This window comes from Monodon monoceros, unplaced genomic scaffold (genome assembly GCF_005190385.1).
Source record: "Monodon monoceros isolate NGI ecotype Baffin Bay Population unplaced genomic scaffold, NGI_Narwhal_1 Super_Scaffold_14, whole genome shotgun sequence".
Lineage (NCBI taxonomy): Eukaryota > Metazoa > Chordata > Mammalia > Artiodactyla > Monodontidae > Monodon > Monodon monoceros.
Genome location: NW_021703770.1, coordinates 70451799 through 70523887, shown reverse-complemented (window position 1 = coordinate 70523887; position 72089 = coordinate 70451799). Strand labels below are relative to the sequence as shown.

The 72089-nt window shown below is 39.9% G+C and overlaps 1 protein-coding gene across 2 annotated transcripts; it reads left to right on the top strand.

Annotated features, from left to right (window-relative positions):
• The first annotated feature begins 34680 nt into the window (after positions 1-34680).
• Positions 34681-63721, top strand: UBXN2B (UBX domain protein 2B). Of its 2 annotated transcripts, none has more exons than XM_029223138.1 (8): positions 34681-34786; positions 40325-40428; positions 45685-45823; positions 48909-48992; positions 50599-50708; positions 53828-53965; positions 59838-59999; positions 60968-63721. In XM_029223138.1, exons 1-8 carry the CDS (start codon positions 34697-34699, stop codon positions 61128-61130), a joined length of 990 nt encoding a protein of 329 aa, XP_029078971.1. In that variant the 5' UTR covers positions 34681-34696; the 3' UTR covers positions 61131-63721. The 2 variants fall into 2 exon arrangements, with proteins under 2 accessions (XP_029078971.1, XP_029078970.1); XM_029223137.1 differs by having other exon boundaries at positions 45673-45823.
• The last annotated feature ends 8368 nt before the right edge of the window (positions 63722-72089 follow it).

Sequence of the window (72089 nt, the reverse complement as noted above, 5' to 3'; positions counted from 1 at the left end):
TTATTGTGCTCTGTCCCACCAAACAAGCAAACAAGAAACAGATGCACTAAAAATGTTTACACTTTTGAGAGCTCCCAGGGCCACTGCAACAAGGAGGATGGTTTGCCTTGTCCTAAGTGGCCCCAGCTGCCCGCCGGGCTGCTGACATTTCTCATCCAGACCAGGCCATGCTGTTTCACACCTTCTCCCTTACTTCACAAGCAATTTTACCACAAAAGGCACATATCTTCTGACACAGCGTAAGGGATTTGCCACCCAGAGGCATTTTTCCTTACTTCTGTATTGCTGCCTATATTCCAAGGGATTGAGATTGTCTGTTTCTGTAGGGCTCTGTTATATACCTTCATGTCATTCACAAGTCCTGTGTACATACAGTATACTTAACAATTGTAGATATTTATTTCAAGTGTTGAATGCCTGCTATACCTCCCGATACATTAAGAACTATTGTATTATTTTTTTAAGATTTTTTTTGATGTGGACCATTTTTAAAGTCTTTATTGAATTTGTTACAATATTGCTTCTGTTTTATGTTTTGGTTTTTTGGCCGCAAGGCAGGTGGGATCTTAACTCCCCGACTAGGGATCGAACCCACACCCCCTGCATTGGAAGACGAAGTCTTAACCACTGGATTGCCAGGGAAATCCCTAGAACTATTGTATTATTTTTTTTAAATCAGATATCTATTATCAAAAAGTAATGACATTTTGTGCCTAACAGCCGCTAAACCATCCCAGTCAGCTGAATTATCATAGTCCTTCATTTTGAGCACACCTGATAAACATTTTAATGTTTCTGAACATTAGGAGTTAAGTCTTACAATTGATATTCATGTTTAATGTGATAATGTTCCTTTGACTCCAGAAAAGCTGCTGTTAAGAATGATGCATCTTTAACTGAATTTGTAGAGTTAAAAAAAAAAGAAAACTTTTTAGAGTTTTTCTAATAAAATTCGAAGAGGCTAAGAGGTGATACTGTCAGAAAAGAAGTAATATTACCGGTATTAATTTAGCCTTTAATCATCTCACACACACACACGTGCACACACACACACACTTATACCATTATCTCCTCAATCCAAAGGCAAGTATAACTTTGATATTTAACCTTCTATTCCATTTTTCCATTTCTGTATATATATATATATGAAATTTAAAATATCTGTTATTATATTGTTTTTTATAGAATGATATAATAATACTGCTGTGTAATTTGTCTGTATCACTCCACACTATGTTTTGAGAAGTATCCAGTATGTGTAGATACAGGTCTGTAGTCATATATGTAGAAAGAGTTCACTGCTTTTAACTTCAGTATGACCTTATCACAACTTATCAGAGTTTATATATTCATTCCCCTACTGATGGAGATTTACTCTGCTTTACATTTTTACTGCTACCAACCATCTTCCGTGAACATATTCGTGTCTCTTGAGCTCGTGTACCAAGTGTGCTGGACCCGCCTCCAATGACCATGAGAGCCATGGTGCACATCTTTCCTACTCTGCCTTCAGTGATGTAACGTCAGTAGCTTAAATATGAGCATTTACATTATGGGAAATGGCAAACCTACAAATCAAACTCACAACTCCCTCCCCAACCGGAAAGACAGTCTGCCAGCACAGCACTGGATGTATACTTCCTGAGGTGGAATTGCCAAATATTCTAGAGTGCTTGTTTCCGTTTCTTCTGGATGCAACCAAAGATTCTGTGCCACCATCTACTTCCACCAGACAGTATATGAAAGTATTGCTTCTAAAATATCTTTACCAAGGCTTGATATTGCCAGGTATGTTATTTGTGCCTACATGATAAATAAAAATTGGCCTCCCATTACGGACTTCATCTGCATGTTCCCACTAGCCAGTGAAGTTGAGTGTATTTTCATATACATAGTGAACATTTGAATTTCCTTGCCTTTTAATTGCTTTGCCCACTTATAAATTGGCCAGCCTTTTTCTTATTGACTTATAGGAGTTCTTTACATTAGTCTGGAAAATTAATGTTTGTCCGTTACACAATTTGCAAATATCTTTTGTCAATCTATTGCTTGTCTTTTAACCTTGCTTGTGGTGTGTGCCATGTACTAGCTATGTGACCTTGAGAAAGTTACATAACACTTATGTATCTTATATTTTTTATCTGTAAAACTTAAACTATAATTGGTTAAACCACCTTATTGGTTGAGTCGATACACGTACATCGGTCAGTACATAGCAATTATTATTATTATTGTTGTTCTTATTCTTGCTGTTATTATTACTATTATCATCATTATATTACTCTATGGAAGTTCTTGGTTTTCATACAGTTTTTTTTCCTTTACGGTTGTTTGTTGAAGAAATCTTTCCCAAATCCGAGAAGCGGGGAGATAGACTACTCTATTTTCTTCTTGTACTTTTAGAATTTTTTGTTTAGGTCACCTATACATTTGACTCTGCTTTTTTTCTTCCCTTTATTCTGAGCACCTAGCCAAAATTCCTGGAGCCAGTAGGTGCTCAACAAATGTTTACAGAAAGAAGACAAGGGGCGAGGGAGAGAGGAATTAGTATTCATTTTTATAAGTGATCCCGCTAAGAAACTCAAGGGGCAGAGAGATGAAGGAAGAGCTAGAGGGATAAATTACTATTAACTATACTTACAACCTATTAAAATGGAAATTCCTTATTGCCTTGTCATATTTATGTCAAATCTTACAGAAGCTTTAAAAATTGATAACTTCCGGGCTTCCCTGGTGGCGCAGTGGTTGAGAGTCCACCTGCCGATGCAGGGGACGTGGGTTCGTGCCCCGGTCCGGGAAGATCCCACATGCCGCGGAGCGGCTGGGCCCATGAGCCATGGCCGCTGAGCCTGCGTGTCCGGAGCCTGTGCTCCGCAACGGGAGAGGCCACAACAGTGAGAGGCCCGCGTATCGCAAAAAAAAAAAAAATTGATAACTTCCAAGACAAGCAAGGGCACTTGATATCCAGGCCTTGAGATGTTTTATCTTATACATAATAATGAGCACTGCCTTTATTCCAGTGCCAGATAATGTCTGTGTGATTCTTAGACCATAAACTGTCTCTCCCTGAATCATGTTTGTTTTCTACCTAATCCTGGGATTCATCGGAAATCCAACTCACATTTACAGTTGAAAAGCAGAATGGGAGAACATACTGGCCCTCCAGCCACTGCTATTTCATTCCCCAGAGGCCTGTCCGCTGAGATCTACGGTCCATGTGGAGGAGCACAGAAATAGTATACAAAACCCTCAAGCCTAGAAGTTCCATGCTACGTCGTGTCTGTAGACTGCAGAGTTAACACCAGTATCATCACTAGCAACTGGGGAGTCCACATTCTCAAAAGTTTGGCAACCAGAAAACTACACGATGGGCAATAGGAAAGATGGACTTCCAAATGTTTACCTGGAGCCCAAAATTTCAAGTTCATGCCAAGCTGGGATACGGAGTTCACAATCATTTGATTTTAACCTCTTGGTCCCTTCTATTTGCACAGTTGCTTTTATTCCATCATCAACCAAATAAGTTATTCAAATGTTAAATTTCTTGGGATTAGGGGTTTTATTCTTTTTCTAATAACATTTCCCCATTCCCATGAGTTAGGCAATGCACACTTCCAATGCCCAGCTTACCACGTTGCACTAAACTAAAATGATCTGACTTACAGGCAGCCCTTCAAATTACTAGTCTTTCTTACAAGCGGAATTTTTGTGATCGGACATTGTTGCGCCTAGAACACTTTTTTGGGGGGCACCAGTTTGGGTTTGCGTACCCCAGCTTCTTAACACACAGTTCAAGCCACCGTGCAGGACAGAATCTCTCTGAAAACATTTGCACTTTTGCAAGATTACTACCTTGATCAGTCAGCAGGCTGAGATGCAATTTCCGGAATATTGCTTTGAAGTGTGTAAGAATGGATGGAAATGAACAAAATAAAAGTAATGAAACTAAGGAAAAGATAATTGTGACAAGCGTGAAATTACTATCATGCTGAAATTAAAAGACAGAAAACCTAAATTGGACACTCATGTGTCTTAAACTGGCCATTTACGTATTCAGTTTTAAATAGAAAAATAAATGTAAATGTGTAGAAAATGTCAGAAATATATATAGGGAATTGTGTTCCCGATACACATAAAAGGTGCGACGTAATCATGGATTTGAAGCAAGTATTATATATACATCTGGAAGATAGCATTCTGACTGCATTTGTCCCCTGCTCCTTATGAGGGGAGGTCTGCTTCATGGATCTTTATACCCCAGAGCCAAGTACAGTGCTGTCTCCAATAGACACTCAAGAGACGTGTGTTGGACCAACTGACTCACTGTGTACGATGTACTTCTATTTAGTCCTAGGCCACTCTCATTATATAAAAACTCTAAGTCCTTCTTAGTGGTTAGAGTTTTCCTTTGTTTCTGTCCATCCCCAAGAACGCTTTCCCCCCCGCTAAACTCCATGGATGATCCCCACCAAGATAAGCCACTTGTACGGTCCAGACAGATGCTGATTCATAGGTAAGCGCCGACGTTCAGCCTTACACTATTCCCACTTCTAGCTCAACTGTTTCACCAACCAGCCATCTCAGTGACAAAATTAATGGATGCAATTTTTACATATGTACAAAGTGACTCCATTTCAATGAAGTCCAGTCCTTCTGCCTCTTTTGTGCAAGATTTTCACTGGTGCCAGTGAGAGCTTAGCAAGAGAAAGCCTGAAGGGGTTGATCCATTGTTGGAGGATGGAGAGGAAGGAGCATTTTATGAAAGTGGGATCATTATAATGCTTCCCATTTGGAACATTTTTAGTGCTCACATTTCAAGCTTAAACAGCCGACCCCCTGATTTGGCGATATCCCAGACCCGAGGCCCAATAAGGTCCTCGGTGCTTCCTGAGGCTTCTTAAGCAATGAGGCAGGCAGCGCCTTCTCTTTTCTGATCACCATCAAAAGAATAAATTATGAAACAATAGACAATCCTGCTTCATTTAAAACATATGAACCACTTCACAGTAGCATTGCCATTTTTTGGGTCAAATGGAACAGCTGTTTGAAGGCATAGCATTAGATCTTAAAACTTATCAATCTAACTTTTAATGATTTAACCTAATAAAATACACACTTCACACTAAGTGCAGGCTGTCGATCTCAACGGAGTTATAACGTCGCCTTACAAATATGGTCTTAGAAGAATCTATTTCTTTGTGGTATTGTGATAAGTTCTTTCAGATTGTCAGAAACCTTGCTAAATAAATATATTTTTTAAAGCAAACAGATCTTCATCTTTAAATAACAGTGGACAGAGACTCGCTGTAAACATAACCCTACTCTGAATGCTTCTGGGGCTGTATTCTCATCCTGTAAAGTTTTTCTCCATTGTGAAGTTACCTGTTCAATCATAACCTTGGTTTATCATCTTTACTGTGTATGTTTGCCGCTATCGCTGGGCTGAGCAATTTACGTCAGTCAGTGCAACAAAGGCCACATTTATCTTTTGTTCCTGAAGTTTCACTTATTCTGCAACGTCAAAAAACAAATGACAAATTTCGCTTTACCCTTGTTGTTAAGCTAGTGGTTAGCAATTTCCAACAACTTAAAAAGGGTGAAACCCATGGTTTCAAATTCAGATTAATAGATGGTTATTTAAGCCACAAAGGAAATAATGCCATCAGGATATTCTTGCAGTTAGGAGAGAGCCTGCTTCTAATCAGTAATCCTGCACACCTAAACATTTTCTGAGAAGTACATTTATAGATGTATTTTTGAACTTCCTGTGTGTCTTGCTAGGAGAAGAAAAACATCCCTAAAAGTACAATTCTGCAAAAAAGAAAAGGACAAGAGAGCTGGTGATACACATGGTGTACATGACCCTCCAAGACTCCCTTTTAGGTATAAGTTAGCAATATTGTGTCACACTTGATCTGGAAAAATTGGAAGTCACAAAATCTAATGTGTCAGCAAAGATACCTGACAAGAACACAAAAAAGATGTGTGCCTATTGGTAAAATTTTACACTAGGGGATTCGATGAACAAAAGTTACCAAGTTTCAATCAGTTAATATTTTTTGAGCACCTACTTTACATGAAAAATTGATCTAGATACCATAAGACATACAAGAGAAGGAATTTACTGAGACCCACCTTCAAGGAGCTTATCACTCAGTTGGGCCAAAAAGACCAACACATAGGAAGATGACAGCTCTAAGAGGCAGAATATAAATGACCAAGAAGTGGCAGAGGCAATAAATGCTGTGCATCAGAGGATCACTTTGGGCCACGGAGGTCAGTAAATATTCCAAGAGGAGGGAGTGACAAGTGACCCTGGGCCTTGTCAGTCAGAAGCTAATCCTTTGCATTCTAGTATGTACCCTTGGGTAAAGTCCTTGCTCATGAATATGATTTTGTTTTTAAATCAATTAACAGGCTACTCATTTCACATGTCTTCAATGTCTCCCTCTTCCTTTTGCAGGGGCCAAGTGAAAATCTCATTCAATAAATCACAGTATTGATACTTCTGAACAGATGTTGAAATAATAATCATAGTGCCTATTCTGAGTTAATCCAACAACAAATATAAGAAAAGCAACAAAGTTTGACTGTTTTAACAACCATGACTATTTTTTCAAAAAAATTAACCAACCAAGATTCCATTCAAATTTTTTCCTTCTGAGGTAAAGAGCAAAAGATCAGGAAATAAGTGAAGATACTCTCATTAGTAGAATACAGTTGTCACCACTCATCCGCGAGGGATACATTCCAAGACCCCCAGTGGATGCCTGAAACCACAGATAGTACCAAACTGTATATATACTATGTTTTTTCCTATACATACATAACTAAGATAAAGTTTAATTTATAATTAGGCACAGTAAGAAATTAATAATAGTAACTAATAATGAAATAGAACTATAACAATATACTATTAAAAAGTTATGTGAATGTGATCGCTCTCCCTCTGTCTCTCTCTTTCTCTCAAAAATCTCTTATCACACTAATTTAATGCTTTTTCCATCTTAACTAAGCACTTGTCCCACACTGTGGTCGTACCTTTTGCAGTTTGAGGCATAACAGCAAAACTAGCACAAATTTCTTTTTCCTTCTTCACAATTTCATGGATAGCAGATTCATTCTTATTATAGATCTTAACCACCTCAGCATACAATTTTTTTCCTTTTGTTATTAATTCAAGAGCTTTCACCTTTTCACTTAAAGGAAGCCCTTTACGGCTTCTCTTTGCCATATTTGAATGGCCAGCATCACTGCTCTTGCACTTTGGGGCCATTATTAAGTAAAATCAGGGTCACTTGAACACAAGCACTGAGATATCACGACTGCTGATCTGATAACCCAGACAGCCTCTAAGTGACTTGCGGGTGGGATACACCCGACAAAGGGATAACACACATCCCCAGCAGCACGAAATTTCATCTGGCTACTCAGAATGGCATGTAATTTCAAACTTATGAATTGTTTATATCTGGAGTTTCCCAGTTAATATTTTTGGATCACGGTTGATCATGTGCAACTAAAACTACAGAAAACAAAACTGCAGATAAGGGGGAACAACTGTAGTGCTTAAGATACACCTGAGCAGGACTTCCCTGGTGGCCCAGTGGTTAAGAATCCGCCTTCCAATGCAGGGGACTCTGGTTTGATCACTGATCGGGGAAGTAAGATCCCACATGCTGTGGAGCAACTAAGTCCGTGCGCCGCAACTACTGAACCCAAGCACTCTAGAGCCCTCGAGCCACAGCTAGAGAGAAGCCCACGCGCCGCAATGAAGAGCCCGTGCACCACAACGAAGGATCCCACATGCCACTATGAGGATCCCCCATGCTGCAACTAAGACCTGATGCAGCCAAATAAATAAATATTTTTTAAAAATATGACAACCAAGTGAACTGCCAGCTAAGGACACAAGCAGGTGATGGGGGGAGGGGAATGGGGTCATCTAACCACCAAATAATAGAGATACTAGGGGAAACAGAGTCAGCTGCACTAAAACCATACTCAAGGAAATGAAGTTCAACTGCGTAGAAAGAAAACCCCAGTATAGACATTATTAACAAACCATCAATTCCATGAGAATAGTGCAGGTTTTGAGAGAACAAATGACATGAACAATGAGCTAGACGTAATTCTAAAAACAAACAAATAAAGCAAGGCCAATGAGGGAAAAATCACTGGCAATGAAATGTCTGGAGTACTGGATGTCGGTACAAAGAAGGAATAAATTAGATCCAAACGTCACATCATACACCATAATACATTCTAAATGACTTAAAGTGTAAAACACACACTAAAACTATATATGTCAGAAAAAAATAGAAGGATGTGTAAAATGACACGGATAAATGTTTTAAAAAGAAAGCAACGAAATTCCCAAACTGACAACATAACTAATAAAAGTTTCACATTCCGAATATATACAGAACTGATACAAATAATGCCAGTGCTCACATTTCACTGGAGGCAGGAAAGAAATATAAATCAAAAAAATTTCAGTTACCACCACACGGCTGTGAGACCAACCATAATAAATACAAATAATAAGAGTCAATGTTAAAGACAAAAACTCTGCAGGAAAGGAAAGATATTCACAGTAAAACACTTGACTTAATGTCAAGCAATATTTACAAAGTCATGATAACACACAACGTCTACTGACACGAGCACGGGGGAACATGGGGGTGAGGGGTGTACAAAACTTAAGTCTGTGCAGTAGTTAATTTTTAAAATTACTTCTAAAGAAATAGCAATTTAAGCTTTTTTTTTTAAATAAAATGGACCTGATTACCCGAAGAAACAGACAAACAGTGTGGAAAGTCACAGCTCTGTTGGCCGAACTTCTGGAGTAGAAATAGGAGAACAGCAGACTGCTGTTTTCTATAAGCCTTCCTTTTTTTTTTTTTTTAATAAATGTATTCATTTATTTACTTATTTCTGGCTGCATTGGGTATTCGTTGCTGCACATGGGCTTTCTCTAGTTGCAGCAAGCGGGGGCTACTCTTCCTTGCGGTGCGCGGGCTTCTCATTGTGGTGGCTTCTCTTGTTGCAGAGCACGGGCTCTAGGCGTGCGGGCTTCAGAAGTTGTGGCTCGTGGGCTCAGTAGTTATGGCACATGGGCTTAGTTGCTCCGTGGCATGTGGGATCTTCCCAGACCAGGGCTCGAACCCATGTCCCCTGCATTGGCAGGCGGATTCTTAACCGCTGCACTACCAGGGAAGTCCCTCTATAAGCCTTCTAATACTACACTCCCTTTTGTTACAATGCTTGCTTTGAAAATCAAATCTTTTCTAGCACAATTAATTAGTTATTTAATTTGAGAACAATTTGAGTATAATGCAAATTTCCCATTTCCTTATGTGTGATTTTTGTCTGTAAGAAGCACTAGGAATACTGCACCCAGCTAAACTGGGTAGGAAAACATGAAACACATATACTCCCATCAATTATGTACCAGCTAATTCCATGTACCAGGTAAACAAGACGCACACATCCACATCCCTACTTATGTACACACATTACTCATGAAGATGAGTGGCAATAAATGCATCCAACTGTTTCTTCTTTGTCACACCAACATTGACAATTTTAGTGTTTTTTAAAGCTGTGCTTAATGTTTTAAAAATATTATTTCTAAATTATTCTGTCAAATTCATGCATATCATTCATGAAGTATTTGAGTGTCATGTCCCTAATCCCATTTTTGCCCTGTGGTGTTTATTTGTTGCTTTGTTTGCTTGTTTTTTAATTAATAGACTTTATTTTTTAGAGCAATTTTACGTGTACAGAAAAACTGAGCAAAAAGCACAGAGTCCCAAACACACAACTGCCCTATTATTAGCATCTAATATAAGTGTGGTATGCTTGTCACATTTGATGAGCCAGCATTGGTACATTAACTGAAGTCCATAGTTCACTCTTTGTGTTGCATATTCTATGGGTTTTGACAGATATATAATGACATGTATCCCCCATTACAGTGTCATACAGAATAGTTTCATTGCTCTAAAAATCCCCTGAGCTCCACCTATTCATTCCTGCCTCCCCCCGAGCCCCTAGCAACCACTAATCTCTTTACTGTCTCCAGAGTTTTGCCATTTACAGAATGCCATATAGTTGGATTCATACAGTGTGTAGCTTTTTCGGATTATACTTTCACTTAGCATTTAAGCTTCTGCCATGTATTTCTGTGACTTGATAGCTCATTTCATTTTACTGCTGACTGACACTCCATGGCATGAATGTACCACAGTTTGTTTACCCATTCACCTACTGAAGGACATTTTGGTGGCTTGCAAATTTGGGTAATCATGAATAAAGCTGCTATAAGTATTTGTGTGCAGGTTTTCTTTGTGGGTGGACATAAATTTTCAGTTCATTTGAGTGCAATTAAGTTTTCAACTCAAGGAGCACTATTGCTGTATCACATGGTAAGAGCACGTTTAATTTTGGAAGAAACGGCCAGACTGTCTTCCAAAGTGGCTATACCACTTTGCATTCCCCTCAGGAGTAAATGAGAGTTCTTGTTGCTCCACACCCTGGCCAGCATTGGGTGCTGTCAGTGTTTTGGATTTTAGGCATTCTCATTGGTATGTAGTAGTATCTTGTTGTTTTAATTCCAATTCCCTAATAACATACGATGTTGAGCATCTTTTCATATGCTTATTTGCCATCTGTATATCTTCTTTGGGGAGGTGTCTGTTCAGATCTTTTGCCCATCTTTAACTGGGTTGCTTCTTTTCTTATTGTTGAGTTTTAAGAATTCTTTGTATATTTTTGTGAAATCTGGCTTATCTTTTCATTCTCTCAACAGTGTCTTTCACAGAGCAGAAGTTTATAATTTTAATAAAGTCCAACTTACCGTTTTTTTCTTTAGTGGGTCATGTTTTTTATCACACAGTTTTGCACAACGCAGTGATTTTTAGGAATTCACAGAGTGCGTGACAGCCATTGACCACATTTATCCTTTTCAACCGTTCATTTATTTGACCACATAATTCATTTTAAATAAAGCCCCCAAAATAATTGGTACAGAGGTACTAAGAAACATAACTTATGGTGAAAAATTGGAAACTTAATGCCAAAGAGTCGAGATTTGATAAGTAAATACAAGAGAATATTACCACTATGAAATATGAATATGGTGTTAAAGACGGTTAGCATGTCAACATTCTTTACATACGAAAATAAGTTCATGGAAATGTTAAGCAAAAAAAGTAGCATGTAAAATATCAATCGTACATTAATTTAAACTAAGAAAAAATGTAATTTAACAAATAGAAATAGAAATCCAGTAACATGTATTAGTTAGAAAAAGTAGCACCTGTTGCCGTAAAACAAATCCCCGAATCTCATTTTGACTGTGAGATTTTTCATTCATGCAAAGTTGAATATAAATATTCCAGGGAAGCATCAGCTAAGGGACCAGCCTCCTTCCATGCGTGGTTCTACACATCCCCTAGGCCATGGAGCCCTTGGCCAATTCCTTCCTCTGCACTTGGCGGGGAGGCGGGGGAAAAGTGTGAGGGGCCACACAGGAGGTTTTGACCAGTTGGCTTGAAAGACTGAACAGACTCCCACCCACATGGCCACACCCACCTGAGGGCAGGCTGGGAGAAGTGGTCCAGCTGTGTGGCCAGGACACAGAGGAACGCTTTTGTGTCTGCACAGACCTCTCTGCACTTAACAAAATTAGACTATGGTTTTCTTAGGCTCCTTTCTCCTTTCAGTTTTGCTCAAATCTGTGATAATATGTAAGTATCCCTTATTATCTTTATCTATTTAGCTCCTGAGTCCAGATTATGAGAGTTCAGATACACTTACCCAAGTCTATTGGGTTCCGGTGTTCAGATAGGAAGGGTTTTGAGAGTTTGGATTTATTCATTCTGTAAGAAAAGAAAACTGAAATTTACAGTCTCTATCTCATCCCCTATCCTTCATTTCAGGTAATACCTCCTAAATCAACTCAGTATTGCCACCCTACTTTAAAATTTTACAGTAAGATTACACGTCTTGCTAAAAAAACAGTGTGTAACAATTCTTTCTGTGATTCCTAATTCTTAATCTAAATCTTTTTTTTTTAAAGATAAAGCAAAATTTCAAAGATTTTCTTCTAAGTAGCACACAATGATTCTAGGTCTTCTAACCTACATATTAAGGACCAGTGTTGGTTATTTATCAGTGGCATTCAGCAGTGTCAATTCTTGTATAAGTGTTTTGTATTAACATAGATATTTTTATATGATATAAGGATCTGTAAGCATGCCACATTTGGGGAATAAGACAGCTTTATCGTAATCATTTCTAAATCTTTTTTTATTTCCAAGATCACTTTTAACATTATTCTCCAGTTACTATTTAATTTTGACAAAAGTTTCGTAAAGTGTTTTAAAATTTTACAGAGCAAGTCTATTATTATGATCTTAAAAAATATATTTTATGTACTTGCTTGCTGATTTTTCCAAAAGATTTTCACTGTTAACTTATCAAGTTGTATAAAATGTTCCATACAGGCTCTTAACAAATATTTATGTTTAATCTATGTTTAACGTAGAATAGTATTTTCATGTTTACTATATTTAATCTCTGTAATTGTGTGTCTTCCTTTATTTTTCCCAATAAGGTTTTATTGTATTTCTTTAATATATATTTTATGTTAAAAGATAAATCACTATCCATTTATGCAAAGCTATTGTTGCTGTTATTACATAACATGTTGACATTTTATTTTCTGTCTAACTCTATGTCATTAATGTATGTATGAAATTGATTTTTTTTAATTATGCTAAAATCTTGCAACTCTGGTGAAATTTCAGTTTTTGGTTTGATGTCCTTGATTTTCTGTATAATTATACAATTAGTAAATGCTGACCTTCTAAAAAGATATCCAGAGACCTTATTTGAGGCTCTCCTTCAAATAACTTCTTATACAGTATTTTTACAGTTTCAGTAAAATAAACAAAGTTCAATCTATTTCCACTCTTAGTCTTCTAATTAAATGGATTAATTAAAACTGAAACTATTTATAAAGTTAACTGAATTAAAGAAACTATAACAGATTGGAAGTCATGTCTGAGGTAATTAGATTTGGAGTCCGATTTTATAGACATTAAAAGAACAAATTAACAGTAGATTGATACCCTAAGTAAGTATATTAAATGTAACATAATACATTTCATAAATGTACTCTTTGTATATAACACTAAAATTTTACTACAATGGCAAAGAATATTTCTAAAATGAATCCTAAAGGGAGAATTGCAGTTAGTTACTAGATCAGTAACTATTTTGAATGTTATAATATCACCACCTACTGGAGAAATAGGATAGGAAAACTTCTCATTTTGGAAATCCTCATCAATAGCAATATTTATTCAATTTAGACATTCCTAAATTCACATTTTTTTAGGTCTCAAGATCCTAACCTTATTCTTTACACACACGAGGAAATAGACACAGAAGGGCTAAATGGTTCAATGATTTGCCCCAATCACACTACTAATTATACAAAAGATGATGACATGAGACCAATTACATATATATAACTATTCTCCGGGTCTCCTAGCTCTCAGTCCCGTGATCTGAGTTCTATAACTTGCTCTTCCAGCATGACAGGCGCCACGTTCACTGTCAGTGTCCATCACAATAATGGCTAAAACACTCTTGAGGTGAAAGCAAAGTTGGTTTTCCTATCAAACGTATTTATCATAATTTCCTTTTTTTTTACTGACTCATGGAACAATTAAGAGCTAAGTCTCTCTGAAGTTCTTATGTTATCTCCTACAGGTGACAGTTGACTGAATTATTTAGTATGAGCAATCTCATTTCTCCCTTTTATTTTCTCACCTATAATTAAAGAAAGAAAGGAACCAGCACTTCCCATCTCTCAGATCAACAGTTTAAAAAGACTGTTGGAAACCGGGTGGGAAAACAGGCTCCCCCTTAAACTGTGAGAGTGTAAACTGGTGCCAAGGTTTGCTGGTAATTTCAAAGCTCACCCATCCCCCCTCGCGCGTGCCTTCACTTTCCGGGTCAGCTGCAGTCCAAAGGTACCAAATAAACTATCATCAGTTTTCAACTGAAAGCCGTTTTGATTAACATCTCACGCTGCTCCGTCTTATGCAGGAGCCCCAACAATCAACATCGTCTACACCTGACGTCCAACCACCAACAGCACCACAGCTCAATGATTCTCCTTCTGATGCAGTGGCGGAAGGCTGGTAGGAGCCCAATGCTACGTCACTGTGCCTACGGTCACTCACTTCACTTCATCTCGTCATGTCGGCATTTTATCGCCTCACATCATCACAAGAAGAAGGGTGAATACAGGACGATAAGGTATTTTGAGAGAGAAAGACCATATTCGCATAACTTGTATTACATACAGGGCATTGTTATAATTGTTCTATTTTATTAGTAGTTATAAAATAATTTTGTATTGTTATTGTTAATTCTTTACTCTGCCTAATTTATAAACTAAACTTTATCATCAATACGTATGTATAAGATAAAGCATAGTGTATACGGGGTTTGGTACTATCTGTGGTTTCAGACATCCTCTGAGGGTCCTGGAATGTATCCCCTGTGGGTAAGGGGGGACGATTGCACCCATCAAAAATTTAAATCACATAGCTTTTGATGCCATAATTCCACTCCTAGGGATTTATAATGATATTTCTACACAAATAATCACTGCAGCATTATTGGTGATAGCAAAAATGAAATAAATCTGGAAACAATCTAAATGTTATTAATAGGAGACTGACAAAGTTAATTATAGGGCATTGATACAGCTATAACATATGGAACATTGTGCAGCCATTTTTTAAAATAACATAGTTCTATGCATACTTATAAGAAAAGATAACTAGAGATTGGTTCAAGATGGAGGAGTAGAAGGACATGCTCTCACTCCCTCTTTCGAGAACACCAGAATCACAACTAACTGCTGAATGATCATCGACTGGAAGACACAGGAACTCAACAAAAAAGATACCCACATGCAAAGACAAAGGAGAAGCCGCAATGAGACGGTAGGAGGGGCACAATCACAATACAATCAAATACCATAACTGCTGGGTGGGTGACTCACAAACTGGAGAACATTTATACCACAGAAGTCCACCCACTGGAGTGCCGGTTCTGAGCCCCACATAAGGCTTCCGAACCTGGGGGTCGGCAACGGCAGGAGGAATTCCTAGATAATCAGACTTTGAAGGCTAGCGGGATTTGATTGCAGGACTTCGACAGGACTGGGGGAAACAGAGACTCCACTCTTGGAGGGCACACACAAAGTAGTGAAAGGAGCAGTGACCCCAAGGGAGACTGAACCAGACCTACCTGCTAGTGTTGGAGGGTCTCCTGCAAAGGCATGGGGTGGCTGTGCCTCACCATGAGGACAAGGACACTGGCAGCAGAAGTTCTGGGAAGTACTCCTTGGCGTGAGCCCTCCCACAGTCTGCCATTAGCCCCACCAAAGAGCCCGGGTAGGGTCCAATGTTGGGTCACCTCAGGCCAAACAACCAACAGGGAGGGAACCCAGCCCCACCCAACAGCGGACAAGCGGACTAAAGTTTTACTGAGCTCTGCCCACTAGAGCAACAGCCAGCTCTACCCACCACCAGTCCCTCCCATTAATCCTCTTAGATAGCCTCATCCACCAGAAGGCAGACAGCAGAAGCAAGAAGAACTACAATCCTGCAGCCTGTGGAACAAAAACCACATTCACAGAAAGATAGACAAGATGAAAAGGCAGAGGGCTATGCACCAGATGAAGGAACAAGATAAAATCCCAGAAAAACAACCAAATGAAGTGGAGATAGGCAACCTTCCAGAAAAAGAATTCAGAATAATGATAGTGAAGATGATCCAGGACCTCAGAAAAAGAATGGAGGCAAAGATCAAGAAGATGCAAGAAATGTTTAACAAAGACCTAGAAGAATTAAAGAACAAACAAACAGAGATGAACAATACAATAACTGAAATGAAAAATACACTAGAAAGAAACAATAGCAGAATAACTGAGGCAGAAGAATGGATAAGTGACCTGGAAGACAGAATGGTGGAATTCACTGCTGTGGAACAGAAAAAAGAAAAAAGAATGAAAAGAAATGAAGACAGCCTAAGAGACCTCTGGGACAACATTAAATGCAACAACATTTACATTATAGGGGTCCCAGAAGGAGAGGAGAGAGAGAAAGGACCCAAGAAAATATTTGAAGAGATTATAGTTGAAAACTTCCCTAACGTGGGAAAGGAAATAGCCACCCAAGTCCAGGAAGCGCAGAGAGTCCCATACAGGATAAACCCAAGGAGAAACACGCCGAGACACATAGCAATCAAACTGGCAAAAATAAAAGATAAAGAAAAATTATTGAAAGCAGCAAGGGAAAAAAGACAAATAACATACAAGGGAACTCCCATAAGGTTAACAGCTGATTTCTCAGCAGAAACTCTACAAGTCAGAAGGGAGCGGCATGATATACTTAAAGTGATGAAAGGGATGAACCTACAACCAAGATTACTCTACCCATCAAGGACCTCATTCAGATTCAATGGAGAAATCAAAAGCTTTACAGACAAACAAAAGCTAAGAGAATTCAGCACCACCAAACTAGCTCTACAACAAATGCTAAAGGAACTTCTCTAACTGGGAAACACAAGAGAAGAACAGGACCTACAAAAACAAACCCAAAACAATTACGAAAATGGTCATAGGAACATACATATCGATAATTACCTTAAATGTGAATGGATTAAATGCTCCAACCAAAAGACACAGGCTTGCTGAATGGATACAGAAACAAGACCCATGTATATGCTGTATACAAGAGACTCACTTCAGACCTAGGGACACAACCAGACTGAAAGTGAGGGGATGGAAAAAGATATTTCATGCAAATGGAAATCAAAAGAAAGCTGGAGTAGCAATACTCATATCAGATAAAATAGACTTTAAAATAAAGAATGTTAAAAGAGACAAGGAAGGACCCTACATAATGATCAAGGGATCAATCCAAGAAGAAGATATAACAATTATAAATATATACGCACCCAACATACGAGCACCTCAATACATAAGGCAACTGCTAACAGCTATAAAAGAGGAAATTGACAGTAACACAATAATAGTAGGGGGCTTTAACACCTCACTTACACCAATGGACAGATCATCCAAACAGAAAATTAATAAGGAAACACAAGCTTTAAATGACACAATAGACCAGATAGATTTAACTGATATTTATAGGACATTCTATCCAAAACCACAGATTACACTTTCTTCTCAAGTGTGCATGGAACATTCACCAGGATAGATCACATCTTGGGTCACAAATCAAGGCTTAGTAAATTTAAGAAAACTGAAATCATATCAAGCATCATTTCTGACCACACGCTATGAGATTAGAAATCAATTACAGGGAAAAAAATGTAAAAAGCACAAACACATGGAGGCTAAACAATACGTTACTAAATAACCAAGAGATCACTGAAGAAATCAAAGAGGAAATAAAAAATATCTAGAGACAAATGACAATGAAAGCACAACAATCCAAAACCTATGGGATGCAGCAAAAGCAGTTCTAAGAGGGAAGTTTATAGCTATACAAGCCTACCTCAAGAAACAAAAAAAACCTCAAATAAACAATCTAACGTTACACCTAAAGGAACTAGAGAAAGAAGAACAAACAAAACCCAAAGTTAGCAGAAGGAAAGAAATCATAAAGATCAGATCAGAAAAAAATGAAAAAGAAATGAAGGAAACTATAGCAAAGATCAATAAAACTAAAATCTGGTTCTTTGAGAAGATAAACAAAATTGATAAACCATTAGCCAGACTCATCAAGAAAAAAACAGAAGAGACTCAAATCAATAGAATTAGAAATGAAAAAGAAGTAACAACTGATGCTGCAGAAATACAAAAGATCATGAGAGATTACCACAAGCAACTATATGCCAATAAAATGGACAACCTGGAAGAAATGGACCAATTCTTAGAAAGGTATAACCTTCCAAGCCTGAACCAGGAAGAAATAGAAAATATGAACAGACCAATCACAAGTAATGAAATTGAAACTGTGATTAAAAATCTTCCAACAAACAAAAGTCCAGGACGAGATGGCCTCACAGGTGAATTCTATCAAACATTTAGAGAAGAGCTAATACCCATCCTTCTCAAACTCTTCCAAAAAACTGCAGAGGAAGGAAAACTCCCAAACTCATTCTATGAGGTCACCATCACCCTGATACCAAAACCAGCCAAAGATACTACAAAAAAAGAAAATTACAGACCAATATCACTGATGAATATAGATGCAAAAATCCTCAACAAAGTATTAGCAAACAGAATCCAGCAACACATTAAAAGGATCATACACCATGATCAAGTGGGATTTATCCCAGAGATGCAAGGATTCTTCAATATACACAAATCAATCAACGTGATACACCATATTAACAAATTGAAGAATAAAAACCATATGATCATCTCAATAGATGTAGAAAAAGCTTTTGACAAAATTCAACACGCATTTATGATAAAAACTCTCCAGGAAGTGGGCATAGAGGGAACTTACCTCAACATAATAAAGGCCATATACAACAAACCCACAGCAAACATCATTCTCAATGGTGAAAAACTGAAAGCATTTCCTCTAAGATCAGGAACAAGACAAGGATGTCCACTCTCACCACTATTATTCAACATAGTTTTGGAAGTCCTAGCCACGGCAATCAGAGAAGAAAAAGAAATAAAAGGAATACAAATTGGAAAAGAAGAAGTAAAACTGTCACTGTTTGCAGATGACATGATACTATACATAGAAAATCCTAAAGATGCCACCAGAAAACTACTAGAGCTAATCAATGAATTTGGTAAAGTAGCAGGATACAAAATTAATGGACAGAAATCTCTTGCATTCCTATACTAATGATGAAAAATCTGAAACAGAAATTAAGGAAACACTCCCATTTACCATTGCAACAAAAAGAATAAAATACCTAGGAATAAACCTACCTAGGGAGACAAAAGACCTGTATGCAGAAAACTATGACACTGATGAAAGAAATTAAAGATGATACCAACAGGTGGAGAGATATACCACGTTCTTGCATTGGAAGAATCAATATTGTGAAAATGACTATACTACCCAAAGCAATCTACAGATTCAATGCAGTCCCTATCAAATTACCAATGGCATTTTTTACATAACTAGAACAAAAAATCTTAAAATTTAAAAATCTTAAAAAAAACAAAAAAGACCCTGAATAGCCAAAGCATTTTTGAGGGAAAAAAATGGAGCTGGAGGAATCAGACTCCCTGACTTCATTCTATACTACAAAGCTACGGTCATCAAGACAATATGGTACTGGCACAAAAACAGAAATATAGATTAATGGAACAAGATAGAAAGCCCAGAGATAAACCCATGCACCTATGGTCAACTAATCTATGACAAAGGAGGCAAGGATATACAATGGAGAAAAGACAGTCTCTTCAATAAGTGGTGCTGGGAAAACTGGACAGCTACATTTAAAAGAATGAAATTAGAACACTCCCTAACACCATACACAAAAATAAACTCAAAATGGATTAGAGACCTAAATGTAAGACCGGGCACTATAAAACTCTTAGAGGAAAACATAGGAAGAACACTCTTTGACATAAATCACAGCAAGATATTTTTTGATCCACCTCCTAGAGTAATGGAAATAAAAACAAAAATAAACAAATGGGCCCTAATGAAATTTCAAAGCTTTTGCACAGCAAAGGAAACCATAAACAAGACGAAAGACAACCCTCAGAATGGGAGAAAAGATTTGCAAATGAAGCAATGGACAAAAGATTAATCTCCAAAATATATAAACAGCTCATGCAGCTCAATATTAAAAAAACAAATAACTCAATCCAAAAATGGGCAGAAGACCTAAATAGACATTTCTCCAAAGAAGACAGAGAGATGGCCAAGAAGCACATGAAAAGCTAGTCAACATCACTAATTATTAGAGAAATGCAAATCAAAACTACAGTGAGGTATCACCTCACACCAGTTAGAATGGGCATCATCAGGAAATCTACAAACAACAAATGCTGGAGAGGGTGTGGAGAAAAGGGAACCCTCTTGCACTGTTGGTGGGAATGTAAATTGATACAGCCAGTATGGAGAACAGTATGGAGGTTCCTTAAAAAACTAAACATAGAATTACCATATGATCCAGCAATCCCACTACTAGGCATATACCCAGAGAAAACCATAATTCAAAAAGAGACATGCACCCCAATGTTCACTGCAGCACTATTTACAATAGCCAGGACATGGAAGCAACCTAAATGCCCATCGACAGACGAATGGATAAAGAAGGTGTGGTACAGGGCTTCCCTGGTGGCGCAGTGGTTGAGAGTCCGCCTGCCGATGCAGGGGACACGGGTTCGTGCCCCGGTCCGGGAAGATCCCACATGCCGCGGAGCGGCTGGGCCCGTGAGCCGTGGCCGCTGAGCCTGCGCGTCTGGAGCCTGTGCTCCGCAGCGGGAGAGGCCACAACAGTGAGAGGCCCGTGTACCGCAAAAAAAAAAAAAAAAAAGAAGACGTGGTACATATATACAATGGAATATTACTCAGCCATAAAAAGGAACGCAGTTGGGTCACTTGTAGAGACGTGGATGCATCTAGAGACTGTCATACAGAGTGAAGTAAGTCAGAAAGAGAAAAACAAATACCGTATATAACACATGTATGTGGAACATAGAAAATGGTACAGATGAACCGGTTTGCAGGGCAGAAATTGAGACACAGATGTAGAGAACAAACGTATGGACACCAAGGGATGAAGTGGCGGGGGTGGTAGTGGGATAAATTGGGAGATTGGGATTGACATGTATACGCTGACATGTATAAAATGGATGACTAGTAAGAACCTGCTGTATAAAAATTAAATTTTAAAAAAAGATAACTAAATTTTCTGTTTAAAGAAAAAGGGCCAGTTTTTGCATTATATGTGTACTATCATTCCACTTGTGTAAACATGTAGGCTTTTATAAATGTTTACAATACAAAATATATTAACGTATGGTTTTACATAAATATAATTTTATAAATATATATGCTAAATGTATGTTATATATGTATACACATGAACAAATACATGCATTTGCTTATGCATAGAAAGTTCTCAAGCCGATGTGTTACATCTTTTTCAAGTTATGACTCACATAGCAAAAAAACTGTCCTATACGCAGAGACAAACTAGAGAGGATTTAGAAGCATCTATGTGGAAGTTGGTAAAAAAAAAAATCATGATGTCTTCTTTATAGTACAAAATTATTATAAAATCTATACAGTATTTGGAATGACATTAAATGCTAAATTTAAGCTTCCAAAAGTATTTTCAAATATTTAATGTACTTCTAAGTTTTTTCCTGCTAATACAATTTTTTAATACAGGACTTCATACTTGAAATGTCTATATGCAATCCCTGATCAAGACCTTTAAAAATGGTTGAAGCTAATTCTTGATGACCACCATTGATAAAAAACGTATTTGCACTAATATACAGAATTTTTATTGCTTTACAACTATGCACAAATTTTAACATAAATGAAAGTCTGTTTTCAATTTTAATGTCTTTTTCTTTTCTTTCATTGATAAGTGTAATGATAAAATTTCTTTGGTGACATGAATGGATTTCCAACTTAAACATTTCCATAACAAGTATTTCACAATCTAAATCATCTCAAATTTGCAATTGTTAGAGCAATCATCCTCAAAGTGGTTTGGATGCCTCTAAGAGGGCATGTCAGCCCCAGGTAGGCAGAATTATATATGTGGTTTACTGGGTTGAATAATGTTCCCCCAAAATTCATGTCTACCCTGAACCTCAGAATGTGACTTTATTTGGAATAAGGTCTTTGCAGATGTAATTAATGTGAGGTTCAAGATAAGATCATCCTGGATTAGGTGGTCCCACAATCCAGTAAGAGTATCCTTAGAAGAGACAGAAAAGGAGAGGACACAGGGACACAGAGAAGAAGGTGATGTGAGTACAAAGGGAGGGACTGGAGTGATGCATCTACAAGGCAAGGGACAGAGAGGACAGAGGGCCACTGCCGGAGGCTGGGAGAGAGGCGGGGAGTGGATTCTCTCTCAGGGCCGCCAGAAGGAACAACCCTGGGGACACCTTGATTTCTGGGCTCCAGAACCATGAGAATACATTTCTGTGATCGTAAGCCACTCAATTTGCAGTAATTCGTCATGGCAGCCCTGCAACACTGATGTACACGGGTGCCCCCCACTGGGATGCCCCCCACTGGGATGGGACGGCGCCTGGCCAGGCTGCTCCCCAGCTCTCTGTGCTCCGGGGAAGATGGGATGCTGAGAAAAGCAGCCTGGATGACTTAGAGCTGGACTCCGCCCCCCCAGGAGCTGGGGCTGTGGAGAAGAAAGCTCCCTTCCCTCAAGGTGAACCAAGTTTGCAGTTTCAAGATGGAAAGTCCATGGGACTCAGCACCGCCCAGGCCTTAGCCGATTGATCTACGCCCCCAGCAGCAGTTCAGAAAGTGCCCTGTCACAGCACTGTAAATCAGCTCTACTCCAATTTTTTAAATAAATAAATAAGAAAAAAAGGAAAAAAAAAGAAAGAAAGAAAACACCCTGCGAGTGAACCCTTGGAGGACCACCGAGGAAGACAAGGTCCTCCCTTCATACTCCTGTTACAGTGCAGTAAAACATCTTACACTCAGGAATGAAGAAAGCAATCAGACCTTTTCAGAGACACCAGCATCTTCAACAGAGAAAAGTGCGTGAATTTCAAGGAAATGTTAAACACACAGTGAATGTGAAGAAAGGATATATTTGAAAAATACCTTCAAGAGTATCAGTGCATGGCAATCTCAGTCACTTGAAACTGGTCAGACCGTGGGCTCCAAAATGACTTTGTGTGAGAATCTTCCCAAACAAGGAGTAATTAATGAAGAAGTAGAGCAGCTGGTACCTCAGGTGTTGCAGTCAGGTATTCTGAGGAAACAAGAGACTCAGCCTTACTCACTTGATAGACCCCTGTGGGTTAGATGATAAATTCTACATTATAACTGATAGGAAGATGAAGTTATAGGTGTTTAATTCATAATTGTTTCTCCAGAAGATCTTTGAGAATGACAGTTTAATTAAAAGATACTTACACATTTTAAAGGGAAGATATAAACCCGGGGCTTAGAGAAGGGTATCAATTTAGGGCACTCTGTAATATAAGTATAAACTAAGTTCTAAAATGAAATTTTGGTATCTGGGGTAAATTTGCCCTCTCCCCAAATTGACAGTTAAAGAAATGTGGGGGAAATTATGTGTTTAAAAAATAATTTGCACAATTCTGGAAGTCAGTTTTAATACACTGCTTTGTTCTTGTGGTAAAATGTTTTATGTTAAATGTTAAAAAATAGTCCAATCTGGTGAATGTCTAAACCTAAATTGGTCCACAAGTGTCTGCCTTGCTTCTAAGTTTACGACCCTTGTTTCCATTCCTTCACCGCGTTTTTCCATCTGGACGGTCTAGCAGGTAATTAAACTCCTCTGCCCAAAACTGTAGTAGTAGTAGTAGCAGTAATAATAATATACATGGAGACAAAATTGGGGCCACAGCATGAGCCAATAGCCTTCGCCTGCCCACGCGCCCCTGCTCTGCGTATCCTGCATCAGGCCCTTTGGAAACAACTGCTGCAAATTGCACATCAGCAATTCTCTCTCTTTCTTTTACTAAACTCAACTTTATATTCTACATAAAAAATAACCACAGTAATGTATTTAACCTTCTCTTAATGTATACCTTATGTAACACCTGTATCCCTGAGAATTCCACCTTCTTTTGTTCGACAAAGATTGAGAGGAAGCTGGAGCCGGAATCTCAAGTTACAGCTCAAGTCTGTGGGCTGGTGCGCCCTCTGATGGACATTATTCACATTACACGTGCTTTTTTGTTTTGGGGTGTTTTTTGTGCTGTTGTGTTTTTTTAAGGCAGGAGCACTTCATTTGCAGGCCAAGAAACATCTCGTAAAGCCAAGAACAATCAGGAAGTCAACTCAAATGATCCCTGAATGATCCAAAACACACGAATCTTATTTAGCTGTGTTCACCAGAGTTCTTGTCAGGGAACTTGTTTAACAGAGGTGGCTTGATAATAACTTGGAGTGGCAGATAAACTGCAAGGGACTGATCAGCAAGAATTGTTTTTTAAAATGTTTGTTCTGATTGATAAAGGATGGGGAGTTTGCATTTGGGAATTGGAGAGGGAGAAATTGCACCCTCACCCTGGGGACAGGGGAGCATGGTAGAACAGAGGCCACAGAAAATACATGCGAAATAAGGAGAGTTCGCTTTGCGAGATCTAAGATGCTGAGCCCCGACCCGGACCCTCCAAATCTTCAGCAAAGAAGATTGGTCGGCCTCTTGCAGAAAACAGTAAAGAAGCTGAATTCTATGTCCTGGGTGATTTGGGGGGCTGAGGGGGGCAGGAGGCTGAGACACAGACCCAGAGTCTGAAGGCACAGCTGAATGTAGAAACCCAGTGTTCCAGGAGAAGCACCGCGGTCCTTCACTGGAGGGCTGCGTAAATTCATAAAGCTCAAACATCTCTGAGTCAACACTACAGCAGTGGTTGAAAAGAGACAAAAGCAGAGCTATAGGTCAGTGTTTCCCAGCAAGGTAAGCACAGCAAGTAGTAACATGTGCGTAGCTGGCTGACAGAGGTGCAGGGCCTCTGGCCACCCCAGAGCTTGTGTTGTTTCCCAAGAGTTCAGAGGTGTCAGTATCTCAACACCTGTGTGGCCTCCCGAGGGCCCACGGAGGAGGTTCTGCTGTAGGTAGGCTGCATATGGGCTGACGCAGTGCCCAAGACTGGTCAACAGGAGTGACGACCACCCCTAGACAAGGAAGGCCAAGGTCTCAGGCCTGCACCTCGTCCCCCTGGATGTGTCGTCAGGTCATACTGGAATCTAGTCCTTTACTGAACGCTCCCTGGCTAGCCTCCGCAGAGCTGCTAAATTCTGTGCATTTACTCAACTGCTCTATTTTTAGGCACAGGTGAACAGCACTTCACTGCTGCAATTTTGGTGGCTGTTACTCTTTAGTTTTATCCTTGCTCTACCTGGTGATGTTTCCCTGTCTAAATACTTCACTAACAAACAAAGACAGTAACGTATCGCAGAGCTGAGAACCGGGAAGGAAGCGTGAAGGGGGAGATGCCTGTGAAGAGCAGAGCCCGTGCATGAGAGTGATGCTCTGTTCACATAATTCTGAAGCCACTATCTGAGAACAGGTCTAAGTCCTCTTACTGCGATGACAGCGGGAAGACCTCGGTGGCTTTAGACATAAAAAGAACAGCTTTCGGGGAATTGTGTAGTGATTGTCACACCACTGCATTTTCTTAGTTACACTTACTAGTCCACTGTACTGTATCTCTGTTACAATTTCAGAATGAGATGAAAGGGACTGTTTACTCCCAGGACCAGTGCTTTAGAACCAGTGCAGGAAAGCCTTGGGTGCTCCCCTGCTCTTAACTTGTGAATCACACTGAAATAGTCATTCGTGTGATCACAGCTCCAGCTCTCCTGCATCCCCCAAGTCCTGGACAGTCAGGCAGGGCCTCCGGATTCGCTCTGGCCAAGGACACATGAATGGGAGCATCACGTGCCAGGTCCAGTCAAAAGCTTTAAGGCCTGAGCATGATTTTCCAAATGTCCTTCCGCCTGTGTGACAGCAGAGACTGTCCCAGAGGGTGGAGGTGGCATCAGGCTGGGTCTCTGAGCAAAGCTATCATGAGACAGAGACCGTCCCCATTGACTCATTGTCACCCCGTGGTCTGCAAGCATCACTGAGACGTGTGGACACTTTGTCACCAGAGCAGTGCCTTTCCTGACCGATGCGTAACATATGGTAATTGTACATATAGAAGAACCCCCATATCGATGGGTATTTTATCTTACATACAGTCATAAGAACTTAGATTATCTAATACTCAAGATTATAGTAAAATAAAAGGTTGTTACTTCTATAGGTAGATCTAATATTTGTCTTTAAAAGGAACAGCTGGGGAAAAAAAAAAAGAAACAGCTGGTAGATAAAGAGAATACAGCTGACCGTTGAACAACACAGCTTGAACTGCCCAGGACTGAACTTGGACGTGCATTTTTTTCCGTAAATATGTACTACAGTACTACACAATCTACGGTTGGTGCTCAGATTCAGAACCACAGATACAGAGAGCTGACTGCAAACTTCTGGCAGGTTTTCGACTATGCGGAGGGTCGGCGCCCCTAGCCCCCACGTTGTTCAAGCATCAATTATACATATAAACATAAAAAGCAGAGGAGAAGCAATGATATGATCGGGAGTTATTATCAGCGGGCCACCAGCCCCATCTACCACAGTCGTCTCCAAGGTGATCAGTGATGTCATCACGCTGCTCCTGGACCATATGAACCCAAAATCTCCCATCAGCAAAACCCGTAGAGGTGACTTTACTTCTGTATTCTCTTAGGTCAACCACAAACATTTAGATTCCAGAACATATAAATGTCCAGTCATGCTTTTTGGAGATACTTTTTAGAAGATGCTCAACTTTGGGAACAGAAAAGAGACGCAAATCGAACGGCAGAAAAATAGAGGCCTTTACAATAAACCGAAGGAAACAGAACAGACATACACTTAGAGCTTCGATGTGCACCTTCCTGACATTCTTGAGGCGAGCGGAGGGTGAGGTTAAGTCAAGGAGGCTGGCAGCACCTGCTTTGCGTAAAGTCACTGTGGCGTTTAGAAAAACTCTTTTTATGTTTCTACAGAGCTGAAGGCTTCCTGAATACATTTAGTTGAAAAGATTGGATCCTGGGCTAAGAGTAAGTCCGGGAAGTGAATTCACAACTCTGTAGATGGTGAGAGATCCAGAGAGACAAGTCCGGAGGATCTCATGGTACCTGTCTACACAGGAAGGGAAACTGAGGCCCAGGACTGGGGAGACAGCTCTGTGATCTGTAATTTGAAAACTCCCATAAAGAAAAGTCTAACCCCAAATGCCTTAACTAATAAGTTCTACTCAGATTTAAAGAAGAAAAAACCACCAATGTAGGAGAAACTCCTCCATGGAATTAAAAAAAGTGGGAATACTTCTCCATACACTCAGTGAGGTCAGAATAAATTTGATCCTCAAACTTAACAAGGACATTACAAGAAAGAAAAATTATAGGCTAATATCATTCATGAACATAAATGCAAACTTCCCAACAATATTAGCAAACTGAGGTTCCATTTCCAGCAGTGACAGAATAGGTTGTATCAGACTGATCTCCTCCTAATAATAGTTAGAATTTCTGGACACAAGCATGACCAAACACAGGCAGATGTCACAGGCAGATGTCACAGGCCTTAAAAGAGGGGAAGCAGGCTGGGTTGATCTAAATTTACTGACTACTCATCTAACGGCTCCACTAACTGTGCTGCACACAGGAAATGGAGCTCAAGTAGAAAGGGACAGGTTCATCCGGCCAAGGATTCAGAGGTCAGAGTTCGGGGCTGGGAATTAAGAGGAGGAATCCTAGCAAAGCGGTAGCCAAAGGAAGGGGTCCCCAAATCTGTGCAAAACTCCTCTCAAATCCTTGACTGGCTTCTTAACTGTGCAGACCTAAGGCGAGAGTCCAAGAAACAGAGCAGAAAGAAGCAGGAGGTAGAGCCTAAATGACCTGGGCAGAGATTTCAGCATCTTTCTCTTCTTGAGAGAAAGCGTTTGGGGTTCAAGTCATGCCAATTGAGAGGGCACTGATAAATACTTTGGGTTTTCCATTGAGTACCAGAAGAGTCACCATACAATAAAGGGCCACATTTAAAACTAATGGCTATGTCTTAGGACTTGCTGCCTACAACAAAAAACAACACTTTTCAGAGAAAGATGAAAGAATTCAGAGCTCCTATAATGTATCCTTTACAATATTCAATATACAAATAAAAAATATTAGCTATGCAAAGAAGCAAGAAAATGTGACCCGCAATTTCTAAAAAGTTAAAAAGCAGTTATTATAAACAGGCCCTGCAATGACCAGATGTTAGAATCAGCAGTCAGGGATTCTTAAATAAGTAAAAGAAATATGCTAAAGAATCTATAGGAAAAGAGAGATCTGATGGGTGAAGAGGTGAGGAATTTCAGAGAGAAAGGGAAATTCTACAAGTAAACCGACGGAGAGTTCCAGTCCAAGACGGCAACATAGGAGGTTCCTGAATTCACCTCCTCCCACGGACACCTCAAATCTGCAGCTCCACACAGAACAATCCCCTCTGAAAGAAATGCAAAAACTAGCTGGACAACTCCTCCACATCAGGCAAATGAGAAAAAAATCCACATCAAAATGGGTAGGAAAGGTTGAAACTTTCATCAGAAACCCCACCTCCGGTGCAGTGACATACAGTCAGGAGGGAACTCACAACTCCCAGCTTCTCCCTGGGGAGCAAGGGGTTTCGACCCAACATCTAGTGCCCTAGCTTTTAAAACTTCCACCTAAGGGATGGGCCCCCGAAACACCTAGCTCTGAAAGCCAGCAGCGCTTATGGTACAAAGCTAAAGCAAAGAAAGAAAGAGTTGTTAATGGGCTTGTGAGGACACCTCAGGGCTGCCCCCCAGTGCTAAGTGCGGAAGCAGCAGACAGAAATGCCCACCTCCTCGTTTTTACCTAAAAGAGGTCTCTTTGCATTCCTTAAAATCTGCAGCCTGAGGGTCAGGCCCCTAATTTAGCACATGCCTAGGGGCCACCTGCTGCCCCCCATGGAGACTGGGGAGTCTGGTAGGGGCATCTCCAACTCCCTAGGTCTGCCTCCAAGTCACAGTTTCCTCCCTGGAAGGAGCCTGTACGCACATCTGACGCCTGGCTTTTGCAGATGCAACCCAGGAGATGCACCCCTTGATTGTCTGGCTCTGGGGGCCAGTGGGGCTTGCATTTGTAGGACCTATCAGACCGTAGCAAACAAAGAAACAGCTCCTAACTGGCTGTCACCCCAGGGCTCAGTGCAGAGGGAGCAGACAGAAATGCCCATCTCCCAGTCTTTTCCCGGAAAGAGGTCTACTTGCAGACTTTCAATTATAAGATAAGGTCTGAGGAGCTAATGTAAAATATGATGACTGTAGTTGACTGTGTTGCATAACTGAAATTTGAGACTTGAAGTTCTACTCTAAGAGAGTAGAAGTTAACTGTTCTCACCAGAATAAAAGGAAATATGTGAGGTGATGGGTATGTTAAGTAACCAGATGGGGGAATCCTTTCACAAGATTTACATGTATCAAATCATCACACTGTACACTTTAAATCTATTACAATTTTATTTCAATTAAAAGAAAAAGAATTTGTACCATGTCAGTGCAATGAGGGTGAAGAAGAGATATTTTGGAGAAGAAATCAAAAGATTTGGTAAACAATAAACTGTGAGGTTAAAGGAAAAAGAGGAATTAAAAATGACTCTGGGGACTTCCCTGGTGGCACAGCGGTTAAGAATCCACCTGCCAATGCAGGGGACACGGGTTCGAGCCCTGGTCCGGGAAGATCCCACAAGCCACGGAGCAACTAAGCCCGTGCGCCACAACTACTGAGCCTGCGCTCTAGAGCCCGTGAGTCACAACTACTGAGCCTGCGAGCCACAACTACTGAAGCCTGTACTTCTAGAGCCCGTGCTCCACAGCAAGAGAAGCCACCGCAATGAGAAGCCTACGCACCACAACGAAGAGTAGCCCCCGCTTGCTGCAACTAGAGAAAGCCCGCGCACAGCAACAAAGACCCAACGCAGCCAAAAATAAATAAATCAATAAATAAAAAATACTGATTTGTAGCTTATGGTAAATGGTAAGAAACTTTAGAATGAATAAGTTCCATGATTCTCGAACCCCCTCAATCACTCTGAGAATATAAAATAGGAAGAAATGGAGGGGAAGTGAGGTACTTGTGATCATTTCTTTGGAGAAGAATGGGAAGAGGTACTATTGCTTCCATCACAAGCTAAAAAGAGAGGTACTGTCTGTCATGAATGTCACCAATGTCGGTTGATACTTTCATTCAAGTTAAGATGTGAGTAAAACAACACAATATACATAGTAACTCAATGACATGACACGAGCAGCTACTTCCTTCCTGTATCAGTCAGTCATTTTCAAATACTGAAAGAATGCCCCCTTTTTTTCCCTTTTGCTATTCCCAGTATAGCAGCTACAGACACAGCACACTTTTAAGTCTTAACTGCCTTGTAAACATTTTCTCCACCACATTCTTAAATTCAGAGTAGACAATGAACAAAATAATAAATCAAGGTCTTAAGTGTGGCATTTGCCAATTTCTGAGTTGTGAATACTCCCACCATGGTGAATTCCAAGCTACCAACATGTTGTCACTGAAAGTGGAGTTGGGAAGAGGTGTACCATAGCGTGCCATTACATGGTATTTCCACCATGTAGATACAATAGCTGTATAGATAATAATAAAATATATTTAGAATAGGTAATAGATAATAAAATGTATGGCATAAATAATTATAAAATGTATTTAAATAATTTGGAATTGATTTTTAGTATTTATTACATTGGTTTTTAATATGATTTCATTGTAAGTTTATGTAACTTAATTTTTTCTTTTTTTTTTACTTTTTTATTGAAGTATAGTGGATTTACAATATTGTGTTAGTTTCAGGTGTACAGCAAAGTGATTCGGTCATACATATACATATGTATATAGCTATATCCTTTTTTTTTAAAATTCTTTTCCATTGTAGGTTATTACAAGATAGTGAATATAGTTCCCTATGCTATACAGTAAATTCCTGTTATCTATGTATATGGTGGTGTGTATCTGTTAATCCCATACTCCTAATTTATCCTTCCCCCCTTCCCCTCCATTTTTAATAATCGCTGTGTTTAACATCTACCTGTAAAATTCCTGAAAATTTAACCACAGGCTCTCCCGAGCCAGGATAAGCCACGTCCTGCACACCTCTGACTTTAAGTACATTGAAAACACAGCTTTACTGTCCTAGCTGTCATTCTCAAACTGCTAAAATGTGGATTTTCCTCTCTATGAAATTCATAGTAAACTTGGTACAGCAATCTCTTCTCTTAATCCAGTGGACACATTCCAGTCCTAATTTTTTTTTTTTTTTTTTTTTTGCCCATACGCGAGGCTTGTGGGGTCTTAGTTCCCCGGCCAGGGATTGAACCCAGGCCCACGGCAGTGAAAACGCTGAGTCCTAACCACTAGCCCACCAGGGAATCCTAATCTTGATTATCCATAGGAAACGACAGCATTGGTCTCCTGCTTGAAACCGCCAAGTCGCTGGTTTGTCCAGTCTCTTGCCTTCACCCTCCCTCTCTGACTACTCCCTAGGTCTAGTCTGAATGTTCTCCTTTCCCCACTGAGCCCTTCAGTGCTGGTTTTTCTAAGTATTCTCGGTGCTCACATCTTATCACATCTCACACTGCCCCAGGAAGCCTCATCTACCCTATCGCTCATGGGCAGTCATCACCAAACCTATATCTCCAAAGCAAGATTCTCTTACTTCCTAATATCTAGACCCACGTTTGCAATTGCTCTGTGATGTATTTTCCCTCTAGTGTCCCACATAAATTTTGAATTCAAAATGTCATAACACTCTCTTCCATTGTGATTTGATGACTATGTTTAGTGTTATGTTTGGAGTTCTTTCTCTTTGTGTGTGTGTGTGTTTATCTATTGCAGAGTGTTGGTTCCCATGAGGTTTATATACAGCAACCTATAAATATACAGGATTATTTTAAGTTGATGATCTCCTAAATGATCTCTTTTATTATATTTTGTATCTATACCATTTGATGGATGTTCACTAAACCTACTGGGGTAAACATTTCATGATGTATGTAAGTCAAATCATTATGCTGTACCCCTTAAACTTATATAGTGCTGTATGTCAGTTATAGCTCAATAAAACTGGAAGGAAATAAAGCAAAACGAAACCACAAAATGTCCACAACAAACTCGTTTCTGTCTTCTCAGGTCTGCTTCTCCCTTTCAACTGAATAATTTATAGGAGGCGCCATTTGCCAAATCACCTAACCAAAACCCTCAACGTCATCCTGTATTCCTCCTCCTTTCACATATTCCCCATGTAAGACTTCAGCACCAGTTGGCTCTGGTCCTAATATCTCTACCAATTACTGCTTCTCTCTTTACCCACTGTCACTGATAAAACTTTATTCCTGGGAATTCCCTGGCGGTCCACTGGTTAGGGCCTGGTGCTTTCACTGCCACGGGCCTAGGTTCAATCCCTGGCTGGGGAACTAAGATTCCGCAAGCTGCACAGCGAAGGCGGAAAAAAAAAAAAAAAAAAAAAAACCTTAATCCTAATCACCCCACATTGTTGTAATAACCTTCTAATTTTGTAACTCTGATTCATCTTACACACTGATGCCTCTGTTATCTTTCTAAATCACAAACCACTTAATGGCTCCCAATTGCCTTAGACCAGTGGTTCTCAACCTTGGCTGCACAACAGAATTACCTGGGGAGGTTTTTTTCAACTAATTTTATAAATGTGTGATTTACATATAATAAAGTACACCCATTTTAAGTATATAGCTCAATGTGTTTTTAACACATACATACACACACACACAAGTGTGTAATTATCACCATCAATAACAATATAAAACATTTTCATCACTTCAAAAAGTTCCCACATATCCTTTTTCAAATTCCCCAAGCTTATCCTTCCCCCAAAGAGTTGACCCTAAGCAACCCCTGTCAGGAAAGATAAGTTTTGCCTGCTCTAGAATCTCGTATAAATTGAATCGGACAATATTTACTCTTTGACATCCGGCTTCTTTTACCCAAGATAATGTCTTTGAGATTCAGCCATGGTATGTGAATCAGTAATTTCTTCCTTTTTACTGTTGAGTAGTATTCTGTGGTATGAATTTCTCGAAATGTTATCCATTCATTTGTTGATGGACATTTGGTTTGTTTCCAGTTTGGGGCTATTATGAATAAAGCTTCTATGAACATTTGGGTACAAATATTTTTGTAAACATATGTTTTCGTTCCTCTTGGGTCAGTATTTAGGAGTGTTATTGCTGGATCTTATAACTGAATATTTAACTTTAGAAGAAACTGTCTATTTTCCAAAGTAGCTGTACCATTCTCCATTCCCACCAGCATTGTAGGAGAGTTCCAGGCAGAAAGCCAGGACAAACATAGCTCATTTTGCTTGTTTCCCTTCTCTGGCATAGCACAGATCTGTACTGCCTGTACTTCAATGTCTGAAAATAATCGTTTCATATATTTTGTCTAGTTTTTTCATTGTTGGGAGTGGAAGGGCAAATCCAGTACCAGGTACACTGTCATAGCCAGAAGCAAAGTCCACTTGGGGAGCGGCTTATAAAAACATGATGCTTGAGTGCAACCCCATACTAATTAAATCTGAGTTCCTGCAGTGAAAGGATGGCAGGGGAGTTCTAACGTGCATCAGCCTTAAGAATCACTGGCCCGGAGCGTAATATTCAATCTCTTCACTAAGGCAAGACGGTTCAGCATCTGCCCTAAGCCCACATCTCCAGTCTAGATCCAAACCCACACTCTCCAACCCCCAACCATCTTTTGTCATTTCTCCTAAGGTTCTGCCATGCAGTACTTTATCAGGATAAACATGGCATTTCAAACCCATGCCTCTCCCGGTGGTCCCTTTTGGTCCAAAGTTTACCAGGGGTACTTATCCTTCAAGATTCGGCCAAATGCCTTTGGCTTTATGGGTTATAAAGAAAAGCCCGGGATTTCTAGGGCAGAACGTTGTACTCAAAAGAATATCTGGACAACCAACAAATGCGAGGCTTAGGATCTGGTACCGCCATTTACAACAGGGTGAGTTTAGTCGTTATTTGTCGTCTGCTCTCCTCAGGTATAACACGGTAATAACAATACTTACCTGGCAGAGGAACAGACGAGATTACACATACAATCGAACGCACCTAGCATGGTGCACATAGCAGGTGCCAACAGAATACTCCCCTTCACACCCCACATGCCACTCATAACGTTTCCTGCAAAGCTCTACTGCAAATGGCACTTTATTATCTGTTTATACCTCTCCCTCTCCCAATAGATTGTGAGTTTTATAATGACCAGGACTACTTTTTACCTTTGCATCCGGGGGTATAAAAGTGCTTGGGATAAGACAGGAGTTTGAATAAATCTCAGATGAATTTAGAAGTCTCTAGTTCTGATCGCAAAGAAAGTTTACAGGGTTCTTCCTCCTCAACGTCAATTCACGCTTTGGGGGCGACGTACCACCCAGTCCTTGGCAAGGAAATGAGAGAATGTGACCGAGACTGGAAAAGGACGGTGGCACTTTTCATCAGATGAAACATCCAGGGGACGTTTTCACTGTGGGGTTAAAAGAACACGAAAGTCCGTGCTGCCCTCCAGGCCAGCGCCCAGCAGCCTCCGGGTTTACGCAAAGGCTTCTTGGCGGGGAAATTCTGAGCCAACTTCCTTTACGGAAACAAGCGGGACCGCACAGGTGGGCGGGCGCCGGAAGAAGCGCGCACGGGCGCCGGGGGAGGCGGGGACGCGCAGGGACCGCCCCGCCCCGCGGTTGCCAGGCAACCGGCCCCGGAAGTCGCGGGAGACGCTTCGGCGGCGGCGGTGCCGGGAGCGAGTGAAAGATGGCGGAGGGCGGCGGCGCCGGCGGCGAGGAGGGCGAGGAGGGGCCGAGGGCGGTGGGGCCGCGGCCCCCGAGCGCGCGGGACTTGCAGGTGCGGCGAGCGGCGGGGCGGGGGCGCGGCGTCGGGGACGGCGCGGCCGGGGGCGTGTGGAACCGCCCTGGCCGCGGCCGAGCTTCCCCAGACCGGCTCGGGGACCGAACTGTGATTCCGGCGCCGCGGGTCCGCCCCAGGCGGCGCGCCGGGCAGCGGCGTCGGTGGAAACAAGTGTCCGATCCCGGCTGTCAGTGGTGCCCCTGTCTCGTTTTCCCCCTCCACCCCACTTGCAGTTTAAGAAGCAGCTGCTCATGTCGAATGGCGTTTGGGGGGTTAGGGGTCAGTTGAGTGCTTCACCGGTTGATGCTCCGGTCAGACTCACTGCAGAAGAAAGCTCTGCGGTGGCCGTGGGGAAATCGAGTCACAGCGTGGGCTGGTTTGATCTTGTTTGTCTTGGATGCTGTTTGTGGCTCGATTACTTACGTGTAAAAGGGTTCCTTTTTATCAGATAGCTTTTCCCTTTTAAAGGGGTGAACTAAAAAGTATTTCATCCTACGGCTGCGCAGCCTAGGTGTAGCAGCTTACAGTCTAGAAAACATTGCACATAAGAAACAGAAATAAAACTTCGTAATGTTACAGGACATTGACATTAGTTAGCTAAATACCAGCGCACCGAATCTTGCTCCGCCAGATGCATCGCACTACTCATTTTAGAGGTTGTTTTTTTTAACTCTTTGTAAGATCATTGATAAAATTCAAAAAGTGAACATCTGTAGGGAGCTATAATTAAAAATAAATGACATTCAACCTACAAGCCTTGGTAGAAAAGTTCTATTACTTCATGGTTACACCTTCATTCTATTTCTTTCAACAAACATATAATGACCACCTGCCATGTAACATACTGCTAAGCTCGGGAATGCAGAGATAAATAGGACCTCAAATCCACAGTTGGTGCTGGGACACTGTTGAAGGGCATAGAAGTATAAAAGACATTTCTACCTATTTTTTGCAGAAGTAAGATACACATATATTTAACAGAACATTTTGAGATGGAGTATGAATTAGTGCCAAAATAAGTAGGGCATAAAATGACAAATTTGGAGAATGGAGAGATTGGTGTCAGGTTAGGAGATGAACTCAGTGTAGAATAGTTCCAGTGTTCATAGTCAGTTCAGATGCAGTAAACAGAATCAAGGGGCAGGAAGGTCTCATCCACCTCGTATTTTCTGCTGAAGACCGGTATCACTAAGAGGCAGCATGGACTGTCAGGGAAAAAGTGGAGTTTCTGGTCAGAACAACTTCGGTTTGCATCTCGACCCTGACACTTAGTAGTTATGTGAATATCGGAAAAATGTCTTAACCTCTCTGATCCTCATTGTCTTTATCTGTAAACTAGAGGTGATGGTGGTGTCAAGGATGAAATAAAGAAATGTCTATAAATTGTTCAATCCCATGTTATCCTGGATCAGACTTGCTTAGTAAATATTTGGTTCTTTTTCCCTTAAAGGAGAAAAATACTATAATTTTCACTGGTTAGTCCATGCTAATGCTATTAAACTTAAAACTGTGTGACTTAATATCCTTTCTCTAATTTAAATCTATTTTGTCTTTTTATGTGAAAAATGAGAACAGCTTGGTTAATGATCACCTGATACTTGACAAATTTATACTTCATCCACTGGATTAAGATATGATAAATTGTTGGAGATATTGTGGTAGATGTCACCAATTGTGAGAATTCCTTCCCTTCCACCATCAATTAGAAAATAGGGTTTTTTGGGTTTTTTTTTTTTTTCCATCCCCTGTCTACTTCCTGGTAGGTAGTTTCAAGTAGATAACTGATTTTTTATGAATGTGATTTGGAATATCAAATACACTAAGTATTCATAGTGTTTCCCTTAGAATTTAATAAGAATGTGAAGAATTTGCAAAGAAACCTGAAAACAACCAAGTGATGGCATATGAAGAAATAGAGTATCAAAGATTTAAAAGAATTGGATGATGTTGTCTCCCCAGCTGGTTTCTTGGATATTGATTATTTGGGGATTATTTTATTGTTTAATCTAGCCATGTTTATTTTAAGACTTACCCATTTGGTTCAGTTTTCAGTAGATACTCCTTAACTTTCCTGACAACTCGCTCTAAGAGTGTTTCACAGTATAATTGGAAATAGCAAAAGTACCACTAAGTACCTATTTCTTAGCTGCCATGCAGCGTAGGGTTTGTCGGCATCTACATTAGGAGAGATTTCCTCATTCACCACAAGAGGAAAGATGGATCGATCGTCATCTCCCAAACAGCCTCCCAGCGCCGTGAGCCTCTGACTCACAAATTCAGAAATCTCCCATGGATCGCAAACTGAGAGTAGATCTTAGGTCCTTTCCTCCTCCAAAATTGGGAACATTCAGTGGGAAAGTTTGGTATAGGATTGTTAGTGACAGTACTCACCCCCAAAACCTCAGTGTTCGTTAGTGTTTGTGAACATTTTCAGAGCCCTTTGTCTCTTCTCATGCCCCTCAGTCCATCCACACAACGGGGTTAACAGTTAAGGTATTTGATCGTATGCTTCTGTCCCAGGTTTCCTCCAGAATGATATCAAAAGAAAAAGATTTCTGTTTTTATTTCTTTGTTTCCATATAGGTTGGAGTTGAGGAGAATTGGGGCTAATAACTTCAGTACTTCCTAGGGTTCAGAGTGGGCTTTGGATGGGGCAAAGAGGGGAGTTCTATCAGTAAGAAAAGTGTACAGATGTCTGGCACTGTGTTGCACTTGTCACAAGTACCCTCGTCCTGTTGATGTCAGTGTCCCATATCGTTGGTTCTCAATTTTAACATACATCAGAGTCACCTGGAAGGCTTGTTTAAGCACGGACACCAGACCCCACCCCTGATTTTCTAAATCACTTGGTCTAGGTTGGGGTTTGAGCATCTGCAGTTTTCAAGGGTCCCCAGGTGATGCTGATGTTGCTTTTCTAGATTGAAACATCTGTGTTATACCTTCTGGCAGTTGTCCCTCTAAGACTGGGAATTCCAGTACTTTTAATCTTTTGCTATATATTTGATGTTCTCACCCACAATTTCAGGTTCTTTTCTCACATTCTTCACATTTCAAATTCTAGAGAAAAGATTATCAGGGCTTACATACTTCATTCTCTCTGTGTAATTGAAATATCTTCATAATCTAGTTGTTTAGCTCATGGAAGTCTGTCCTGATAATTCACAGTGCATCTTTACTTCACAGTGCACACATTTTTATCTCTTTATTTGACTGAGATTTTGTTGTTGTTTTCTACTGGTTTTAACCAGTGCATCAGTTAATTTCCTCTTCTGATGTGGTGTCATTTGCTATGTCAAATAATATAGATTAACTTTATTTAAAATATTTGCTTATGAACTTATGCCATATGATGCTTCAGGTACATCATGGATCCTGGCATTAATTCCCTCTAAATATCATTCATTTTCCTCTAAGTTAATGATGTACTGGTGATAACTTGGCCCTTTCAGCTAGGTGGACTCCCTGCTATAATGTAATTTTCTCCATATTCCTATTTTGTTAATATATATTCCGCATTCCATGGAGTCAAAAGGCATTGTTTGCATTATTCATTTATTTTATAGAAGAAGATTATTTGATTTACAGGGTTTATTCAAATCATCTTAAAGCAAAAAACAAGGTCCAAAACTATAGCAAATATAATCTCAGTTTTTAAATCTATAACATTATCTGTGTCTCTTTATGATTCATGCTGAGTTGTAGTCTACATAATTCAACAAGAATTTGTTGGGTGCCTGTCATGTGCTATGTTAAAAACAATTTGAGAAACCTAAATTGTAGTAGGGGGGATGAAATAGTAAGAAAAGTACACAAGTGATGACAATGTAATGTTTAATATAAATGTGCTATGAGGATTTGGAAAAGAAATACCACTTTAGTTAAGAAAATTAGAAAAGGCTTCTTGAAGGATGACTGAAATGGCCCTTTGACATACAGATAACATTTTCATTGATGGGAATAGGAATAGCATAAAAGTAATTCATAGAGCAATATTATCAGCTCATGAGGAAATCCATAAAGGAATACGGTTTTGAAGAAATTTCAGGGAGGTAAAAATTTCTGAAAACTTTGGGCCGAAGTAGTCAGAGTGTCTGTCTGTCTCTGCTTCTGTCTCTTCTCATTTGTTTTGTGGTGGGTTTTTTGTTTTGCTTTGTTTTCTCCTTTTGGAGAGGATAAGTAGGAAAAGACCATAGGAGACATATAGATAACACTGCAGGAAGAAAAGAAACCTTGGGGAAAATGAAACACTGACACAATCATTGCTGAGCATTTTTTAATAATATCTTCTCAGAGCACTTGCCTTGTGCTTCACCTACATTATGTAATACCTCTAAGGTATTGTTTTAATAGGCATTAAAAGATGAGGGAACTAAGGCTCAGAGAAGTTAAATAATTTGCCCAACACAGTTAGAGCCTAAGTTAGGATTTTAATAAGTCCTTTTAGGCTACATAGCACTTTTATAATTAGGATTTCCTGCAAAATTGCCATGTTAGAAATATGAAAGTTGACATGTGTATGGGGTGGAGGTAAAAAATTAGGTGGGAAAAATAAAGACTCATTTTTGTTTTCTTGTGTGCATATTTTAAAGGTTGATTAATGGAATCTTCAGAGAATTAACTTTGCCCCAGTTCCCTATTTTTCTTTTCCTACTGAGGAAAGAATCCCTGGAGATAGTTTTTATATTTCTCATGTTTCTAGAAGGAGCACTTCATCTGGGTTTTGGGGGGATTTGGGGATTTTTTTTGTCTTTTTTTTTTTTTTTTAATTTCCCAAAGATTATGGTCATGCCAATTATAATTAAATAGCCACAAGGGGCATAAAGGAAAGTTTTTGAGTTGTCCAAGAAAGTCAGAAGTGGGAACAAAATAACTTATATGATAATGAAATATTTTGAAAATTTCTTAAAATTCCAGTTTCAGAAACCATGCTTTGTTTATTTCATTTTGAAGATATCCAGCCATATATCTTTAAAGCATAATTTGGTAATATTGCTTTCTAAAAGTTATATAAACTGTATATATCATTCATTGAAATGAAGCTCATTTTCCTAAACTTGATGAAATTTATATGTCTGGTAAACTTTTAAGTAGAATAATTTTGGAATTGTTTCATGTACTCAGATTTTGAAAACTTGAACAGCTAAGTGAAATATTTTTATGGGATCTGATGAGAGCAAACTGACATTAGTGTGAAACATCTTCAAGTATTTTTAAAAGAATTGTAGGTCCAACTTTGAAAATGATCTGTTACCAAATAGTTTTTGAAACTGTTGAATAGTTCATTGAAAGTAATTAAACAATTATTGTAACTTTAATTTATTCTACTATATGTGGCATTTTTGGTTCATTTTATAAATGAGAGATGCAGTGGTTTTATTTTGGAAGGGAGTCATCTTCTGAAGTGGCAGCCTTCATTTTTCATTAGACATCTTTACTACTCAGTTACAAGTTAATTTTCTACTCATAACTTGTCATTGTGTAGAAGGGTTTATTTCTAGTGTTTTTATACTTTATAACAAATCTGTTATTCTATAGTTGGCCTTGGCAGAATTATATGAAGATGAAGTGAAATGCAAAGCTTCCAAATCTGATAGACCTCACGCTACAGCCTTTAAAAGCCCACGAACACCACCTCAAGGGTAAGTTTTGTTTTGGTTTTTAAACTTGTATCTCTTTTTAGTTCACTAATCCCACATTATTTTAAATGACCCTGGGAATTTATTTTTAACTATAACTTCTTAAAATAAATGTTTTTTAGATACTATTTCTGAAACTTTAATAGTCAGAAAGCCAGAAGAAACTTATGGGAAAATTATCTTAAATACTTAATATTTTGATAGACATCACATAGCATAATATACTGAATAGTATTTTTCTTGGGCACCGTGGTTCTTTTTTGAGTCATTGGACTCATTGAGGATCTGATGAAAGTTATACCCCCTCTCCCCCAGAGCAAGACTTATGTACAATTTTGTCAGTCGTTTTTAAGGGTTTGTGTGTTTCTTAAAGCGCATCCATGGAGTCCTTCATTTAAGAATCTATAACTTCAGGAATCTGTCTTTCCTTCTGTTGGGTGATGACCCATCTAATAGTGATCTTCTAGATAGTATTTACTATTGTTAAAATCCCTGAACTATAAAAACAACCAACAGTGAAGTTTTAAGAGATGAGAACCAGGTATATTTTATTGTCATGAGTTTTCTTGTTTCCAGGAATGTTTTCCTCGATGTCCCTTTAGTACTGCAAATCTCATTACTGGAGAGAAACTTGAATTTTCCCATTATATCTCATTTTCAGAAAGTCTGTTCTTTTATCAAAAGTTGAAAAATTCACTGGAAGTTATTCTTTCTTTTTTGTTTGTCACTAGTCTACCTTCTTTCTTTCTGTAGGGGAGGTAAAATGACATCCCTTTCTGGACCTGGATGGAATTAAAGAATAATATTTATAATTTTCACCCCACTTTTTATTTTACAAATTTTAAAATCCATAGATAATCAAAGATAAAGACAATGAATATATGCTGTGTCTGCTCCGATATTCACCAGTTGTTAACATGTTACATACAGCAGTACATTGGTGCACACGCTGTCTTTTACTCAACCATCTGGAAGTAAATTACAGCCATCATAACACTTCATCCCTAGAGGCTTCAGCCTGCACCCCCTAAGAAGAAGCCCACACTCCTTTATAACCTTGATAACATATCACACCTTAGAAAATGAGCACTAGTTGCGTAAGTCATTTAATCCGTAGTCTATAGTCAGGTACTCTTAGAGCCTTTCGGGTTTAGGGTCCAGCCAAGGGCCATGCATTCCACTCATGATGCCTGTTTGGTATCTGAATCCATAGCATTTTTCCCAACCTTTCTGTTGTCTGCATTTAGCTCATCTATATAATCTAAAGTTTATTACATGGAGTTTGAAGAGCCGGGGCCAGACGTCTTTTAAAATGTGCCACATTCAGGGTCATTGTTTCCTCACGATTAGATTCTTGTTAAACGTATTTGTTAAGAACACTAGTTAGTGATGTTTTCTGCTATGTATTATATCACATCAGGAGCCATATGGTTTCAGGTTTTCCCACTATTGGTGCTATGTTCACTTGGTTAAGGTGCTGACCACCACCCCACTCCATCGGAAGGTACAGTTTTTCCTTTATAATCTGCAGGTTGGTATCTTGGCACTGTTTGAATATCCTTCCCTTTCATTTAATTCTTATTTAATATGTATGTGTATGTGTGTATGCCTATACACACATACATAGACATATATATATATAATATTTTGTATTTTAACTGCTTCCTTAATCTATACAGTCTCTGAAATTTTGAAAGAGCTCAAAATATTAATGTACCAAAGTTTTACTCATTAACTATTTGGCCACTGTTCCCCAGTTTGAACAGATTTTGAATGACTTAATTTGTTGGTATAACAAATCAAAATATTTGACTTCTTAAAATAAGATTAGTGTATTAATATTAATATTTTCCTTGCTCTTCGAATATAATCCTTAAGGTATTTCAATGAGTGGTTTTTTCTCTTTTATTTTATGCTATCTGAAACAGTGTTGCCGTTAACAGTTATAATTTGATAATGCAATTTTTAAGGACTTTATGCCTCAGATTTGATTTCTAGAATTATTTACATATCCAAAAAGAGGAGCTGCCTTAAATATATTGGTTGATGCTTATACTATGTTTAATCTGCTTAAAATACAATGTGAAGCAGATTATTGGCAATGTTTTCTTCTTGCGAAGTGTGATATTTTCGAATGCTAAGTATGCAGTTCCCTTGACTTCACATTCAGCATTGACATCTGCCGGGTTTCACTGCATGTCTACCGCTCTGTCTGGTACAGAAAACAGTCTTAATTAATGGTCCACCTTCTTGGACAACATTAGATATCAAAACATTCATCTGTTCATTGTCATTTTAAGTCACTGTGTACATAATGTGAAACTTAAGTACTCTAGACGTAGTGTGACCTATTTTTAATTTACAAGAGGAGGGGCAGGATCTACAGAAAAACTCACAGAAGTTAGCCTGACAGCTGCTTTTACATATTCATCCACAGAAGCTTCTCTGTCACAAATAGAACTTTAAAAATGTGAGTCTTCTTGTCCAAAAATGTAAGAACTTAAAAAAAAATGTCCCCTACAAGTCATGAGACACTAGTATGGTTTTGAGGATTCAGTAAGTCTATCAGATGTCTAGCACAGTGTCGGTACCTAGCTGGGCCTTAAAAGGTTATTAGGATGTGGGTAAGCACAGAAGACAAGGAACAAAATAGGCCCAGAAGAAAAAATAATAAAAATGCCAAGAGCGAGCCAGAAAGGAGCAGCAGAACTTGAGTAGCCTCGCGGCAGGTGAGGCTGGGTGGGCGGGGTGCTGCCGTGTGTGCTTCGTGCACGTGGAGCCTCAGCCTTCCCCCAGAGCCCCTCTCCGGGAAGGGCCGCGAGCTTGGTTTAACGCTTTGTATTACTGTCTTGAAATTCTCAATACACTTTGAGCAAGGAGACTCCTACTTTCATTTTGCAGCCGGCCCACACATTATGCATCCAATCCTGGATGCAGCCACATCACAGCCAGCCTTGACAGCCAAGGAGAGCTGCTCTTGTGCGCAAGGCAGGGGAAAGCCAGTATATGTTTTTCACTGTAGCTTTTACCATAAAAACTATAGTAGAGCGGTAAAGCTTTGATTCTAGACATAGACACACCTCAGTTTTCTATCTTCTTTTCTCTCTGTTCTGATAAGGTTTTGCCTGTGGACAAGTGTTTTTAATTCCCTAAGCTTCAGTTTTCTTATTTGGAAAGTGGGGATAATGCCATTGTTATGAGGATTAAATGAGCAGTTGATAAATGTTGGTTATTATTATTATACTTCTGGTAAAGTAGGTCTGGCAGTACCGTATAAGATAAATAGCAATGGGAAGAACAAACTAAGGAGACAAATCAAGAAGAAGACAGCTGCAGTAATCCAGAGAATGTGGGCATGAAATTTGAGGTTAGGATGGTGTCAGTGGAATGGAGCAGAAAGGGGTGAAACTGGTGTGGGATACTTTCAAAGAATTGATTGTAGAAACGTGATGACATGGAATATAGAGAGTAAGTGAACGGGAAAGAGGAAAGACTGAAAGCTTCTTAATCTGGTATCCAGGGAAAATGTGATCATTAATGGGAAGAGATGAACTGGATTCAAGTAGGTGCTTTTCAGTTCAGTACCGGGCTATAAGTAAGAAGGTCTAAAGACATACATTTGAGAGTCCTCTGTATAGAGGAGGTTGCTATCTATGGGAGTGGACAAACGTTGATGATCAGATGAATTTAAATAGAGAAGGAGAGTCAAGTATATAGGCATACTTATGAAAGAGGAGAAGGATGGATTGTGGAAAACAATAAAACTTCTAGAAGAAAATAGACCCTGAGGTAGGCAAAGATTTCTTATACCGGTAATAAAAAATCAGTGACCATAAAGAAGTTAGTAAATCTTTTCCTACGTCAGGTTTTTCCTGTAAGGTCTTTCTCACCAAGGCTGAGAAAAAGGAACTCTATCGTTGTACTTTGCCAGATTAGGGACAGGAGACAGGAGGGAAGGGGCTCCAACAGGAGTAGCTGCAGCAGGAAGCTTTGCTTCCCCTCCCCCCCCCCCCCCCTCGCCCCCCCTCCCCTCCCCTCCCCTCCCCTCCCCTCCCCTCTCCTCTCCTCTCCTTTCCTTTCTCAGTGCTGCCATTTAAGGCATCTGCTATCAAGCGCCTTCTAACGCTGACCCCTGTCGTAAGAGCCAGCCATGGCAGTGTTCAGCCTTGCTTGTCTGTACTGGGCCCTCTGAGTATCTGCTGGGCAGGAAGGCTTCCGGAGGCTCCTGCTCTGGGTGAACTTAGTCCTCAGTGTACTTGACCAGAGCGCTAGCAGCTGGATCCATCCCACCCCACCCCACCCTCAGTAGTTGTGAGCTGGCCTTGTTAGTGGGGTTCTGCTGGTGTCCATTGTTCTCCGTGTAGATCTTTCTTCCACTTACAGTGAATTGAGAGCTGAGCTGCCCTTCCGTTTCCTGTTTAGTTTTGCATATACTAATTTTGGGAAAGTCTTGAAGGTGACTTCTGTTCCTAGTCTCCCGTGCTGATATAATTTTCCCCCTTTGTTTTGTGAGTCAGTTCAGTGCAAATTAGGAACTGAATTGGAGGGTATAGGTAGTCAAGGATATGAGCTTTGATTGTCACCTTATTCTGGAAGTCTCCATGTTGATATTTCATTGGTTATATTTTCTGATATTCTTGATTGTAAAAAATCTTGAAAGATAAAATAGGTTACTAATTTATGTGAAGGAAATGTTTATATTCCCTAGGACCATTATGAAATAGAAAAGAAATTATTCACTACATAGTTAACACTGAGAAAATTGTTTGTGGTCTAAGTTATTTACCTTTAACACAGGGAGGTTATAATTTTTCAATCAGAACTCTCTGAGGAGTAAACTCTATGTGTAGCCCTGTGGTCTAGATTTAGATATTTACAGTATCTAAATATAGAAGTCTCTTCACTGACCAGGTCCTACTGAATGTGGATTCCTCTAGGGGAGAGGCTTAGCTTCTGGTTGTCAGCTGTCAAAGAGATTCGTGTGATAGATAAGCAGTTACAGAGGGTAAGTGAGGAAGAAACAAACTAGTTAGTTCTCAGGTGGGATGCTGAATTTGCTACCAAATCTCTGCAAGCTGTTGATACTACTTAATTCCTTAATCCCGTTTTTAAAATTAAATATTTCCACAAAGGCCTTAGAAATGGCTCTCTTTAAATAAAAGTCATTTCCTAAGACTGTATAGCTTTTTGCCTTAAAGTAGTTTATGTTTGTATTCTGTCTTTATTCATGAACTGTAATGTTTAAAGTTTCTATTCAAGTGAACATGAATGCAGTGGATTACATATAGTTCGACCTTCAACTGGGAAAATTGTGAATGAACTTTTCAAAGAGGCAAGGGAACATGGGGCTGTCCCTCTGAATGAAGCCACAAGAGCTTCGAGTGATGACAAATCTAAGGTAAGGGCTGAATTTTTTAAACTAAATATGCTATTGGGACTTCCCTGGTGGTCCAGTGGTTGACTCCAAGCTTCCACTGCAGGGGGCATCGTCAGGGAACTAAGTTCCCACATGCCGCCCAGCGTGGCCAAGGAATAAAATAAATAAATAAAATATAAAAGCAATATAACATTAAAGTTTAAAAAAAAACTAAATTTGCTGTTTATATATTTGATCTCCTAAAGATTTTTATATTAGTTGCAAACATTGTTTTTCTAACTGTATATTTGTTTCAAATATTTGTTTTATTTTTCTAAGTCTATATAATCTTTCTACTAACGGTCGAAAGTTGAGGCAGTTTCTTAACATTTCTATAAAACTTCTCTGTTTACCTTTTTATCTTGAAATAATTATAGAGTCACAGTAATTTGCCAAAGAATGAAGAGAGGTCTTATGCACCTTTCACCCAGTTTCCCCCAGCGGTTGTTACATAATTATAGTTCAGTCCCAAAGGTAGGAATTTAACCTTGGTGCAGGGTTTGTGTGTAGGTCTGTGTCATTTTATCACAGGTGTAGGTTTGTGTAGTGACCTCCTCGATCTGGATGCTGTCTATCATCACGACAGTCTCCTCTTAGTGGCCCCCTTTAGAGTCACTGCCACCGACCCCGCCCTCAATAGACCTCCGGCCACCACTAATCTGTTCTCCATCTCTGTAATTTTGTAATATCGAGAATGTTATACAAATAGAATCGTACAGTATGTGACCTTTTAGGAGTAGCTTTTTTTCCACTCTGCTTAAGCCCTTGAGATCCATCAGTTATTGAGTGTATCAGTAGATCCTTCTTTCTTATTCCTGAGTAGCACTCATGGCGTGGATGTACCACCGTTTGTTAACTCTTCACTTATTGAGGGAAATTTTAGGTGTTTCTAGTTTTTGGCCATTAGAAATATAGCTACTGGGACTTCCCTGGTGGCGCATTGGTTAGGACTCCGTGCTCCCAATGCAGGGGGCCCAGGTTCAATCCCTGGCTAGGAACTAGATCCCACATGCATGCCACAACTAAGAGATCGCATGCCTCAACTAAGGAGCTGGCACGCCGCAACTAAGGAGCCCACCTGCCATAACTAAGACCCAGCACAACTAACTAACGAAATGGATAGAAAGAGAGAGAGAGAGAAAAGGAAGGAAGGAAGGAAGGAAGGAAGGAAGGAAGGAAGGAAGGAAGGAAGGCAGACATATAGCTGCTGTGAGCAGTCGTGTTTTGTATGTAAATTAGTTTTTATTTCTTTGGGATAAATGCCTAGAAGTGCAGCTGCCTGGTCGAAGGGTATGTATATGTTTATACATATACATACTGCCAAACCGTTTTCCACCGTGTATGAGGGATCTGGTTTCTCCACATCCTTGCCAGCATTTGGTAATATCACTGTTTATAATTTTAGCCATTTTGATAGGTGTGTAGTGATAACTCACTGTGGTTTTGATTTGCATATTCTTAATGGCTAATCATGTTCATTTGCATTTTCCTAATGGCTAGGGATATTGAACACCTTTTCATGTGTTTATTTGCCATTATCTTTATTATCCTCTTCAGTAAACGGACTTTTGCCCATTTTCTAGTTGGATTGTTTGTTTTGTTACTGTGGACTTCTGAGAGTTCTGTATGTATTTTAATAGGTATGAGTCCTTGGTCAGGTATATGGTCTGCAGACAGTTTCTCCTGGACTGTAGTTTGTCTTTTCATCCTCTTACCAGGATTTGTTACGGAGCAAAAGTTTTCAATTTGATAAAGTCCAGTTTATCCTTTTTTTTTTCTTTTATGTATTTGGTATCTTGTCCAAGAACTCTTCATCTAACTATAGGTCCGGAAGATTTTCTTTCATGTAATCTAGAACATTTTTTATCGTTTTTCTTTTTACATTTAAACTTACGATTCATTTTGAGTTAACTTTCTGTAAGGTTTACATCGAGGTTCATTATTCTCCTTATGGAGGTCCAGTTGCTTCACCATTGTGTGTTGAAAGGCTCTCCTTTCTCGATTGAGTTGTTTTTGTGCCTTAAATTCCTATAAAACTTTTATACAGCTTTTATAACTATGTCAGCTGGCAGAGTACTGGTATATCAAAGAAGACTGCAAGTATCTTTTTGTGTATAATTGTCATATATTCTTATAATCATCATTTCCCAACCTGAGTTCCCTCATCAGAATCATTTGGGAGGTTTTCTAAACCACCATGTGGCCTCAGGGATTATGGCTCAGTAGGTGTCCACTGTGCCTAGGGGGCCTGTCTGGTAATTGTGAGGGTCATCCACTGCTCAGAACCGCTTTTGTTAAATGAAACTTAAATTTTAGTTTTCATTTCGTTCTTTACCCACAGTTTGAAATGCTCTTTCAGTTAAGTCTCAGGTAATTTTGGTTCTTGCAAGTTCTCCAATTCTGTAAGAAAAATATAGGATTGATATAATTTAGTCTATAGAAGGGAAAGCATGTGATAATTAATAGCTCATTAATGATATGAATGGTGATGAAAAGAAACAGCAGTTTTACCTCATAAGCTATATTACCTGAAAAATAGAAGACATTGTAATTAGTATAACAAAACAAAAAGTACAGTCTAGTTGATTTGTTACAGTTGAATCAAAGCAGCTTATAAGTATGGAGCTTTTCTTCAGGGTAATTTATACTCATTTATAAAATTCTTCCTTTCTCTGTGAAACTCTTATTTACTTTGTGAAATATGATTCAAGAATTATAATTATTATAGGACTTGTCATAAAATATTAAAGGTGGGTTTTTAAAGTCTGTTTCTACTTGAAAATATTATTTCAGTGTATAAATGCATTTCTTAGTTTAAGATTGGCCTAAGTTATTTCAGCTTCTGAGTCATTACTGTTTTTGTGGGAAGAAACATAATTTCTTACTAGAGTATACCTCTCTGTAATATAAGACCTTTATTTTAATATAAAAATTTCCTGCAAAGTATAAACCAGTTTGGCTAATTATAATTGATATAGTTTTAAAATATATTATCACACATTATCATACCATTTTGCTTGATAAGCCTCAGTGAATTTTTAGCTCATTTGCTATGTGTGTGTTTTAGTCTTTTACAGGTGGAGGATACAGATTGGGTAATTCCTTTTGTAAGCGGTCTGAATACATCTATGGAGAAAATCAGTTGCAAGATGTACGTACAGAAAGAAAATGAAAAATTGCAGATTTTTGCCTCTAGTTACTACTGTTTGTTATAAAATTAAAAATTAATAATATAATCTCTTTTTGTTCTGTTATTTTTTGAAGCATGGATTAAAAGGACTTACAATTATGTGTAAGTTTTCATACTTAAATTTTGTATTTTATATCTCAGTTGTGCCTTGCACTCAGAGATACATAACTATTTGTTGAAAGAATGTGTGACTCACTGTCAAAATGAGCTTACATATATGTTATAATAATTATTATAAATGACATACCATCATGATATAGAATTAGCTGAGTTATAAACATAGAAATGCCTAAAATCATTCTTTGTTTTTGCCTTTTGAAATTTCGGAGTTGTGTTCCATTTTAAACATGTATAGTTTAGCCTTGGAGGGTCTCTGGATGTTCTGTCTGGCCCCCTGGCATAAATAGTTAAGCTCTGCAGCAGAGAAGAAGACGGGTAGACCAGCAATCCCACTACTGGGCATATACCCTGAGAAAACCATAATTCAAAAAGAGTCGTGTACCACAATGTTCATTGCAGCTCTATTAACAATAGCCAGGACATGGAAGCAACCTAAGTGTCCATCGACAGATGAATGGATAAAGAAGATGTGGCACATATATACAATGGAATATTACTCAGCCATAAAAAGGAACAAAATTGAGTTATTTGTAGTGAGGTGGATGGACCTAGAGTCTGTCATACAGAGTGAAGTAAGTCAGAAAGAGAAAAACAAATACCATATGCTAACACATATACATGGAATCTAAAACAAAACCCAAAAAAAAGGTTCTGAAGAACCTAGGGTCATCAGGACAGGAATAAAGACGCAGGTGTAGAAAATGGACTTGAGGACATGGGGAGGGGAAAGGGTAAGCTGGGACGAAGTGAGAGAGTGGCATGGACATATATACACTACCAAGTGTAAAATAGATAGCTAGTGGGAAGCAGCCACATATGTATATGTATAGCTGATTCACTTTGTTACAAAGCAGAAACTAATACACCATTGTAAAGCAATTATACTCCAATAAAGATGTTAAAAAAGAAAGAAGACAGAGATGATGGAGAAGGGTGGGTGTGGAGTGGCAGCTGGATGCTCTCAGGAATTTGGTCTTCTCAGTGAATGGGAAATAATTGTACTTCAAGGCCAGGGTCCAGCGATGGGACCTTTGCTATTTCAGCCATTGTCAGTTCATTAAGCTAAATATAGATCTCACACGTGGCTTCGTTTATACCTTTATTTCAGCTGAATAAAGAATGGTACAGGGCTTCCCTGGTGGCGCAGTGGTTGAGAGTCCGCCTGCCGATGCAGGGGACACGGGTTCACGCCCCAGTCCGGGAAGATCCCACATGCCGCGGAGCGGCTGGGCCCGTGAGCCGTGGCCGCTGAGCCTGCATGTCTGGAGCCTGTGCTCCGCAACGGGAGAGGCCACAACAGTGAGAGGCCCGCGTACAGCAAAAAAAAAAAAGAATAGTACAAATAACTCTATATTTTAAATAAAGTAAATCATAAATATCACATTTGAAAATTAAAATTGTTTAATGCAGACGCGTTCTTGTATTTCTTTTTTCCTACGCTCAAAAGGTTCAGATTTTGCTTAAACTGTGGAGCAATGGTTTCAGCTTAGACGATGGAGAATTGAGACCTTACAGTGACCCAACAAATGCTCAGTTTCTGGAGTCCGTTAAGAGAGGGTAAGATGTGTTGCTTGGGTTCTATTTGTTACTGAGGGTGGAACTTCTTTTTCTTGTAAACAGAACGCCGTTCAGTAGTGCTCTACTGGTTTTTAAGAGTGAGATACTGGAATATATTGTGTAAGTGGTTGCTGGAGGGAAGGATATTTTTAAGTATATAAAGGACATGTTGCTATCTGTATGTCAGTGGTTCTTAACTTGCTGGGGGGGAGCAGTGGTCATTGGTCCCTTTTAAAATCCAGTGAAGCTATGGTCCCAATTCTGAGCAGAGATATTGTAATGTAATAAATTAGTGAATTGATTAGCAGGTAGCTGCTCATCCACTAAGCCACTGTCCTGCTCACTACTGACAGGGGTGATTCATTGCATGTATGCCTGAATTTCAGCAACTTATATTAGAAAGCTTTTAAAGTGGCATTACTGCTGGCAGAAGATTTCAAAAGGTTAGTTTGAAGTTATACTTTGTGAAAGTAAACCAGATTTACAGGGCTCCAAGCCATCTAAAGAACATCATAACTCACCAGGCCTTCTGGCTAAAGGACGAGGAATCAAGTGATTTTGCTATGATTATAAAAGCTTTTCTGCATTGTGCTTTCACTAGCTGACAGTGTGATCATCCCTAAGTAGAAATACAACTGAAGAAAGGTGTCAGGCTGGCCATGAACTGGGAGATGTAAGTAGCAGTGAAGGGGCTGGAGCAGGAGGTTACACTCCATCCAGGAATTGAAGGTGGGGCTTTTCCAAGTGAGGAAATCTGTCCAGAGAGAGTGGCTGAAGTGGAGTGGAGATGGGAACTCATCGGAGTTGAGGTGGGCAAGGAACTCGAAAGGCATTTTAGAACTAATTAGCATGGATTTTGTATTTGAATTCTACAAAAGTAATGTCAGAATACCAAAGAAAAGCAAGAAATGCTGTAAGCGCGAGGGAGGTCATTGAGAAAGGTGGGAAGCTGACCCGGGAAGCAGTGTATGCTGGTGGCAAATAGAAGGGTAAGAGTTGAAGTCAGTGCTGTGGACTTGGAAACCTGCAGAGTCACTGGGCAGAGCTTGGGAGCCACTGGGTGGGGGAAGTGCTCATCTGCTGAGTAAAGGTCAACATGACTGCTGAAATGACGCTTACTTCCAGATGGAAGAAGAAAAGAACATGATGATGAATGTGCTATAATATAGATCAAAACTAATTTATTATTAAATGAAAATACTCGACAGACGTTGTAGGCTAGTGGTCAGTCATGGTATACTAAGAGAATTTTTTCATTTGAGCTACACCATATCCTCAAGTACAAATTATGATCAAGAACGATTTTAGAAACGACTCCTTGAAAAAAATGATCGTCAGATAGTGGTTGTCAGCTGTATAATCATTGTTCCTTTTTTATAACAAATATTTTGTAACACTATCTTCACTATCCTCAGAGAAGAATTTATAGATAACATAATCAATCTGTGCATATTATTTCTAAAAACATTCATATAATTTACCTTAAATATGGTGAAGAAGTAAAGGAAGGTAATTTATCATAAAACTAAACATATTTCAACGTCTAATGCCTAGGTATGATTACACCAGAAGACATAACAAAGTAGACAGATAGACTGACCTAGACTGCACCTGTGTGCAGTCTAGCACTTTTCATGTAGATGCGACACGCAAAAAACAGAATAATGAGGTGTGTGACTTTGGCAACTTAATTACTATAAGTGCAATGTTCCTTCTGTTTATATGGCAGATGAGTTCCTGAAAAGTTCAAAGCATATTTATACAATACCAAAAAAAAAAAAAATTTTTTTTTTTTGCTTATATGTAAGATAGAGCCTAAGCCTTAGGTTTTAGGCTCAGGCATTATAAACAGCCTTGTCATCCATGTGACCCCCTGGTGGGACCCTCAGTGGTTCTGTGGAACCCCCGACAAGTCTTCATTGTGTAAGTTGAGACCCCGAGACAGAGCATCTCCTGCCCTGATCCTGACCCTAAGGGAGGGCAGCATGCATGAATCGCATGACAATCAAAATCACCCCTGTCAAATTTCCAAACTTCCTCCAGGGTGTTTAGAGATAAATATTCACATTAACTGTTATGTCCGGGATTTTCTAATGCCGACTTAGGTATAAATGGCTTCCCTACAGTTTGGCCTTCTGTCAGAAGCACTCCAGCCTCCCTGTGACCACAAAATCCCTATGTTGAGAATCACTAAGGAATAATATGATGTACCTTTAAGGAAGAAAGATCTACGAGAAGTAGTCAATCATCACGGAAATTTTTAAATTATAAATTAAGCAAAAATTGCTGTTTTCAAGTTCACAGCTTAACTATCACAATCTCAACAGTGTAGACTCATTTTTCAAAAAGTTTACTAAAACCTTTTTCCTTTTTTTAAATTTTTATTTTATTTTTATACAATTTTTAGAGGTTACCTTCCATTCACAGTTACTCCAAAATATTGGCTATATTCCCTGGGTTGTACAATATATCCCTGTAGCCTGTCTTACATCTAATAGTTTGTACCTCCCACTCCCCTAGCTCAATATTCCCCCCAACCCCACTGGTAACTACTAGTTTGTTCTCTTTATCTGTGAGTCTGCTTCTTTTTTTGTTGTTATATTCACTAGATTGTTGTATTTTTTTAGATTACACATGTAAGTGACATCATACAGTATTTGTCTTTCTCTGACTTATTTGATTTAGCACAATGCTGCAAATGGCAAAATTTTATTCTTTTTTATGGCTGAGTAGTATTCCATTGTATGTATGTACCACATCTTCTTTATTCATTCATCTGTTGATGGACACTTAGGTTGCTTCCATATCTTGGCAATTGTAAATAATGCTGCTATGAACCTTGGGGTGGATGCATCTTTTGGAATTAGTGCTTTTGTGTTTTTTTGGATATATACTCAAGAGCGGAATTGCTGGGTCATTTGGTAGTTCTATTTTTAGTTTTTTGAGAAACCTCCATACTGTTTTCCACAGTGGCAGCACCAATTTACATTCCCACCAACAGTGCACAAGGGTTCTCTTCTTCACATCCTCGCCAACATTGGTTAATTTGTGTTCTTTTTGATTAATGCCATTCTGACAGGTGTGAGGTGGTATCTCACTGTGGTTTTTCTTTTTTTAAGAGAGATTCCCCTGGAGCTTCAGCGGCTGGTTCACAGAGGCCACGTGAATCTGGATATGGAGGATCATCACGATGAAGAATACATAAAACCTAGACTGAGGTTCAAGGCTTTCAGTGGAGAAGGACAAAAACTTGGGAGGTAAAGCCCTAAAATGAGGAAAATGCTTGTCTTTGTTCAACATGAATTTGCTTTGAGATCAAGAAAAGCAAAGTAACCTGGGAAGTAAAAACTAAAATATAAACCGTGAAGACCTTGCTGATGGAATTAGATGTGCCAATCTGGTGATAATATTAATAGGTGATACTTAGATAGCAGTTACCACATTCCTGGCCCTCAGAGCACGTGTTTCCCCCTTTTTTTTTTTTTGTTTTTGCGGTACGTGGGCCTCTCACCGTTGCGGCCTCTCCCGTTGCGGAGCACAGGCTCCAGACGCGCAGGCTCAGCGGCCATGGCTCACGGGCCCAGCCGCACCGCGGCACGTGGGATCTTCCCGGACCGGGGCACGAACCCGTGTCCCTTGCATCGGCAGGCGGACTCTCAACCATTGCGCCACCAGGAAAGCCCCCCTCAGAGCACTTTTACAGTCATTACCTCATTTCATCTTTACAACAGCTCCTTGGCGTAGATCCTGTTATCACTCCATTTGCAGATGCAGCAGTTTGCCCAGGGTGACTGAGCGAGGAAGCGGTTAGTGTGTGAGCTTCAAACTGGGCACTCTGGCCCCCCAAGTCTGTGCTTTTTACCACTGTGCCATCCTGCTTCTTTCTGATTACGATTACGTGGGTTCACCGGGGGAATTGTTGATTAGATAAAACAGTAGGTATTTTAGATCACAGCTGTAAGCATCCCTGTCTGCCGTAGGTAATTGTTAAGCTCTTGAAGCCAAAGCAGTGGGCTTAAGTTGGTTATTTTCGATATATCTTAAGGAGCCAAACTCTTTCTTCAAGTTATGGGAACACATAGAGAACTCCTCTTATTGCAGGAAGAGGGAATTGCCTCAGACATTTCCAAAGAACCCTAGGACTTTGCCGAGCACAACTTAGAAACCAGTGTGCGTGGTGTAATGTACGAGTGGACACCTTTATAATAGCCACGGCTTGCCTCTTCATAAAGCTTGTTACATGTGCTGGTAAACATGACCCTCCATTTGTCCACAGGTTACTGCAGGTGGCATGCTGAATTGCAGCCTTGGCCATGTTTCCAACATACCCTTTTGTGCACCCTTTGTTCCTTTTCATGTGATTCCTTCCCTTCCGAGTTCTTTTCAGTTGCCTTGTGCACACCAGTTCTCTCTTCCCCTCTCATTTCTCAACATAGGAAAGAATTCAGTATCAGCTCTCTGCACCTGTCTTTCATTTATCAAGTCTCCCTTTCTGCATCCTTTTCTCCCATTAGAGGCTTATTTCTGAGACATGTAGAGAATACAGGAACATGTGTTGACCTTGCTTTTTAAAGGACAGGTCTACTTGGAAATTCTCCCTCATCTCTCTTTACTTTCAACACAGGCTTCTTCTGAATTGTCCTATTTCTTCCTGCCTTTTTTTTTATAACTACAACCCCCAGATAGTTTTTTAATATTTTCTAGCACTTCTCATTTTTTACTTAATATTTATTGAGATTATGATTTTTAATTAAAACACAGGTTAAATGCCCAGTCATCTCTTTGTTTCATATGCTTTCTTTTTCTATTATTTAAGTGTATGACCAAGAATTAAAGTTAGAATGCATATCTTTGTTAGTAGAAGTACAGTTGACCCTTGAACAACACGGGGGTTTGGGGTGCCGACCCTCCAAGTGGTCGAAACTCCTCTTATAATTGGCTCTCTGTATCCACGACTCCCCATCCTCAGATCGTGTAGTACTCTATATTATAGATCCTGTAATAGCGTTTGCTGTTGAAAATCCATGCGTAAGTGGACCTGCCCGGTTCAAACCCGTGTTTTTCAAGGGTCAGTTGTATAGTAAACCTAGAACTGAAATTGAAGAAGGTTGCCTAAAGGGAAGACAGCTAAGAAGACCCAGTGATTATAATTGGCAGTTTGAACTCATGAAAATAATGATTTATTATCTGATTGATTATAGTATCTTACAAAGGCCAGCCTTTTTACTTATAAGGGAAATAACTAGAGAAAATGACAATAAAAAAAGGAGAAAATGAAGGAAGAATGGCAAAGATAAGTGGTGATAATGCTGTGTTAATCATAGCCATACTGGTCAGGGCTTTTGATTATGGAAAACAGAATCCATTTGCTAGATTAAATAGTAAGGGTTTTCTTACAGAGCCTTGAATAATTTATAGAATTTCTGGAAGAGATAGCAAACCAAGCTTTCCTTAGACAGGAGAAGCAAACAGAACTTTCTAGAGAAAACACCTCCTGTGCCCCATCAGTTGCTCAGAGCCTGTGGAGCTGGGGCCCAGAGCTAGAACACCCCATCATGACTGCACTGGGAGAGTCAGATGCCTCCAGGACCTTGGGGACCAGAAGAGCTGCATCATCTCCACGCCACGGTCTTAACTTTCACCGTACAAGTATGTATTTATTTGTTTGATGGAAGGGTGGAATCCTACAAAATCCTAGCTGCAAGGGAGTCTGAGAAATGTAGTCTTTAGAATTTCCAGCTTCTGATGCACGGAATATTTACACAGGAGATGAGCGTGGTGGTGTGAGCCTGTGTGATGTACATGGGTCCAGATGTGGAATAGCTGGCTATGTACATTCTAAGAAGGTGAAGGATTGCATAGAGCATTTTAGAGGGCTTCACGTTAAGAAACATATTAAAACATAAAAGTTCTAACAGTCAGCCTTCTTCTATTCAGAAAGTAACTTTCTAAAATGGCTTATTTCCCAAGAGTTCCAGACAACTATTTACTGAACAGAGAAGTAATTAAAAAGAAGCAAACAAAACAGAATGAGAAATGATTCCATTGTCTTCCATAGTTGGCAGTCTAATTGCAAACAGAACTTTACATAGGTGGAAATTGACTTATTTGTAGACCACAATAAAATGGGGTACTTTACATAGGTGGAAATTGACTTATTTGTAGACCACAATAAAATGGGGTAAACCTAAATGCTATAGAAATATTACCCAGTACCTTCATGTAATATTATAGGAGCAAGCAAACCGTAGGTGTAAAACTACAAATTTTTGATAGTAGAGCAATACAGTTATTTACTAAAAATGAGCTTGGTGAGCCAGGTAGAGCTAGAAAACCTCAGCAGCATTTCTGACGGGCAGGGCTGGCACTTCTGCCAGATGTTCACGGTAGACTTTTGAGCTGGCGTGTGTGATGATACGGATCATGAAATGAAGTAAATCTCTCTCTGCTTCAGCACAGTCACTGCCTGTCTGGTACACTGTGCGTCCACAAGCTGCCGTTTGCCGTTTGCCCCGAGTCCGGCCACTACGCCTGAGGTGTGCCTGCGCCTTGGTCCCTGGGCCCTGGAGGGCCCTCTTCTCTAACGTCTCACAGCCCCTTCCTTCCTGCCTCTGCTTCATTCTCTGACCAGCGGTTCTGCAGCCCCTTGCCTGACTGCACAGCCACTGGATCTGTCTGCCCTGTGCAGTCGGTGCTTCTGGGGACACCCGCGTGCCCATGCTGGGCAGGCGGGCTGCCCCTCTCCTGCCCCCGGACGGCTGAGCACGGACGTGCCCGGCTTTCCCACAGCTCCCGTTCTACCCCTGCCCTTCACTCGCAGCAGCTCTGCTGGCAAAACAGAGCCTGACAAGAATTAGCTTTCTTAATACATTCCTCTTAGCCTCTGAGTTTATTACATCCATCCCCACCACCCTCTTTTAAGTCTGAAGAAGATGGGTATGAGGGAATCACTCCCCTTACAAGCTACATCCTTTCCTCCAGTTTGCCTAGAAAGCTCGTTTTATCAATTAACTTTCTTCTTTTCCTTTTTAAAAAATTTTTCTTTTTAATGTTAATTCTTGAAACATACATACAGTATATTAAAAATGTCACTGTGGCTTGATAAATTGAATGATGAGGAGAAAGTTTGAAATAACACGCAGCCGTGACTTTGAGAGCTAAATGTTAAAGTTCATATGACTTCTTGTTTTCATTATTCCAAATTTTTTTTATTTCAAATTCATTGAAAGAAATAAAATTATATTTTAAAAAATGGAGTGATCTCACAAACTGAGGAGAGCCGGGGACAAAAAGAACAGGTTGAGTACTTTTTCCTGAGAGGCAGATCTAACAGCTATAGAATGGTCTTTCTTCCTTCCTAGCTTTTGTCAACACACTAACCAGCTTGTTCACTGCCTGTCTCTCTGACTCTGAGGGTATCTTTCAATCTCTGTGACTCAGTTTTCCTTTCCTATAAAATGATGTGGTTGGCCTTAATTATCTCGAAAGGCCATTCCAGCCCTTGAGCACAAAGAGGTTAAGTGACTTGCCCAGAGTCACACGTCTAATAAGTGGCAGAGTCAGTCCCAGAGTCGGGCCTCTGCATCCATGCTGTTGCCCACTAAGCAACAGTGCCTCCCTCACTCCAGGATCTAAATGAAATAGCAAATACTGCAGAGGCTGTGCTGGTGGTGGTGATGACAGTGTGTAGACTTGGTTATAAGGATGCAAAGGGAGAGGGAAGAGGCCCTTTATGCTCACTGACTCCCGTCCCCTCTTTGGGTTTCGTCCCCCCTCCCTGTGTAAGGGACACTGGACTGTTGCAGTAACCCACCTTGGCGGTGCAGCTGTTTCAGTACTCAATTCCAAACTTGAAAGGAAATTCCTTAATACTACCTGAACAGTGACTGCAGATCATCATTTTCTCCTCTTCCATTTCTTTATCATATACATTCTGAAATTAGTTCTAAAATATGTGTCAGGAAGTAGCTAAGGAAAGGCGAAATGTTAGCAGTAAGTACCAGTTAATTTTACCACTTTGCCAGATATGCTGAGAAAGTTTTTGGGTGGGAGTTGGAGTCATGGTGAGCTAGGTTTACACTAGACTAAAGCACAGATGCTCATAGGACTTTTATACTGATAAATATATATTTATTTTATTTTTTTCAAAAGACAGTCATTTATAGGGAGCCATCAAAGTCCCAGTATTTGAGAGAATCAACATCAAGGCTATCAGAGAATCCCACAGGATGACTGAAAGAGGATTAAGATTTGATGTCTATGAAGAATTTCTAAATTTCTTTTAATTTGTTTTAATTGCTTAATCAAAAGAGCACTCTATTTTTGAGATTCGCTTTCGGCTTACAATGATGGGCCATCCTGCTAGCGTTAGAAGGCACTGTGCTCACTAGTAACCAAGGTCCAGTGGTAAGAGATTGTATCACACAAGGTTCATTATAAATTCATCACCATATATTAAATTTCATTTCTCACTCACACTTAGGAACTACTGTCTTGTAAAGCAGTAACTACTTAAAGCAGATTTTTAAAGTAATATCGACTACGTTTAAGTTGACAGCTTAGTGCTGATGACACGTACAAATATAGCTGATACCTCTTGAAACACTTCCAAGCACTATATGAAGGACTTACTATAACAGACCTACATGACATGTTATTATTCCCCCCCCCATTTTATCAATGATAGAACTGGGATTCAGAGAGATTAATTTAGGTACTTGAGTTCACACAGTTGACAAAGCTGGGATCTGAAACCAAGTCTGTCTGTGCTCATGGTCAGTCTTGGACGTTAACTCCAAGTTGCTCCTCAGGTTTCTGACTGAAGACCATTGTGCTGAACAGTCTCAGGAAATTTCAAAGGGATTGGGGAGGAAGGAATACAGAGTTAGGCTTTCAAAAGAGGCTGGATAAACTAAATCAGAATCATAGGACCCAAGGTAATTTTCATATAATGAAAGAAGGTGGAAGAATAGGAGACCCCAAGGAAGCCGTGTCCCCACTGGGGCAGAAGCCACGGCGGGGTGACTGGAGGTCAGGTGAAAGTCTAAGTGTTCGTTCTACTGTCTTCAGGTTGCTGTGCATCTTATGTGTTCAGATTTACATCCTGATTCTTTAGTTCTTCTTTCTTAGCCTCACACCTGAAATAGTCAGTACGCCTTCCTCCCCAGAAGAAGAGGAGAAGTCACTACTTAATGCAGTTGTTCTTATTGATGATTCCGTGCCAACGACCAAAATTCAGATCAGGTTAGCAGACGGGAGCCGTTTGATACAAAGATTCAATAGCACACACAGGTAAGCTTGGGGTGACTTATCTTTGTAAAACTGGATGCAGCTTGAGTAATGAAGAATACGAAATTCTTTACATTTACTTTTGAAGTTTTTGACAGAAAACAAAAATTTTAAGAGAATAATAGCTGTGTGTAAGAAGTGAAGCACTTAGTACTTAAACATCCTCTGTAAACTGTCCAAATACTGGTGCAAATGCAGATACCACTCAAAAATAAAGAAAATTGTTAAAAGCTATAGTTTTGCACCATTGCTAAAACCATGAGAAGTTGAATCAGATTTGCTTTGCTTTAGTAAAACCTGATTTGGACTTTACTCCTTTAAAAATTTATGATAACCCTGATTAGGATTAACTTTCTACATAGCAGATTCTTTATAACATAAATTTATAGTGTAAATAAAGTTTAATTGTGCTCTTACCAAGTACTTCAAATAAACAGTTTTAAATGCCGTTTTAACATTCATTGTGCATTTGTTGTGCTAATAACACATTTGTTCATTGTATCCCACTAAGAGATACATTTATGATCTTAGTTGAGCTACTGTATATATGTGAGAGTACTTTTTAAAATTATTTTTATAACTTACACTTTTCATAGTTATAGACTCACACTGACACAGGCTCATCTGAGGTACCTTTTTCTGGGTCATGTGCTGCTAAGATATTTTATACTCTGAAAAAATAGGCCCTGTAGTGTAATAACATTGTTGACATTTCTCTGATGCATAACTCACCTAAAGACTGTGTCTGTTTACAGCGAGAGTAGATGTCAGGTGCGCTCCAAAGTTAATCCTCACATTTTACCGTAAAGCCAAGGTAAATCCATCCATTGAAATTAACTTAAAGAAGGTTACAACACATTTAAGTAAGGATAAGAATTGTGTGATTTTTTTTTTATTATCTAGTTTTAGCTAAAAGCTTAAGTGACAATAAAACTTTTGTATCACAAATTATTTTTATCTTATTTCTTCAGGATCCTGGATGTTCGGGACTTTATTGTACGGTCCCGTCCTGAATTTGCAGCTCTTGACTTTATTCTCGTGACTTCATTTCCAAACAAAGAGCTAACAGATGAAAGCCTGACACTACAAGAAGCAGATATTCTTAACACTGTGATACTCCAGCAACTAAAATGATATTGCTCCTACCCCTGCAGTAGCATGTAGGAACGGTAACGTGCCATATTAGTGAGGAAAACACTTAGAGCGTAAAAAGTTACTTTTATTATTTATACAGATAAATTTTGGTTTTATTCTTATTCTGTCTTCCAGCTTTAGTCTAGACAAATTTGGACTAGGAATAGATCTTGAGAAATATGTTTGAGGTTTTAGCTGCAAGGGCTGGCTTCTGTTGATAGCTTTTAAATATTCAGGCAAACCAATTTGATACATGATCAGAGTTAATGCAACAACATTTGTTTGCAGAGAAAATGAACAAAACCCCATTTTGATAAATGCATTTGGTAAAATCTGCACTAAAGTTTCTTGATGCTGCATTGATCAACAGCCATTAAGAATTCTTCTGACCAAATACTTTGAAAAATTTTCTGTAATGTGTACCGAAAAGTATCTGTATCTGATTTTGAAATACTTTGATCATACGATAATTATTTCTCCTATTAAGATTTTACACATCCTTTTTCCTTGCTGATTTAGCTGTTTACTCATGTCAGAAAATACAGTTTAGCCTTGTATTTTACAGGACTCTGACCATCCTAAACTAGAAACAAAGACAAAGGTCAGCAGTTCCTGAGGAGATGTGTCCACGAGCACTTTAGAGTAACTCCAGTCCCTCGCAGAGCCTGTCGTGACCACATTCACTTATTCATTCAGCACGTTGTTCTAGAGGACCCATTACATATACTAAACACCGTTCTAAGTGTTCGACCCAGAATGTAGTCTATTGCAAGACCAAATGAGTGTAGAAATACAGGAATGTAAATTCTGTCAGCCAGACTGGATCTGAAGAGTTACCAGCGTAAATGTCTGCGTTTCTGCTGACGCCACATATTTCCTGAGTGAGGGAGGCTACAGCAGGATGAGAGAAAAGCTTTTCCTTCTTCCCAGACACCATTTCATCTTTGGTCACCCCTCCTGGTTAGTCTTTTTTTGTAGTCTTTTATTGCTGCTGTAACAAATTACTACAAATTTAGTGGCTTAAAATAGCCTAGGTTTCTTCTATAGGTGAGATGTCTCACGTGGGTCTCACTGGGCTAAAGTCGGGTGTCAACAGGGCAGCATTCCTCTGGGGAGGCTCTAGGGGAGAAATGTTTCCTTGCCTTTCCAACTTGGAGAGGCCACCTGCATTCCTGGGCCTGTGGCCCTTTTCCATCTTCACGACCAGCAATACTGTATGTCTCTGGCTCCAGTGTCATCACATCTCTTTGAGCACAGCCGGGAAAGAGTCTCTGCTTCTGAGGACTCATGTGATTAGATGGGTCTGCCAGATACTCCAGGATGACCTCCCATCACAAGGTCCACAGTAACCTTAACCGAATCCTTGAAATCCCTTTTGTCGTGTAAGGTGACCTGTCACAGGTCCCTTCTGCAGGCACCAGGGGTGGTCTCTTCTTCGCCTCATCCAACTTGTAGAGGCGGGTGGCATCCCTTCCCTTGCGGCCGTATCCCTCCACGTCTCCGCTTCTGTCCTGACATCATTTACTTCCGACTTTGATCCTCCTGCTGTCTTCTTACAAGCACCCTAGTGCTTACATTAGGTTCACACAGATAATCCAGGATAATCTCCTCATCTAAAGTATGAGTGAGCATCTTGGTGTGCATCCTGGGACACAGTTTCTCTCCATCTGTGAACCTAGAGACCCAGGTATCTGCTCCCAAATATAAGGGTTAGACAGGCATAGAATAATCGTTACAAACCTTCCTGTTCAAGAAAATAGAAACTGGAAGGGAAGAAGGAGGCAGCAGTGCCAAGCGATTTAGAAGTTCAGCCAGGCACAGTCCGTTAGGTTTCGGGGCCTGCGAATATCTTCTGTGGCTCCCAGCAGCATCCCACAGACGTGTGGCTTTCCCTCAGGGTCTTCCTTATACATGAAAGGTAGCAGGTGTCTGCAGCTGAGTACTTTTGTCAGCTTGTTTCTTGCCTGTGGAATCGTGGGAGGTCCAGCCATCTTTTTTCGTTTCATTCTGTCTCTGTCCCTTTTAGTTTAAGACGGCAGTGTCCGTGGGTCTTCTGTGCCTGTTACAGAAGTTGCTGCATTAGACCTGAGGCTCCTCCCCAGAGCTTTCCTAGATAATCCAGCTCTCTTTCTGGCCTTTTCTGAGATGGCTGAGGGGCTCTGTGAGTCACACTCTTAAATCTCTTTAAAGAGCCTTTGATGTGACTTTTTTTTTTTATATTTCTCAGGTATTAGCAAAAAGTTATAGGCCACAATCTCATCTCTTTCCTTAGAGCCGTCTTTCCTGACAGTGAATCTCTTAATGTCTTTGCCGTTCGAGTAAACTAACAATTTCCAAGTCATCAAGTCATGTTTCCTTCTTTTTTAACAGTCCTTTCCTCAATTGATCTGCTTCCTCTCACGTTTTACCATAATCAGTAGGGAGAAAGCAGGCTGCGCCTTCCCCGCCTTGCTTGGAAGTCTTTTCAGCTCGGTGTCCCGAGTCTCTCCCTCACGCCTCTGGCTGTCCCCGCGGCTGCACTGCAGCCAAGCCTCCTGCCGCTGTGTCGCCGGCATCTCTTTACCTTCCGCTTCCCGCAGCACGTTCCGCATTCCCCCCCCCCCCCCCCCCCCCCCCCCCCCGAGCCCTCACTGGCCGCGCCTTTCAGGTCCTTGTCGCTAGTAGGCGTGTCCCCCCAGCAGCCGCGAGCACCCCTTGCCTTCTCGGAGCCCGGGCTGGCTGCTGTCCTCAGGGCTCAAGGCGGCCTCGGCTCTCTCCTCCCGCTGCCCGGGCGCAAGGCCACCTCTGCACTTGTAGGTCTTTGTTACAGCAGCGCTCGCTGCAGGGTGTCTGGCAAAGCCCACTGTGCCTCCTCGCTGCCGCCTGACTGGAATGTGCCAGGAGGAGCTTTGGACGTGACCTTTCTCCGGGGCTCCCCTCGCTTCCAGGAGCTGAACTTACCCGTGCGAGGGGCGGATACCGCGGAAGTGTTGGTCTCAGCGCCGCAGAGAAAACCTGTTCTCGGTGTCGTAATCCAGAGTAAGAGGCGTAGTCCTGAGTCTTCTCCGAATGGGAAGCTCTGTTCCTTTCCGCTAGTTGAAAATAACCTGGAGAGTATAGAAATGACCGTTCAAAAAGTCAGCCTCTGTTCAGAAAGGTTACCAGGGATAAACTGCATTTTCAAGGGGCAAAGCCGTATTCCTGCAGAAGTAATCTATTGAAACAAGTTAGCATCTTAAATAGAAGGGCATTGCCCTGTTTGGGATTAACAAAATGGAGAAAACAATTAACCAAACCCTGTAAAATTATTGGAAACGTTATTCTTGTAGTTCCTTTTTAGTCCGTTAGATGGAGTGCCTGTAGACGCACATACAAAAACGACTGCCATTTCTGTATATAATGGTTCCAAAATAGATTCCCATCGGGAGGGAGGATCAAACATCCAGAGGGATGAACAGTACTTTCGTGTGTTCTACAAAGTGTTCTGCTTCGTTTAGAGTTTTCCTGAATTCTTTGTACTGTTGCAGTCGCTGTAACTTTTAAAATTTATAATCCTCTCAGAAGAGATTGTGTGACGTCAATTGTTTTGCATGACGTGTGTAAGGACGTTTTCACTCACCAATAAAGAATGTTTTCACTGAAAGTGATTGAAAATCCTTTTCAAAATTCCCTTTGATTTGCAGCTTTTTTTGAGTGGCCTAGTGGAGCCTTGTATGGGTAACATTTCCCGTGGTACGTCTTTTTGATGGGCAGAAGGATCTGAGCTGTAGCGATGTTATCTGTTTCCCATTACTGATTCTGTTTTTATTCCACCAAAATAAAGGTGCAGATTTTTCTTCACTCTGGCCACACTGGATCTCTTGAAAACCTTGTCACGACATGTGTTGTTGATACAGTGCCTCCTGTTCTCCACTTAAGAGTTCTTGTCCCTAATCAGCGATGCACATAAATACATATGTGTCCAGTGTTGTCATAAAGGCTAAGGAACACCTTCTGTGATCCTCTATCTAATTTTAAAGTATCTTTTAATTCCGAGTAAATGTTGTGTAAAAGGAGCCCCATTGCGTATGTATAACAGTGTGCGTGGTGTTTGTACGGCACATATAAATCACTCATGTGGCCCAGAACTAACACCTAGCTGTAGTCTGCTTAGCTTAATACTTAACAATTTGGCCTCTTTAGAATTTGGAGCTATGACCTAAGTCTCTGAAAAAATAGGAGGGCGGGGAGCTTTTTTTAGAAAGTTTGAACTTGATGATTTATTTTCTTTTAGATAAATGTTTCTATATTGTTAAAAACAAGACTGTAGCCCAAAACGGGGCCCCTAAATGCCAAGGCCCACGTCACCAAACCCTGACTTAGACTTAATTACAGCGCGGGCTCTCCCGGAAATGGAATCTTAAACCAGTCAGTCGACAATCTGATCAGCACTAATTAGGTCATCTGTCTGATAAACCCTTGCCACCCCCTAAAGGAAAGTGACCTTTGCCATAACCACCCTGCTTTTCTGCCAGTGTATCTTCCTGTTCCCACCCTCTTCTGCCTAAAAAAGTCTCAGCTTGACCAGCTACTGGGAGCTCGTTTCTATTTGCTAGATTGGCTGCTGCCCATTCGTGAATTGTTCAATAAATTCAGCGAGATGTTTAAAATTTACTCATTTGAATTTTTTTTTTTCACACTATGAAGCAAGAGACTTTCAGAATCATTCTGGGGAGCTGCAACCTTACAACTTCCCGAGTCCTGACTAGGTGATCTCAGATGGCTTCTTGGGCTGCTCCGAGGAAAGCTACAGTAGGAAAGGTGGAAATAAGTCCATTCTGTTGAGTATATCACAACATTTCTTGCTTTCCTTAGAGATAATTACCAACTTATTAGCATGGACTTAGAGACGTCATACAATCAGCGATACAATAGTTTTTCAATTGGCTCCTGTCGACTAAAAAAAAAAAAAAACACAACATGAGAGTTATGAGTTAAGTTTTATTTGGGGCAAAATGAGAACTATAGCCCTGGAGACGGCGTCTCAGATAGCTCTGAGGACCTGCTCCAAGGAGATGGGGGAAGGTCAGTGCTATATAGGATCTTAGTGAAGGGCGGACGTGCAGTCAGGCACACACGTGGAGCAGATGCCACCGTCTGTGATTTTAGTGCTCTTCTAGATACGAGGAGATGCAAGAATTGGAGCTCATAAAATCTTCTCTTGAAAATATCTAACTATCTGAAGGCCTGTTCTGCCAGTTTTTCCCAGAGCACAGATGCCTCGCTCCTGATCTCCACCCCGAGCTCCTTTCAGGGGACGTTGAAGGTCAGCGGCTGCGCTGGCTACCGACTTCATCCTTGTAGAGCCAGGTGGTGAGCGACAAGTTTAGTTGGCACTTCTCTTGAATGAAGTTATGTGTGTTAATTAGGCACCAATAAAAGAGGTCCATGAGAGTAAAGGCAGCTGCCTTTTTTCCTCCGAAAATTCTCTCCTGCCCTTTACTCTCTTGAGTGTAAACTCTCTTAGCGCTGCTGTTTATTCGTGTAGATGTCAACACAGACGTATGTACAGCAGTGTCTTTCCTTGCTTTCACCCTGGGGATAGAAGAGTACTTAAAAGGAGTGCATGTCCTTTGATTTTATGCCTCTGTGTCTGCTTTTTGGTTTATATTTTCCTTGTCTGCATAGGGCACCTTTCAGTGTCCTTTTTAGAACATTGTTAATTATAAAAGGTCCGACATGGTAGTTTCTGTAGTTAACATTTTTCCCGCTTTGTTTTTCATTTTTGTCCCTGTGGGAAAGGCTTGTTTCTTCTGTTGTCAACAGATTTTATCATTTTTAATCGTAGGATCAAGAATGGTAGAAAGTATAAGTTTTAGTTTTCTATCAGAATCTATGTTGACTAGGAAGTAGCAACAATAAATACTACAAATACTCAGAACATCAGTAGGCTTGGAAGTGAAAACACGAGCACAGCTGATGCAAGTGGGCGGTCCTGCCCCCAGCCTGGGATTTTTAACTGGGTCTGGGCTTTTGAGCACAGGAGGGCATAGGACGAAGTAACATCTTCGAGAAAGAAATGTTCATCCTTCCTACAAATCAATGTCAGATTTAATGTTCCCTGAGCTGAAGAGGTCACTCTTATTAATGTAGTGAACTTATATGCAAATAAAAGTTTCATATATGCATGTTATAAATACATGATAATAACACCAAGGCTGAGAGGTGGGTGTTTTTTTTCCCTTGAAAACCTATTATAAATGTTTGTAATGGGAGTAAATGTTACTGTTTTTTTGGGGGGGGTGGTTATTTATTGATTGATTGATTGATTTTTGGCTGTGTTGGGTCTTTGCCACGTGTGGGCTTTCTCTAGTTGCAGCAAGCGGGGGCTACTCTTCGTTGCAGAGCGTGGGCTTCTCATTGTGGTTGCTTCTCTTGTTGCAGAGCACGGGCTCTAGGCGCGCGGGCTTCAGTAGTTGTGGCACGTGGGCTCAGTAGCTGTGGCTCGCAGGCTCTAGAGCGCAGGCTCAGTAGTTGTGGCGCACAGGCTTAGTTGCTCCGCGGCATGTGGGATCTTCCCGGACCAGGGCTCGAACCCGTGTCCCCTGCATTGGCAGGCGGAGTCTTAACCACTGCGCCACCAGGGAGGTCCCAAATGTTACTGTTTGGAACAGTGTGTACAAAGGTGTTCTACGGCTATTCAAACTAATCAGACTTTCCATTCTTTAACACGAAGCATGTGTGTGATTCATTTGCAATAAATATACATATGTTGGAGATCGGTGCTTGGGTTCAGCGTTTATTGAGGGCTCACTCAGAGCAGAATCCTGTATTTGGCGGGCAGCATGTCACTTGCGGTCAGTGTCACCCTGACCCCAGCCTGGATGTGATTTCTCCGGAGAGCCCCCCACTCCCCAGCCCCACTCATGCTTTGGTCTAAAATCCTCCCTTGTCCACAACTCTCAGTCCCACTACCCTGTTTACTGTAGCATTCGCAATAGCAACATTTCCTTGTCCGTTTATTTGATTTTATCCCTACCTCCTAACATTCGGGCGCTCTTTCCTGTTCCCCCTGACAATTATAAAACTAAAACAATTTGGTGATGAGTTTGATGTCCTTTATCCAAGAGAAAACAATCCACGGATTGGGGAGTACAGAGCCCCACAAGCAGTGAGGGAGGTTTGGGGTCAAGAGCTCAGAAGAGGCAACCTGGAAACAGGGCCTGACTGACTAGGAGGCGGGGGGTTTCCTTACGAGCCTGGCAGGGCCCATTTTCTAGGGTGAGGTGAGCTCACTAAAGCCGAATTGGAGGATTGTGATTGGTGGGTGTTAGGATTCCTTGTCAGGTGTTTCCCAGAAATCAGGCTGGTTGAGGTTTAGATCTGTGGCATGGGCAAGCCCCTAGGACGGCCTCCATTATTACATGGGTCTCCCTAAACAAATTAACTTTATCACCCCAGATTCTCAGAATGTGAGTCTGTGAGAGCAGGGGTTGTTTTTAACCTACTGCTGTGTCCTTAGAGCCTAAAACAATAACCTGGACATAGGAGTCACTCAGTAAGTGGTCCATAAGTAACAAATCAGTGAATTAAGATTGGGACCCTCTGAACGTTGGAAGAATATATGCATTCATGTTTTGAAAAGGAGATTCCGAATAGCGCCAATAGAGTCGATACTGGTGACAGAAGACATCTGTATATTTTGTTTGGGTTTAAAGGAAGGAAAAGGAGAAAAGTGATCTAGAAGTGGTGGCCTCGACTCATCCCAAGGGTGGGAGCATCTGTATCTGTGAGCGGGTGGTCCGGCCGTTTCCCCGGGTAGAATTGGGTCGAAGAGGGCTGAAGAATGTGCTCCTGAGAAGCCTGCTGGAGGTGAGATGCCTGGGATTGTCTGAAAGCCAGTAGCAGGGGCTGTGATTCTAATTTAGAGATAAGGAAGAACAATGCTCTATAAAGACCTGGTAGAAACCCCTCAGAGGGCTCAGTTGTTTTTTTTTTTTTTTTTGATGGTTACTTCTTTAATATGATAAAATGTGTTTCAACCCAAAAGCCAGCATTTTTTAATGACATATACTAGAAAGATGTCAACTATCACCACTATATTTTTAATCAATTCATATTTATATTTTAATAATTAGCAATGAAAGGACTTACACTTTGGCATTCCGAGTTACAAAGGAATGGAGAAAATAACCCCCCTTAAAATGAAATTGACTAAGGTTAAAGATGTTTTGCAACTTTTTCAGGAAGGAGAATATAAATATAAACAATCCTCTTAAATGTTCTTGAAGGTGAGTTTTTCCCAGAAAAAAATAACATGGGGCCATGGAAGGCCCGCTGTTACTCAGGGCAAGTCAAAGGAACAAAGATGGCCTTGTGGCCACCTCACCAATTTTTTTTTTTCGAATTTTATTCTATTTATTTTTTTGTACAGCAGGTTCTTATTAGTTATCCATTTCATATATATTTGTGCATATATGTCAATCCCAATCTCAGTGGGCTCTGTTCTATTTGCTTACTCTAAGTACAGCTGTTCTTACAGATTTGATCTTCATGTCAGAGTTAAAATATTGCTAGTCTTATAATAACTATTTAATTTATTAATATCACATAATTTATTTAAAATGTTTAGCCCTTGATATTTTATTTTTGAATGTAATACCCCATCCTCATTTGTTACTTTAATACTGATACCCCAAAATGTGAAAGTTGATTTAATGAAATTTAATCACAGTAGGTTGGGAGTGTGCTAAAATATATGGCAACACTCTTGTTAACTGAAAAGCTGCAGAAACTCAGATGACACTAAAGGCCGTAACCACACATCGCTCGTGCGTTTGAAATCAAACTAGTTTGTAGAGCTGTTGACTTTGGCTACGCTCTCAATTTGGCTGAACTTATAAAGAAAACTCACGAGTCATTATATATTGTTCTTGTTCTCCAAATTAACCCCATTACTCAATCTTCCACGCAAGCAAAGAAGGCAGAAATGACCTGGAGTTACAGATTTCCAAATAACCTTTATAAACAGAAAAGGATTATCTCTGCAAACATGTATGAGTTTCAATGTTCTTCTTGAAATTATTTCTCAGGAAGAATGATGTTACAAAATTCTCTTAATTTTGATATTCCTGAATAGCACACTTTTATGTAGGTTAAAATACTCAACCAGTACTTATTTAATTTGCATGTTTCTCTTTTTTAACATAAGTACAAAATCTTAAGTATTTATATTTGACATGAGAAACGGCACTAAAGCTTATAATGGTAAGTGAAGTAGGTTCTCTACGTGCAGTCCTGGAAATAAGAAATGACTTTTAACAAGGAATGGTATCCATAGGCATCTTAAACCTTTGGTTTTAGATGTAATGAAAAGAACAAAAAGGCTAGATTTGATTCCAAGTCACACCCGTGCCTCGGTGAGTGTGTGGCACACAATTCATCTGATCTCATCTCCCCAGGTGCAAAGGACCACAGGGCGATTCACAAACTGTATTTTTTCTTCCTCTAAATTATTTTTTAAGATAAGAGGATCTCCCTTAATCTATTAATGAAAATAAAATTGTAAGAGATGTTTGCATTTCTAGAGGTTTTTATATTTTATGACAAGCTTTTGTTTTATACCTACAAATAGGTCCCCTAACTCCACTTTGAAATGGATGGTTGTCCAATCAAGGCTAAGATTTTACCTAAATAATTGCATTTAAGTGTATGCAAAAGTGTGAGTATTCAGCACTTTAAATAATTTTCAGCATATGAAGTAATATTCTAGAGGAGATTCAGCTAATATGGTAGCTCTTAGTTTCACCACCAGAAACATCCTCAGGTGAGATGTTAATTTATGATGATTTGGTAATTTTGGTTCCATTTAACTCTTGTGTGGAGTACTCTAATGCACTTCAATGTTTTGTTATATTTTTCCTCAGTGTTTGCCGTCTTCCTAGCAATTTTATTACATCAAGACTGATGTAACAGAAAAAGCAAACTATTTGAAAGGGTCTGACACTTTCTAAAAATATTATGTCTTTATTTTAAAGTGGAGATATAAATATCAAATTCTTTTTTGCATTGATCTAGTACAAGAATCTAGTATTCTTATACAACTATAAGCCAGAATATCTTGAAAGAAAGCCAAAAAGATTAATAAACTTAGAACTCTGAAAAGTTCTTAATGCAGCCCTTCAAAAATTTAATGTATTAAAACATGGGGGAGCGGGGGCAGAGAGACAACGTTTGCTACAGCAGGTATCATTGCCTGGCAGCATTTACCGATACCAAAAATGCTGTTGTTGATTACAATTTAACTCCTTTCACGAGGTGACTCCAATCTTAAAATTAACAGCCCAGGATGTTAGAGGAGAAAGAACTGCATTTCTTCCCACCAATACATATGTATGGAGAGGACCCACATGGGGTCGAGTGAAGAAAAAAAATTTTTCATATGTCATCATCTGGCAATAAATGTCTAAGGCCACAGGCCCTGTTAACCTTTACAAAGATCAAGGTGTTGCTGATAGTAAAACAAAACCTTTTAGTTGCCTTTGAGAAGGTAACATTAGGACATCCGTGTGCGAGATGTTGGCTACTTATTCCTCCACCAGACGGCGTGCGGGCCCTATAAAAGAATCTCATTATCTTTCCCTCAGCTGGTTGGGCTGTTGGTTTATTTACTGACGTATAGTTGCCTTAAAATATTATATTAGTTTCAGGTGTACAACATAGTGATTTGATATTTTAATAAAATAAAGAGAGGATGAAAGTTCGTTGTTAAAAACTAGGAATTACGCCAACATCAATATCATTTAGCACTGCTTTTTTCTGACCTTTTGCAGTATAGATAAGGAATACTTGGCTAAATATAATTAGCATCTTTAGAAATGTAACAAGGTTGAATCATAAAAATATTGCTGGTGTCAATGTATTGGGCCTTGGGTTTTTTCAGTGCAATATTGCCCGTTACACATGGCCCAGATGTCCATCACTGGCGTCTCACCCACTGAC

What these genes read in the sequence shown, in the direction of transcription:
- UBXN2B (XM_029223137.1), top strand. Translation starts at nt 34,697, where the DNA reads ATGGCGGAGGGCGGCGGCGCCGGCGGCGAGGAGGGCGAGGAGGGGCCG. An exon ending in CTGGAGTCCGTTAAGAGAGG is followed by an intron (nt 50,709 to 53,827) that starts GTAAGATGTGTT and finishes TCTTTTTTTAAG; the next exon opens with AGAGATTCCCCTGGAGCTTC. An exon ending in GAAGGACAAAAACTTGGGAG is followed by an intron (nt 53,966 to 59,837) that starts GTAAAGCCCTAA and finishes CTTCTTTCTTAG; the next exon opens with CCTCACACCTGAAATAGTCA.